At 37.7% G+C, this 72089-nt stretch overlaps 1 protein-coding gene across 1 annotated transcript; it reads left to right on the top strand.

Moving 5' to 3' along the window:
* Positions 1-7624: 7624 nt before the first annotated feature.
* On the top strand, positions 7625-55180 carry LOC132855753 (gamma-aminobutyric acid receptor subunit alpha-2). The gene is made up of 10 exons (XM_060884942.1): positions 7625-7918; positions 8520-8600; positions 13355-13470; positions 21654-21721; positions 27502-27722; positions 29193-29275; positions 29412-29555; positions 38719-38871; positions 46174-46376; positions 52877-55180. The coding sequence occupies exons 2-10, from the start codon at positions 8530-8532 to the stop codon at positions 53183-53185; spliced, it is 1368 nt and encodes a 455-aa protein (XP_060740925.1). The 5' UTR covers positions 7625-7918; positions 8520-8529; the 3' UTR covers positions 53186-55180.
* The last annotated feature ends 16909 nt before the right edge of the window (positions 55181-72089 follow it).

Below are 72089 nucleotides of genomic sequence, written 5' to 3' on the forward strand. Positions count from 1 at the left end.
TAGATAACTAATGAGGCTTTGGGTGCATGTCAATCATCTTCAACAGTCCAGGCACTGATCAGGAAGTCAGCCATTTCTCAATTGCAAAAGCCTAGAATGTTCACTTCCCAAAAGAATCCCACAACACACTGCAAAAACCAGGGGGCATTGATGCCAATTAAGTTCCCTTACTGAACATTGCATCAATGTGTAGTGAGCCACATTGTTTTCATTGTTTATAGGTTTAGCATTTATTTCAACAGGGTAATTAGATATTAGCTAAGCAGCAAGCTAACTTCAGATGACTGAATGAGTTTTCAGAGTGCTTCAGAACTATCCATCCATCCATCCATTTTCTACCGCTTATCCGGGGCCGGGTCGCGGGGGCAGCAGTCTAAGCAAGGACGCCCAGACTTCCCTCTCCCCAGACACTTCTTCCAGCTCTTCCGGGGGAATACCGAGGCGTTCCCATGCCAGCCGAGAGACATAGTCCCTCCAGCGTGTCCTAGGTCTTCCCCGGGGCCTCCTCCCGGTTGGACATGCCCGGAACACCTCCCCAGGGAGGCGTCCAGGAGGCATCCGGAACAGATGCCCGAGCCACCTTAGCTAACTCCTCTCGATGTGGAGGAGCAGCGGCTCTACTCTGAGCTCCTCCCGGGTGACCGAGCTCCTCACCCTGTCTCTAAGGGAGCGCCCAGCCACCCTGCGGAGGAAACTCATTTCGGCCGCCTGTATCCGGGATCTTGTCCTTTCGGTCATGACCCAAAGCTCATGACCATAGGTGAGGGTAGGAACGTAGATCGACTGGTAAATAGAGAGCTTCGCCTTGCAGCTCAGCTCTTTCTTCACCACAACAGACCGGTACATCGACCGCATCACTGCAGAAGATGCACCGATCCGCCTGTCGATCTCCCGCTCCATCCTTCCCTCACTCGTGAACAAGACCCCAAGATACTTAAACTCCTCCACTTGAGGCAGGAGCTCTCCACCAACCTGAAGGGGGCAAGCCACCCTTTTCCGGTTGAGAACCATGGCCTCAGACTTGGAGGTGCTGATTCTCATCCCCGCCGCTTCACACTCGGCTGCAAACCGTCCCAGTGCACGCTGAAGTTCCTGATTTGAGGAAGCCAACAGGACAACATCATCTGCAAAAAGCATAGACGAAATCCTGTGGTCCCCAAACCAGACTACCTCCGGCCCCCGACTGCACCTAGAAATCCTGTCCATATAGATAATGAACAGGACCGGTGACAAAGGGCAGCCCTGCCGGAGTCCAACATGCACCGGGAACAAGTCTGACTTACTGCCGGCAATGCGAACCAAACTCCTGCTCCGGTCATATAGGGACCAGACAGCCCTTAGCAGAGGGCCCCGGACCCCATATTCCCAGAGCACCCCCCACAGGTCACCACGAGGGACACAGTCGAATGCCTTCTCCAGATCCACAAAGCACATGTGGACTGGTTGGGCAAACTCCCATGAACCCTCCAGCAACCTGGCGAGGGTATAGAGATGGTCCAGTGTTCCACGACCGGGACGAAACCCGCATTGTTCCTCCTGAATCCGAGGTTCGACTATCGGCCGAATTCTCCTCTCCAGTACTCTGGCATAGACTTTTCCGGGGAGGCTGAGGAGTGTGATCCCCCTGTAGTTGGAACACACCCTCCGGTCCCCCTTCTTAAACAGAGGGACCACCACCCCAGTCTGCCAGTCCAGAGGCACTGTCCCCAGCCTCCATGCGACGTTGCAGAGGCGTGTCAACCAAGACAGCCCCACAACATCCAGAGACTTGAGGTACTCAGGGCGGATCTCATCCACCCCCGGTGCCTTGCCACTGAGGAGCTTCTCAACTACCTCAGTGACCTCAGCTTGGGGGATCGACGAGTCCACAACTGAGCCCTCGGCCTCTGCTTCCTCAATGGAAGACATGTCGGTGGGGTTGAGGAGAACCTCGAAGTACTCCTTCCACCCTCCGAGGATGTCCCCAGTCGAAGTCAGCAGATTCCCACTCCCACTGTAAACAGTGTGAGCAGGGCACTGCTTCCCCCTCCTGAGGCGCCGGACGGTTTGCCAGAATTTCTTCGAGGCCAGCCGATAGTCCTTCTCCATGGCCTCACCGAACTCCTCCCAGACCCGAGTTTTTGCCTCCGCAACCACCCGGGCTGAAGCTCGCTTGGCCCTCCGGTACCTATCAGCCGCCTCCGGAGTCCCCCAAGCCAACCAGGCTCGATAGGACTCCTTCTTCAGCTTAACGGCATCCCTTACTTCCGGGGTCCACCACCGGGTTTGGGGATTGCCGCCACGACAGGCACCGGAGACCTTACGGCCACAGCTCCAAGTGGCTGCATCGACAATGGAGGTGGAGAACATGGTCCACTCAGACTCAATGTCTCCAACCTCCCTCGGGATCTGGTTGAAGCTCTGCCGGAGGTGGGAGTTGAAGTTCTCTCTGACTGGAGACTCTGTCAAACGTTCCCAGCAGACCCTCACAGTACGTTTGGGTCTGCCAAGTCTGTCCAACTTCCTCCCCCGCCATCGGATCCAACTCACCACCAGGTGGTGATCAGTTGACAGCTCCGCCCCTCTCTTCACCCGAGTGTCCAAGACATACGGCCGGAGGTCAGATGAAACAACCACAAAGTCGATCATCGACCTCCGACCTAGGGTGTCCTGGTACCATGTGTACTGATGGACACCCTTATGCTTGAACATGGTGTTCGTTATGGACAAACTGTGACTAGCACAGAAGTCCAATAACAGAACACCACTCGGGTTCAGGTCGGGGGGGCCGTTCCTCCCAATCACGCCCCTCCAGGTGTCACTGTCGCTGCCCACATGAGCGTTGAAGTCCCCCAGTAGTACGATGGAGTCCCCGGTTGAAGCACTTGCCAGCACCCCTTCCAGAGACGCCAAGAAGGTCGGGTACTCTACACTGCCATTTGGCCCGTAAGCACAAATAACAGTTAGAGACCTATCCCCGACCCGCAGGCGCAGGGAAACAACCCTCTCGTTCACTGGGGTGAACTCCAACACATGGTTGCTGAGCTAAGGGGCTATGAGCAAGCCCACACCAGCCCGCCGCCTCTCACCGCGGGCAACTCCAGAGTAGTAGAGAGTCCAGCCTCTCTCATGGAGTTGGGTTCCAGAGCCCAAGCTGTGCGTGGAGGCAAGCCCAACTATCTCTAGTCGGTATCTCTCAACCTCCCGCACCAGCTCAGGCTCCTTTCCCCCCAGCGTGGTGACATTCCATGTCCCTAGAGCCAGATTCCGTGTCCGGGGATTGGGTCGGAAAGGGGGCAGAAAGCCCCAGACAACATAGCTCCTAGGATCATTCAGGCACGCAAACCCCTCCACCACAATAAGGTGGCAGTTCGAGGAGGGGGCTTCAGAACTAGCTAGGGCAAAATCATGATGGGGCAGAATGACTACATCAACATGTACATCACTTGTTACTCTTGAATACTTGGGTATGTTTTTTGGGTTCAGACCTCGGTACGCATCTGTCTACTTATGCACGGTTTCTTCATAGTACTTTCCCCTTGGTGTTACTACAGCCTTAAAATTTTATTTGTGAGCTTATTTATAACATTTTGATAGCACTGCTTCACACACACACAACCACACACACAAAATTAAATCCCGAAACAATGTTACAGGACATGCAATATACTTCAATGCCTTACAAGACAACAGCAGAATTTAATGCAGTGCATAAATGACTTCACAGTTCAGTAGACATAGTCAATATTGTGCATATTACAACCACAGTGAAAATTCAACACAAACAGCAGAGAGAGTAAACAACAAGCAGCAGGAGGTAGCAGTAGCAGTAGCTGTTATCAGAGTATTTACTGTTCTTACATTTTCAGTGATCACAAGCGTCTTCCAGAGAAACTCCTACAATAAAAAAGTTATATAGTGGGTATATGAAGTTAAAGATTTTCTATCTATCTATCTATCTATCTATCTATCTATCTATCTATCTATCTATCTATCTATCTATCTATCTATCTATCTATCTGTCTGTGTTTTGGTGTTTGACCTTCATGATACAACTGAGGGGACTAAAGGATTTCATTTCAGATGGTTTGTTGTCTGGAACAAAACTAAAAGGAAAAACAGTGGATCAGGAAAAAAACAACGAAAAACAATATTAAGAGCACAATGCATATTTTTTACTTTTATTTTTTTGTAATTAATATCTTATCATGAATCTGCTATCTATAACTATGTAATTTACACTTTACATAGTTAATAAAATTCATAGCAGTTCTTTTTGTATTTCTTTTTGTATGGTTCCTTTATCTGTTATTTGTCATCAGTGTTGTATTTTGTTCCTTTGTAAAACAGAAAGGATGATATGATGATTAAGTGATAATGATAATACAGTACATGTCATGTACATAAGCTAAATTCTATAAAAGGGATGTAGAAAGAAGGAGCATCTGTTTCTATGCTGGGTTGTATATGCTATTATGTGCTGCCGAACACGAAAGGGACATAACTGTCAAAAAAGAATGAAAAGACATAAATATAGAGACAATAAGACTACAAAAATAACCTTCAGCTTGTGTTTGTGTGCTTTGTGTGTGTATGAGATTATGTGTCTGTACATAATAGAGGCGTTTGTATTATATGCATGTCTTTTCAAGAAAATAATTTTTTATAGATGCACATGTACTAGAGACAGAAAATCAAGAGGAACTAAACAGTCTACAATACAGCTATAATTATCAACTTGAAACACCAGTGCATAGAGTTGCTGATGTTTGCTTTGCCTGCCATGTACTGATATATGTTCTTGCAGCCTACTCTTTCGCCACAGTGCTACTATGGCTTAAATCTTGAAACTGGGGATCACAGAGGCAAGGGGAACAATTAGTTGTTAGACACTGGAACCTGACCAGTGAATTAAATGTGATTTACAGTATGTCTTTATTTAAATGAGCACACTTGCTGGGCTCAGTGCCATACAAAAGCTTGGCCTGCCAGTGCCTGTGAAGAAGCCTGTTTGCTATTCTGCTCATGGATTGTTATTGCTACACTAGAGGTGTATGCTTTCAATATGCTCTTACAAAACTTTGCTGTCTATGGTGTTGGCAAATGGAAATGTCTTGATTTTGTTATTTGTCATGTATTTGATTATGCATTCTGGCTCCGGGTTGTGTGTTGGATTATTTATTTGCCAAGTTTCTCAGTGATGGCAAAATGTATGGGGCAGGTACTGAAACAAGATTTAACAGCTTGACAGAAATTTAACAGAAATTTAATGACATTTTCAGCAGTGATGACATTCAATAATGTTGTAAAATCCAGTGAGATGGATTTTACCTAAATCATTAGCAGATGCACAATTTCCTGATATGTAGGGGTTTAGGAATATTTTGCACAACAATTCAAAAAGGTTTACATTTAATCTGTATAGTGGATGTTTATAGCATGTATAAAATAACATATATGTGCCACTAGTGAATCCTGAACACCAAGAATTTCACCATTTCACCAAGCACAATTACACCAATCAACCAATCATCCTATGTCAAGTAAATATCATGTTTTGAATATTCTTGTCACAATAAACTTTTGCAAACATTTCTGTATAACTTTCTCAAAGACATGTGGCTTTAGAAGGTTTTGTAGATTTGGCCATTTGGTTTCTGTGCATATTTTAAATACAGATAAATAATTTGAGCAACCGTTCTTTAATACACCTTCTGAGGCAGTCTTGTTATAAAACATTGAGATCTGGTTCCAGTGTGGGGGATTTGAAATGTCTGCAGTCTACATACATTTTTCTACATAAATATATATTATACATAAATTATATGATACTTAGTGGAGTTTATAATTGGCACAGTTTCAGGGTTAGTCACAGTGTATGACCAAACTTTTACCTCACGGTTGACCTTTTCAGTATACAAATTAAAATGCATTCGCATCCATTATTCTCTGCCATTTGATATTTTTTACCCAATCAAGCTCCTTACTACAGTAGTTCTCATTCATTTTGTGTCTGTCTGTGATTCCCCTGAAATGTAGATTGGATTTCACAATTTGTTCCCTCCATCACTGCATTAAATCATACTACAGCAACCTCTATTTCTCTTGGCAGGGAACACAGACTGCATTAAAACCCTTTGGATATGTAATCCATAACTGCTGTAAACGTGGTACATTGCTATCTCTGCTGCCACTTCTAGCATGTTTTTACCTTTATTATACACCACAGTTATCAAAAGCTTAGAAGAACATGTTATAGCTCAGCAACTAAACTAAACAATGGCCTATTTTATCTACGCAATGTTGCACACAGCTGTGCTGATTATATTTTGGTTTTGGTTCAGCATACAACCACATTCTCTTTAAAGTACTGATGTGTTTCAGCACAATGCTTCCCCATGCACAGAGCAAGGTCCATAACAACATGGTTTCCCAAGGCCACCATGAACACCATTGGAAAGAGTTGGAAAGCAGATTACATGCCACGCCTTCTTAAACAACATGGGTGCCTAATCTTACTAATGCTTTAGTGACGGAATGAATGTAAATCACCACAGGCTTGTTCTAAAATATAGTGGAAAGCCTACACCCAGTAAAGTGGAGGTTATTACAGTAAAGGGGGCAGAATCTATATTAATGGCCATTATTTTGGAATGGGATGTTCCACAAGCATATATGGGTGTGACGATCAGATGCCCACAGACCTTTGTCCATAGACAAGTCAAGTCAGGTCAAGAAACTTTCATTGTCATTTCAACCATATATAGCTGTTGCAGTGCACAGTGAAATGAGACAACTTTTCTAAAGGACCAGGGTGTTACATAAAACAAAGACAGAGCTAAGGACTTAGTAAGTTAGTCCTAGATACATAAAGTGCATCTGTGCAACCTGGTGCAAACAGTGCAGGACAAGGCATAACAAGACAGACAAGACAGTGCAGGACAAAAGACAGTGCAAACAAAAAAATTACAAGACAATACACAAAAGACAATAAACAAAACCAGAAACAGCACCGACCAGTGTAAATACTGTATGTTCAAACAATATTGCATGTGCAGAAATACTGGAATGAACACAGTGTTACAGCAGCAGTTACCTGAGATATTGTAAAGGATTGTGCAAAACAGCAAATGACTGAAATGTTCATTGTGCAGACTGTATGGTTAAGACTAGTTTATTATGTAAATTTAAGAACGTAACACCCATAGTATTAGAGGTGTAACAATCAAACGATTGGGATTGACGCATCACAATTAAAAAGCAAAGATTGAAATGAATCAAGGCAGAAACCTCTATTCTACAACATATACAAAATGTGTGGATCAGTAGAAGGCCTGTCTCAAATTCTGAATAAACTTAGTAACATATTCATAAACATATTCATGCTACTAAATCCAATACTATATCGTTTAATATCGAATCGTTGCATCGTGGAATCGTACCGTAAAGTGTGGAAGAATGAGATGTACCCCTATATACACTACTTTAGTACTAGCCCTATGTGTGTGTCTGTGCATCGGGTACTGAAATCAACTCTCTTTAGGACCCAGTTGTGATCCGTTTGTCTTTCCCTGTGTAGTTTCTCCTACGTTGAAAAAAAAAAATAATAATAAAGAGAAAATCATTGAAAGTGATCATTATTTGGTGCTGTGTTTCGCTATCGGTCGCGCCACGGAAGATTTCGTGAATTAAACGAGGATCTTTTTAAACTCGGCTTTAAGAAATTTTGGAGAATTCATTAACGCACGTTCTCGTACCACGAGCGCGCTCGAGCCGGTTTTTAATACGCGCGCGCGCGCGCGCGCACACACACACACGCACGCACACACACCGTGGCAGCCTGACGGAACTTTAACGTTCTCAAGCCTCCATAGAGGTTTAGTGTTACAATACATCTTGTTCTCGTGAGCACTGAAAGGACACACTTCAGGCGTATCAGGTGGGTGTTTCAAAAAAAAAAACAAAAAACAACAACAACACAAAACAAGCAAAAAAAAAAAAAAGCAAATATATTACGTTTTATACAGGTTATGAGATTTAAATGCATTTGCATTCACGTGTTTAATTGATAGACGCCAGTCAACAACTAAATAGCGGATGCATCTGAAGCGCACGTGAATAACGGGCTGCTGGTTCAACTTGATCTCGTGCCTGAGTTGGAATTGATGTAGAGCACAGAAAGGAATTATTATTATTATTATTATTATTATTATTATTATTATTATTATGTATGCTATGTTTCTTCTTCTACAACGCAGGGAGATTTACGTGTAACTGAATACCAAGTCCTTTTGTTACCTTAGTGATTGATGAATTAATGAATTTATTTATTTATTTATTATAAATGCATTGCATGTAAACGGGTTGCACGCCAGTAAGTTATTTACGATGCAACACATCAATCGCAGTGTTTCTTGCACGCGTTCTGCCCAGTCTATCGCGACTGTGCGCTTTTTATTTGCTTAGCACTGACTCTCTTTTTGTCCTTTGTTTTCTGTCGCTTTGTTTGCATTTTGCATTCAACTGGTTTTCTGTGTTAGGTGTGAAGATATGAGGGAAAAGCTGTTGACGTTTCACCGCTTGGTGTTGTGCATCTCCATAACGCTATTTTGGAGCACGCGGTAAGAATACAAATCACCTTCTTTGGTCTAATGTCAGTGAAGTATAGAATTCTTGATCTGTTGTTATAAAGCCCGTTTGAATTGTCATGATCGGTTATTAAGTCTCTCCCATCCGTGAAATCACACCTGTCCAGCTTCAGCCCCCTCTGTGCGTAAAAGGCGCACTTTGCGCTCCAGTAATGCGTCTTGTGTCAGACAGTTCTTACAGGAACAATGTGTTTTTTTGTTTGATTTGTTGATGGTGTTTTTTTTTGTTTGTTTGTTTTGTTTTTTTTTTTTTTTAAATCTAGGCTTGGTTTAGTCGGAATGAGTAAGTTCATTAAGCGTTTTTAAAATTCCTCTAGGTGGAGGTGTGTAACAGTTTGTTAAAGCAAAGATTGGCATAGGAAAGATACAAAATATTATACAATTATACAACCACAAAATGTACCTGCCAGTTCTACTCCATTTCCTTAACAGCACCAAATAAAACCTCAAACATATTGTAGACAACTATGCTTGATGCTTGTAATAGCACAAGCCTTGATGACAGTGTTAGTCAGCTTAAAGTGTCAGTCAGTGGTTTGGTGTATGAATACATAGAAAATGTTTCAGATTGATCATATCATTTCAAACCAGTAAGATTTTTTTCTGTCTCCCCTGTTTTCCCCCAACACAATCAAACCAGAAGCAGTCCAGCTGGACAAAAAAAAATGCAAACTGGCCACACTGCATGTGAAGTGTTTATCAAGCACAATGTGGTGCTTGTTGTTTTAGCATCTGAATGTTCGTTCTTTTCTGCAATATTGATTGGCTCATTAATGCATGGTGTATGGTTTTGTGGAGAACCAGAGAATCAGGTCACTAATAAGCAGGGATAAACTAAGAAGCATGGATGTAGGCAAAATCCATTAGAGTCTTGGTGCCAGATATAAAGTACTAGATGAACTAGACACATGAAGCAATGACCCTGTTCCAAACAACCCTAAGCCCTATGGCACTATTCTAAATTCATATTTGGGTATTGTTGTCAAGCTTTGGAGCTGGTGTGCAACGTATCAAGGTCTTAAGCATGTTTCATGTTTTGTTCAGTATAGTAGTTTCTACACAGCTATAATGACTTAACATCTACATCATCAAACACTTTTAAATGTTTGTATTGACTGTTTTTGTGAGCTTTGAATGAGAAATAATTTGCTTTGTAACATGATGACCAATGAATGCTTAAACTTTGTTTTCCAAAAGTCAAATGAAGTCAATAATCATTTAATCAAAGCCTTTAACAAATCATAAGCTTACAAATGATGTCAGATGGTGCATTTACATGCATGCAGTAGTTCCATATAAAAATAGGTGGTGGTAGACATAACGGTTCATACTGGCTTTAATCAGTTATCCACATGATGTGTTCCATCTGAGATTTAATGTTAATGCTGCCTAATGACAAATGAAATTAACTGAACACTCTAAAATTACTTCATCTGAGTTTGTTTTCTCTACTGTGGGTTTTATTGTCATTACATTTGCCTGGTTGCTGTCTGTTTCCAGCCAGCAAACCCATTATCTTTGTGATTTGTGGTTTTGTGTAAGAGTCTGTCAAAGAACAAAACTGTATCCTATATACAGCATACCCATTAAATGACTGGAATATGCTGGACAGAATGATATGCTTTCCCTTATTTGTATTAAGAATACTACATCACTGCAGAGGTGCAACATTTATAGCAACATTTTAACATTCATAGCAATTTTATGAGCTTTGACAGCTTGCTCTAGCATTCAGATCAAATGTGAATAAAATTTGCCTAGTGAAAAAGGTCACGACTGAAGGGGAAAGGTCACAGGATGAGAAAGACGCATTTGCCTCTGGTAGAATTTGAATTCATCTTTAGCTAGGTGATCCTTGACCTGTAAATTTGAAAACCTCAGTCTAAAATGCCAATCTATAGTGGAAAGCAAGAGAGCAGGGCTGATTTCTCTTTGGCCAGTAAAAGCATAGGGTTGAATGTTCTGGCTTTTATAGTGTTGACCTGAAAAAAACAAATCTGAGCAGCGTGAGTATAGAAAGGTGAACAGGAATGGGTATAAAACTAAGAATATTTTGCATTAATGGTAGAAATGGGGATGAACTTTAAGGCATTTCCATGTGGACTGAATTAATTTTAAATCAACTCGCATCTCCAGGGTTGGGGGTTTGAATCCCACCTCTGCTCTGTGTACATAGAGCTGTTTCAGGGTTTCCTTCCCTGGTCACAATACATGTATTGTAGGCTGATTGGCATGTCTAAATTAGTGTGTGCGTGTGTGTGTGCGTGTCTGTGTGTGTGTGTGTGTGTGTGTGTGTGTGTGTGTGTGTGTGTGTGTGTGTGTGTGTGTGTGTGTGTATGTGTATGCTTATGTACCCTGTGATGGAATGGCAACCTGTCCATGGTGTAACTTTCATTGTACCCCAAGTCCCTGGTATAGAATCCAGGTTTCCTGCAACCCCTTGTAAGATAAGCACTACAAAATGGATGGATTGGTAATAAGAAATGTGGTGGAATCAATGGGTGGAACATTTATAGTTGACAATAAATTTGCTGATATTGAATGTTTACTCGTCTCGTGAGCAGATCTCAGTTATTATCTTGTTTGGTATAATTCAGCAAGATAATATAATACCATTGTACAGTTATGGTATGACAAAGTTTACAGCGGCTTTGTATAGATTAGAAACGTAAAAAATTAAAACACCTACCTAATGTCATAATTGTGACCTCCTAGGAGGATTTGAACGCACAGTTATTTCCCATGCAAAAACTTTATTAGGCTATCCAAAAAGATAGCCTTGTAGATCTGCACTGTCTATAAAAAAGAAAGGAAATAGAGCTTCAGTTTACATACTAGACCACATTATAGCCTTAAATATGAGCATAAGAGCAGCTCAATCATTTCCATTTACACAGCCAATTTACAAAACCGATTAATGGTTTGGCTCCATCTATGGCTTTAGACTGAACTGTGGTGTGATTTTGCTAGATCATCTAAATAGAGATGTGAGCAGGACAAATCACTAGCCCAGGTGCCTGGGGCACATTTCATATCTGGGAAATTAGTTTATTATTTATTGTTTCTTGTTGGACCAGTTGTATTAACCAGAAAAGGAATTGACTTTATTGACTTTTCATTCTGTATGTGGTCTACAACACACATGGATGTATATATAGTCACATGTTTCCAAATCTCACCACCTGCTGCGCGATACGCATCAGCCTAAGAATGGTATGAACAATGATATACAGTACTGATTTTATTAAGCAGGTACAGTATGATGTTTGAATGACAGATGATCTTTTCAGAATGAGGAACATGCAGCTTTGCAAAACACAACTTACATGTGACATGAGAAGAGAACATTACAGTCAAAATTCTGGCTATTGAATTGACTGTCGTAAGCACAAAAACAGTGTGATAATCATTCATTTCCCTTCGTTAATATTAATGCATGGATGCTTTACTAGCTTTGCCGCACGTTATTACATTCTGTTAGCTACCATTTTTTAGCCGTCAGTTTGTTTCCAGGCAACCAGAACATCGGCTTTCACTTTCCCAGTGGGCGAACTAATAAATGTATGCCTTGTCCTCCCCTAAAGAAGACGAAATCCTCATTGTACTTTCACAGCTTAGTAGTTCTCCCCAGCTTCAGTGCTCAATGACCTTTCCCATTAGAAATCACTCTATCCTTATTTACATTCATCATTATTAAGCAAAATCCATTTGCTTCAAGGAATAATTGAGTGAAAGTTATCTGTATTCATTCTCAGATGTATATAAAGATTTGAAACACAAGCAAATTACTACTAGCAGAAAGTACTTGGCAGTTTTTTTTGATGGCGAGAAAACAGCTAATGCACTGGGTCAGGTTGTAAATGCTATTAGATAATAATATTAGTGTTGGAGCGATATGGAGTGGCTGCTACAAGACAAACTCTAATCACTGGGGAAAAATCATGTGCTCTGAATAGTCACTCCAACTCCACTTCACTTCACACACATGCCTTTGTTATTAGTAGAACAGTCTAACAGAACATAAACATGTTTATTAATAATGTAGGAATGAAATAGGAATAGAAATAGGAATAAAATAGGAATAAAAACAGGAGTAACAGGAAAGTCATTTGGGGTTTCCAGTATATGCCGTGCTTTGTAGTCTGATATTGAACGTGACTCTGCATTAGAATTGCTTGTGCACTGGTCCGGGACGAGATGTGCTTGTGTTCCTTTGTGTTGACGAGTTGAGGTAAGGCCCAAAATTGTCTCTTTGTCATGCCCTAAGATTTGATGTGACAGCCCACTCCGGAGCCCCATGGGTAGGATTTGTACTTGTGCGAACATCTCAGCCCTTACCATCAAAACATCATGCAGCTGATATACCAGAGGATCTGTTGCCTAGCTACTGGTCAAAGTTGAGATTAATGCATAATTGCATTGGTAATGCATCATCCCACTTCCATATATAGTTTTCATATGTTTTATAACCAAACTGAAACCAAGTGCAAATGAACAGCGTTGCAACTGCATTTCAGTTTATTTTGCAAAACATATAGAAAAAATATATTTAAATGGATGGTAGTTAAGTAGGACTGTACTGATAGTAAACTCTTAAGACATCCTTAGTGCGTGCAAGAAAATAACTATCACTCCAGTCAGTATTCTTAAACGATAAGATGCATTTCTGATTCGTCGTATCAGGCAGACGTCATGCATATGCTCACCTGTTTGCTTCTATCATTTAGGTCAGTAAGTGCAGACACCTCAACTGATGCCTTCAAAAACAATATCACTCTCTTCACACGCATCTTGGACAGACTCCTGGATGGCTACGATAACCGGCTCAGGCCTGGACTAGGAGGTGAGATTTGACACTTATTAACAACATCGCATGTCCAAGTGCTGACTTTGAATTTATAGGTGTCGCAGAAGTTTTTTCGAAACATTTTTTTCTGCTTTTTTGCAGAAAAAATAGGCCTTTAATTAAATTGACAAGCACTCCTAAAAGTTCTCCGCAAGTCCTTTGCCTCAGCTTTTAAAGCCTGTGAATAATTTATGGCCCCTTTAAGATTAGATGCCCAGTGCTTCGTCAAGTGTTTCCTCAGCATAATGAACACGCCTGACCACTCCTGCACTTTCCCACAAACAGTTAGTTGAAAACTTCCATTTCTAAAACCACAGTTGCCAAGTCAGTATTTGATTCGAAGCTTGTTTTTTTGTGTACTGGCATCGTAGAGCTAGCGTGTATCCTACCAACAATCTGTAGATTCGAAGCTTTTCCTCGTGTAACCTGGGATGATGGACAAGCAGGTAAACCTTGGTAAATTGTAGGTACTTACTGAAGCTTAATCAGTCCCTCCAGGATTTTTTGATTTTGCAATTGCAGAAATTAACAGAAAATGAAACAAAATTTAAAAGGGCTTGGCTTCTTTTTAAAATGACCTTATCTAGTTTTCCAAGATTTTGGCCAAACTGTATCGTGTAACGTCTTTACAGCATGCAATCAGTCAAAGTGCTCTTCGATTCACGTGCAGTGAACATGAGTGCAGCTAGAGAGTAATTTAGAAAGTAATTGCATATGTCTTTTCACTGGTAGTAGTGTGAAATAAGCATCCTGGTCTTGTACTGCAAGATCAAGCATTTTTGAAAAATCATAAAAAAAAATTCTGCAAAATTCTTGAGGGACTGCTTTAAAAAAAATACACAAATTGACTCACCCTACAGCAAATTTTACTGCTGAACACCAAAGTCTCACTGCTTTCCAGAAAGAGTTATGCCTGGAGCTCATATTCATAGTCTTTCCACCTGCTTTCATAACAGTTCAGGCCAAATAGATACCCGCAGCATTAAAAACTGGCAAAGAATTAGGCCTAAATAAATGGCAAAATCTATTTACCACCTAAAAACCCTGTAAAACCCTCTACAGGTCTCTATAAGGTCGGTTTTTGTAGACTAACCCACACATTTTCTAGTGGTGAAATTGACGGTTTTCAGTCTTGAGTAGGGTGCATAGCAAGTAGGATCTTACTAACAAACTCCTCAGAGTATTTGCTACAGATATAAAAGTAAAAACTGTGAAATGCTGTTTTTGTTTCACCTCTAGCCACCGCTCAAACATATCACCCGTTTGTCAAGTTTGGTGTAATTACATTCTTCATGGCTTCATGTCACTGCATGTTGTGTCTGCTATAACACTTTTTGTCACATTCAGAGACAGTGTCATGCTGAATGATTAGCTTAGTCAAGCTCCATTCTTTACTGACTCCATATAATCCACTGCTTGTCCAAATAATGTGCTTTTGGTAGTACATTTAACCTCTGTCATTAAGGGATAAAGGGAGACTTTGGCAGTCAAAAGGTCTTGTGATAACTGAACGATTATATGACAAAATTGATAACATTAAATACCATTACACTATTGATTTTCCTTCACAAATAATTTCAATGTTTACTTGATGTTTTTCGCCTGTCTGGGTGCCAGACTGTGTCAGCATGCTGGTATGCTGGTATGCTGCTTTATCCGTGTTGTTGTCCGCAAACTGTCCGCCTGCCATATCTTAATGAAGCTAGCTCTAATAAGCAGTGGCCATTAGTCATGACTTGGTTCTCAAAAGATTTAAGAGTATTATACACATCTTACTATAAACTATAAACTGTACCCTACAGTTTTCTCTTGTATAAAGGCTCATTTTGTTGTATGGTGGTGGAGCGAATAGCACCACCTCACAGCTGAGTGTTCACTCCTGAGCTCAAGTTACTGCCTGTGTGGAGTTTCTGTGTGTGTTCTCCCCATGTTTGTGTGGGTTTGCTTCAGAGGTTTCCTCCTACCTTTAAAAAAAAAAACATGCCATTAGATGTGGGCTTGCTGCTCTGCATTGAACAACATCTTATTTGGGATGTGTTCCTGCCTCACACCCAGTGTAGGGTTAAAAAAAATATACTGTAATTTCTGCAGTATACAATGTTATATAGGTTTGTTGTGTTGCATTAAAAACACTTATAGGCAATATGAAACGTTTTTATTTAAAAAAAAATTTGTAAAAATAGATGTTTTTGTAAATAATTGAATAATAAAAAAGAAAAATCAGTATGATAAACTAATTTCTGTTAAAGCTGCTTAGAGTGAAACTGTTTCCCCTTCTTTCTTTTCATTTTCATCTGATGATCTTTCATATTTTAAGACAAAATAGTCCTGGAAAGTATTCAATGCCATGACTACTGGTGATGTTTTTGAACTAGGAAGTGAAATTTTCCATCGTGAACACAATGGAGTGATAAACAAAGTGAAAGTGTAGTTATAATAAATATGAACACTTTTCGAATGCTTCTCAGCCAATCAGCTTAGTGGACCAGAACTGACTCTCGTATATTATATAAATTATAACTTTTTAAATAAAACCTTACTGTATCTAAATAGTAAAGTAGATTTTAAAATACATAAAATCTATTTAAATTAATGACATTAAAATACAAATGCCAAATCAGCAATAAATATAATAAAATAATGTAAATATAATATAACATCACCAGAGTGTGAAATTATTGTCATTATAAATCGGTCATTGAGATTTCTGTTGATTTGAGGTTTTATATTTTAATGTAATCAAAGTTAATATACTTAATTTATTCTATTTCATATTGTGCTAAATTAATGCACATCTGCTGTTATTAATATAACCCTGTTATCAGGCAGGGGGTACATGAGCTACAGGCAATTTGTTCCTGCCAAAATTACCATCCTTGTTTCTTCGTATCTAAACAGCACAAGGGCTAATTAAAGCTTTCCTGGATGATCAGCATTCACTGTGTCTACATTGAGGTTAATTTCAATTCTTTGAGGATCATTTAAAGAATTTCAGGGTGAACATTGACCAAAATCTCCTGCTTTTGTGTTGACATGGAAATATATTATTAGAGGTTTGTGTGTGATTTTTAGAGCCCTCTTCTGCCTGCTAGGTGAATCTCAATTGCAGTGAAAACACTCATTTATTTCCCCTTTCCAATCCACCCCTCAACCCCCCATCAACATCAGCCAACATCCCCCAACCTGCCCCACACACAATCAGTTGATTACTTTTACAAATGGAACAATTCCTACAGGATGTCTAAAAAAAAAAAATTCAACAACTGTGATATTAAAGGTGTTTATCTTTATAAGGGCTTTTCACAGAGTCAAGCCTGACTGATTTTGTTTCACATTTCAAACTGCTAATACTTTACCCGGGCTTAACAATTAATCCTGGCTATTCATAGTCTGTTGTTTTACACTGTACATTAATAAACCCTGGGCTCGCGTTCTTATTTGCATATTTGCGGTGTCAAGAACCATGATTGGATAAATACAGTGTGGGACCGCTTTAAATAACAGCTTGTCTGGGATTCTCATCAATGAGGAAAAAAGGACAGGTTTGTCTTTCCTTGTCTGACCAGGTATTGTTATCTTTTAATGCCGTCTAATTTTTTTTGGCCTTTTAAAGTTTGCTGTGAAAGTTGACCAGACGTTCGGGTTTTTTGGTGTCGTATATTTCCACCTTACTACTGCCTGTCATTACCAAGCTGTTTTTGTGTCGCTATGTCCTGGTTTTTACGTGATATGAGGCACATGCTGAATTCATTTCCTGATTCAGTTTTTGCTCCTACCTGGGGTTAAAATAAGGATATCAAACAATAATTGCGACAGTTATTTTTATTTTTATATCTAACACATATCAGTTGCTGAACTAACATCAGTTGCTGAACTAAATTTATTTCTATGCAAGAAAATTTTGCATCATCTGTATTGATTGTGTGTATAAGAATGTTGACTTGTTTTATTCTTCCATTTAATGTATTATTAAAAAAGATTCTTTACAATGACTGGGTAAATGGAAATTTTATTCAGTCTGCCTCAGTCACTTTTCTCTTTTCTGAGATCCAGGACTACACACAAACATGTTTTGTTCGCACTAAGCTGTCACTCAGAATATTACGCCGTATCCAGATTTAGTTAATGTGCCTCATACAAGAGTGTTGGAACGTAACCATGACGACAAGCATAAATTAAGATTAGGACTGGACTGGATTTAGCCTTCAGCATTGTTTTTGGTATTGCTATGATATATTTTATCAATACTAGCAATACAACGGAATGATCCTGTTATATTTATGAAGATTAATCTTGATCTGCCAGTCTCCTCTCTAAGTGATGTGCAGCACATTATCCTGACATCACATTTATACTGGAGAGTAAACACATTATTGAGTATTGTAGCAGAATGAATTGATTATGTATGTAATCTCACTGGCTACTTGATCAAACATGTGGACAATGCAAAACAATTATACAAATATAGGTCAAGGGTTTCATTTTATGTTCACATCAAATAGCGTGATCATGTGACATGATTGTTGATGCTAGACGTTCAGGTTAGTGTATATTAGATACTGCTGGGATTTAAAGATTTACACCGAATGGTGTGGAAAAAAGAATCTGTGAACAACAGTCCTACATGTGCCTTGTTGTTGAGAATGGTCGTAGGAAAATGCACAGACTGCTTTGAACCTACATTACTGTATAAGAACCAACCATCCCTATAAAATAAAAAAATAAAAAAACTCTACAACCACGGTGAGCCGAAAAGTATATCAAAACTCACAACACATTGAGTTTTAAGGCATATCTGTTACATGGGTTCCACTCCAGTCTGTCAAGAACAGGAACCTCATGCTATAATGGGCATAGGCTCACCAAAACTGGACAGAAAAACATGTTGCCTTGCCAAACATATGTAAAGCTGTGCTTATTTTCTTTGAGCCTGTGGACACTGATATACTGTGTTCATATATAGAGACATCAAGTGAGCTCTGTCAGTGAGTTTTATTAAATCATTCATTAGTCAGACATTCTGGTATGTATTCCATGCAGGAGGAAACGTATAGGAGCTTAGTACACCATCCACCTCCTTCAGACCCTTACAGAAGCGAAAGGACAGAAGGATGCCGTAGATGAATTTGGTGTTTAAACCGAGATGAGGGTACATATAATATAACAATGCTTCTTTGAATCTGTATATAAATGTGACATTTCTCTAACCACATACCAAATAATGTTTAGGATCATTGTCTATGTTTTGCTAAAGAGAGTTTTATTGACCGATTGATTGATGTGGGGCTGTGATGAAGAAAGGTCCCTGAGCCTTACTGGAATCAATTATTGCTAAACTTAAATTATCACAATGCTTGGAAAAAAAAAATCATATAGTGATAGTATGCTGAAGAGTGTTTTAAAACTCACTAATAGCTAATAGCAAGCTAATTTATACAATGTGCATCAACGTGGCATTACAATGTAACAGAATGTCTTGGAGTGCAGCATGAATTTAGGTTTGTCACACAACAAACGATAGGCTGTGCATGGAAATGGAGCAACAATTCCACAAGGCATTAGCTCCTCCAATAATTTAAATTTTAAATATGCAATGTCATTGACTCAAACGGCTGAAATCCCTCGGGAAAAGTACTTAGAAGCCAAAGTTGGCATGAATTAGCTGGCAACAGTGAACACTGGTAAGATAGCAGAACACCAAAATGTAAAAATACTACAGTCAGCTTGTTTTTTTATTGCTGCTTTGTACCCTTAACTATTAAGCCTTACATTTTTACGACCTGTTGTGCAGCTCGATCTAGTATTCTTTCCTGACCATCACCTAGCCTATCAAAATTGCTCCAACTTCATTGAACGTATTTCTATTGTTACCGTACCACTGAGGCTGATTAACTTTAGCACAGTTAATGATCAGCAAGGGCTCAATTTCTCACTGTCTGAAGAAACAGGTTTATTGTCATCGAATTGAGGATTTAATGCTCTAATAAAAACTACATCCAGGTGCAGCATAGACAGATTTCTGGTTATTATTTCACCCTCAAGAGATCATTGACGGTGTTGAAGGTAAAATTATAGCCTTGTTCTCCACTCCGGGGAGCTTGGATTAAAGGCGAGACACGTGACAGACCTCTTGTTGCTGAAAAGTGTTTTATACAGACGACAAACCTGCTGGATGCTCGATTGCAGACTGAAACGTTCCCCAGCATATGTACACATGCATATACAGTAGTGCATTTTCCATCACAGCATGAGAGATGTGCAAAATTTCAAAGACAGCAAGGACTGAAAATGTTGCATACTGCTGTGTTTTGTCTTGCTTATGTCAATTGAAAAAGCAAGTAGTGATAGAGTAACAGAGTTGCATTGTTCTTGAGACAGGGAGAGAAAAATAAGAGTTAGAGAAAAATAAATTGTGCAGCTCCAATGTCAACCTATCAGAGTCAAACTGCTGTCATCTGGAGTAAGCTCCTGAATATGTGAACATATCTCATCTATAAGTGTCTCCAGGCTGGAGGATTTCCCAGGAGGCAAGGCTCCATATCAACGCATCCCATCTGGCAGGATCCTCATTCTAGCGTATGCTCCCTGAACTGTGGCCTTTCTCAAGCATGACCCAGCCACTTTACATTCAGCCACACAACACCCTGAAGAATAAACCAGGTCTGTAAACTCTAGTAGGTGGAGGATATGGCTGAAGATAATCTAGATGGAGACAGAAATTTGTGGTTCAAATTGTTTTTGTTTACCAGCATTACAAATGTAATAACACCGGAATTGGAATCACGGAAAAACACTAAACAATGGTTGATGTGTTCATTGACTAAAACGCTTGATCTGTATATACATGATTTTGCACGATTAAGCTTCTGCCACAGGACTGGCTGACTGGACATTCACATGAATAAGCAGGTATACAGTAGATGCGTTCCTACTACACTGCCTGCTGTGTTTTTTATGTTTTATTTTTATTTATTTATTTTTATTTAATTCCGGCATAATTGTCGAATGTCAGCCTCTGTGACCCACTGCAATTATTTTAATTATGCATCCTTGTGAAAACAAAAAGAACACAGCGTACAGAGTCAATGAAGGCAAGAGCTTCTCTGTACTGTACAGTATGTATGATCTGACCTCAGTCTCACAAGTAGTGTCTTGTGATGGGATTGTGTGTCATGAAGCACTTAAATGCATTATGAGAGCCGAGGCACAGGGTAAAAAAACATCAAGGCAAAGCTAGGTCTTTGAAAGCAGCATTCCTTCCTCTGTCTGAGATGAATTAACCAACCTACATTACAGATCTATTAATAAACCAGAACATCATCCCGGGGCTCTGAATGCACGCCTCAGTTTTAAACAGTAAATTATCACCAAGCCCTTCAGGGCACCTGCTTTTAATTTAAGACATGTATGAAAAATAATACTATTGAATTTATTTTATACTGTATACGTTTCAGGTATATATAGAACTGCAGTAAATGCTCGCTCTTCTTGCTGTGGGAAAAGCTGAAAGATCATTTAAAGCTTTTAGTTGAACAGAAGCCATTGTTTTATTGGTAGCATCGTCTGATAAACTACATCATTAGATTTTCATCATCTTTAGTTGGTACATCTCTTTCCCAATGAATAGTCAATCAAATAAATTTTATTATCGACTCTTGACACAGAATACAGAACTGAATTTTTAATATATACTCTTTGACCGATGACTCTGAGCCCGATCGAGATCCCGGAGGTCTTTTTTACAGCACGTTGTTTAGAGTTAATGAGCAACACTTAACGATCCACATCCAAGTCTTCTGAACAGCCGCCACAGAGAGAACAATAAGACAAGAAAAGGCACTTTCTGAGTCAGCCAGGCCTAAACAGGCACAAGGGTGAGCAAAATGACACAGACAGCCAGACATAAAAAGAAAGAGAAATATCTATTTAATGGCAATCACCAAAATAGAAGCAAGAGTCCTTCAGTGGTAGAGAGACAATGCAGAGCCAAAAAAAAAACAGCACTGAGGTGGATTTACAAGCACTTCAAGACACCTTTTCATCTTCATTTCACATGGGAGTATAGTGAGGATAAAATAGAAACTCCATGTACTTGTTAAAAAAAATTGACTTATTTAAGTAGTCCATGAAAATTCCTTTATCAGATGATTTTTTGGCTCTTATCCCATTCTCTTTTTCAGATCGGGTCACCACGGTGAAGACTGATATCTACGTTACCAGTTTTGGACCTGTTTCAGACACCGATATGGTGAGATCACTGCTCTTAATCTTGAAAATGCCACAAAGAAACACATTTATCTTACAAAAGTAACCTTCAGAAATAGGTCTTATCAGTGTAACTTCAGGTGTTATGATTGAAATCTTCATAGTCTCATAACCTATAACAAAGATTTCATGTTTTCATGGCATCATTGTAGACATTGTAGTGTATATGTGAAAAAACACATGCTGGTGGAGAAAATAAAAGTAGTGCGGGAAAAAAAATGCTGCAAAATCTATTACAAATCCCTTGCACATTTTTATATACCAAAAGAAAATCACAGTCCTGTGCAGAACTGCAGAACCGAAAATGCAATTTTCTACATTTTATAGTTGTTTTTTATGACAAAGTTACAAACATGCTCGAACTGAAGTCAAATTTTTGTTGTTGAGTTCCTTTTTTTTTTTTTTTTTTTTTTGAAGTCTGCATAGAAACAGAGGACAAATCTGTTGGATGGGACTGTTCACTACACAGAAGCTACTCATGAAACCATGATAGCATAAAAATAAGGGATCAAACTGAATGACATCCATTCATCAAATCAGTTTAACAAAGTGACAGTTCATTTGAAATATTTTGGGTAGAAACCACAATTATTTTTTAACATGTTTCCCTTACTCTGCTCAGTTTTGTCAAAGAGGGAGAGAGAGAGAGAGAGAGAGAGAGGGAGACCTCATGTGTGAGGGGGCCAGTAGTAAATTGACAGTGGCCAATAGTGGCCCTGCCGGTATCAGATGCCACCATATAAGGGGTGAAATGAAAAGCAATGCCACCTGACTGCACCCCTGCCACACTGAATTAGATTCTCCTCCCCTGATAAGCCAGAGGAAGCAGCTCTATGACTCACGAATCCGCCAGCGCAGCTGTCTCCATTATCAATTCAAATAGTGACACAGCCAAAGCTTTTTAATGCAGGTTTTAATCAGAGCAGTCTTCTAAGCATGGAACCAGACACAGCATGGGGTGAAAAGGAGGCAAATCTATTCATAAATCGCACAGGAGGTGTATTCAGATGTTTAAAGATATAAATATACATATGCGTATAATACATGTTACATGTAACACAGTCCTCCAAATAGATGTATTCGGATTTAGCCCATTTTATCATAACGCTGGCGTTTCATTCTGCTGGCGGAATGGAAATCGACTTACAGTATAAAACATTTTCAATCAGAATTCATTCTTTTATTTCTACAAGTCTGATAAAAATTGGTCAGGACACTGTTGGCTTTCAGTTCTTTTTTTTTACCTCTGTTGGAACCATACACAGAATTTTAGTGGTTGAGGGAAACACCTTCAAATTTTAGATGCTCATGAGCAAGCACTTGGGTATGTCAAAGATCAGAAATGGTTTTAATATCACAGTTTAGTCTAAAGATTAAAACAGCTTGTGTACCCCCCCAAAAAAAGGGAAAAGAATGAAACCTGAAATGGGTGTGACCTAAACACGAAATGATTTCCTCGTTGTTGTTGTTTATATTGCCCTTGGGAAACGCTGCAAAATTCTACAAAAAACAGAGGTAGAAAGGCTATCACTGTCAGCAGGGTGTATAAATTCTGGCTCTGACATTTCCTCAACCTCAGCTACATACATCACTCGAGTTTATAATTAGTCCAAAAAAGAAATGTGCATTTGCAGCCATTTGGGGTTTTTTCGTTTTTGTTTTTGTTTTTTCACACCTGCATGTGATATTATCTAACAAATTGAGTTTGTTCTCTTTCCAACATATGTAGGCTTTCTTTGTCTTGCAAGCTTCATATCTGACAGCTCGCTCACAGCTGCATGAAAGTCAAAACGTCCTACTTATTTTGCCTCCCACGGGCTTCCAGTGTTGATGCACACCTCAGCCATTCAACCTGAATTAATATAAACCAGATGCCTCGTGAACCTTACCGGCATGTTTTAAAAAAAATGAATGCATGAATAGATTAATCTATTAATAACGCTGTTCATTCTCAATAACATTTTTATATCATGTGTTGAAGCTTGAGACATTAGAATTTCTAAGTTACTTTCTACATGCTAATATTTTGGAGCAGTTGAACAGTATTACTGTATACTGCAATGACAGCATTGCGAGACACTCCTGTATGGTGTGCACTTTGTGCTTGGTACTTTTGCTTCAGAGCACCAGCTCTGTCCTGACCGTGTAAGATTAAACAGTTAAAAAGCACAAAGAATCGCAAACCAGCAGGACACGTCTCATCTCGCCTCCACCACTCGTGCCCATGTTCCGGTTCCTCTTTCTAGCTCTCTGTCCAAATCCTCCAAAATCCATCCCTTGTCTTCTTCCACGGGTCTCCCTGTGTCTCTTATCATTACGACTCGTTCCATTCTCTCAGCTACATGCTGGATTAGACTAGCCCTGGAGAGGGACCTGTGTCTTCTTTCTCCTCTTTCTTTCAGGGAATAATGATGTGAAGCATTAATGTATAGCATCTTTTCAGCCCTCCTCTTTACTGATTTACAGACTGTCCCCCTTCCACAGAAGAGACGCACAGGCTCAACAGGCAGGTCCAGGCTTTTCTTTGATATATTTTTCATTTTCAAAGACAAATTGTTCTATTTCTTTGCCTGCACACATTCTCAGGAGCTCATCCTTTCTCTCATTCCTTCCTCACCTTCCCCTCTCTTTCTCTCTCTTTATTTCAAGGGGTTTGACAGTTGTCATTTTTTTTTGCACCTTTTGAAATGGATTTACTTTCGTTCTTCTAACAGCAAAGCCTTTCATGGATCCTACGTATTCCATACTGTTCCCTTCGCAATTAATGAAAACGATTCTTCTGTGTTTCATTTCATTTTTTAACCTGATGTTACATAATCTCCAGGTTCTTTCCAAATATCTTACCTGCAGCATTAGGCATCGAACGTAAGACAAGCTTTGATCATTGATCCGTCTGATGAAGTAGCCTCTAATGAATTATGGATGTTTATAAAAAATGATTAGATCTACTGGGCTGTACATGGCCTTAAACATCTAAAGACCGCATTTTTTTCTTCTTTTTTTTTAAGCGCCTTTCCATTATAATGATGATGAATGGTCTTATCGTGTATTTGGTGTTTTATCCCTTGTTGTCAAGTGCTATCGATTGTTGAGGTAAGATCTTGGTGCTGTATCTAAAGGACTCGAGGCAGTGAATAAAACCTTTTTTTCTTTCACTCAATCCTGTCTCACAGCTTCTCTTCGCTTCTGCCTTAGGATCTTTTGAACTTTCATTTTCAGACTTAATACTGTACTGAAGTGAAGTCTGCCTATAAACAGAAAATCGATATATGCTGCAAAGAGTTGGGATGGATCACACAAAAAGCACATCATTTGTATATTTCAATTTGAATTTTTCACTTTAATAATGTTTAATTTTTTAATCATTTTTAAAATGAAAAGCCATTTCATGTTGTATAAAGTTTAAGTAGAATTCTGTGTATCATAACAGCTTTATGTTCTAATTGTAATAATGAAATTTCCAATGAAGGAAATGTATCTTGCATTGAATCTTACATTTAATAAGAGGTGCACAGAAAGAAATAGAAAGAAAATTAATAAAGTGTGAACATTAGGATCCATATAAACGTAAACACAGGGAACCCCAAGAACTCATGAGAATAGTGTTACATTTCGCGTTTATGGCCCAGTTTACTATAATCATTAGGTGCTGTCATCTCTGTCCCTGGGTGACCACAGTGAGTCGCATCTCGACCGGATTGTACAGTATCTAGTAAATTAGTGTTAGGGTGTGAATGTGATACAGACGAGGCTTCCCTCAGACTCAGAGGAGAGGCCAGGCCCAGTCAGTGATGGATGAAAGGGAACACTGTAGGTTACTTTGGTTTGATAAAACAGCTTTTCACCTGCCTTGGATTCCTGTGGATAGAGGCTGGGGGCCTGGGAATGACGACAGGAAATAAAGAGGGAAAATGAGGTGCGCTAAAGAGGAATTAGGAGCAGTAGGGTGAGAATACGACAGGTAAAGTGGAAAAAAAGAAAGTAAAGCTTGGGAAAGGGCAGAGATTGTTTAGTGGCTGAACTGCTCTTCAGCCAACAAAGGTCGATGATTGGACTGCCAGGGTCAAATAGACACATCACTGCTTTTTTCTGGAGCTGCTTATGCTGCACCTGCCTTATCCTGCACCTGATATCCTGCACACACAGCCCTCACACTAACAGCTGGTTGTTTTACTATTAACGTATTTTCTCTCTCTCTCTCTCTCTCTCTCTCTCTCTCTCTCTCTCTCTCTCTCTCTCTCTCCTCTGTGCTTATGCTCATTTTTTTTCTTGCTGTCAGCATCCCAAAGCTGTTGTATTTACTTTATTAGGGTCAAAGGTGTTTTCCAAGCAGCAAATATTAAAAAAGTAATGAGAATTTATTTTATTGCTTTATATTTGATATTGACATAGAGTTTTATCCCATATGCTTTTATTATAGTAATTCAGTTTAATACTAACCTTCAGCCAATTGAATTGTCTTTCATAATAACAAAATGATTATAAAAGAAAATAAAACAGGAATCCTGACTTTGTTAATGTAATGTAATGTAAATTTGAATGTAAAATTTTATATTTTTACATCTTTATATTTTGCTGGATTTTTTTACTGTCAGGTGTTTGCTACTGTTTTATTTAAATATTTAATTCTGCAATAATAACTGTGCATTGCCAAATTTACAGCGTTCTAGCTTAGAGATGATCAAGATGATGATGATTTTTTAATAATACTCACTCACCCACTCACTCATTTTCTACCGCTTATTCAAACTACCTCGGGTCACGGGGAGTCTGTGCCTATCTCAGGCATCATTGGGCATCTAGGCAGGATACACCCTGGACGGAGTGCCAACCCATCGCAGGGCACACACACTCTCATTCACTCACGCAATCACGCACCACAGACAATTTTCCAGAGATGCCAATCAATCTACCATGCATGTCTTTGGACCGGGGGAGGAAACCGGAGTAGCCAGAGGAAACCCCTGAGGCACGGGGAGAACATGCAAACTCCACACACACAAGGCGGAGGTGGGAATCGAACCCCCCAACCCTGGAGGTGTGAGGCGAACGTGCTAACCACTAAGCCACCGTGCCCCCCTTTTTTAATAATATGTTTTGACAAATAGTAATAATATCAAAACTCTATTTTATCTTTAGCAAACATTATTTTCCTGTTTTTGCTGCATAACATCAACACCTTGATCACCTACTAGCTCATTCTTTCTCCCTACGGTGTATTTCCTTTCCATGTTTTTCAATGTACTGTATTACATGTTTTCAATGTACTGTATTTCCTTCAAAATCCTAATTGAACTGTGTGAAATAAAAACTGATTTAAATCTAATCAAACTCTCAGCATTTCACCTACTGTGTTATCACATGATCTTATTATCCCAATACAAGAAATGATACTACAGTAGATGACTAGCCAGTATTAATTGTTAGACTATGCAATATTTATTTATGCTAACTCACATAGACACAATCAAGTGTTGTATTGGATTATGTGTACACAGTAAGAATAAAATACAATAGCTTGAAATGATTTGGAGCAAGATTTGCTTTCAACAGTCCAGATTGCATCATTAAACTGGTCTAGTCATTAATTATTAAAAAAAAATTGGCAGTGAGTTTAAGAACAAAGATGAAAGCTTCTGTCAGTGTTACATAGATTCAATTATTTTCAAACTTAAAATGAAAAAGATGAAAAAATTCAGTATAAAAGACTTTGGGCGCTAAAAGGAACATGATGTTTCTTTGTTTAATTGTCTTTTCAACCAGGAATACACAATAGACGTGTTCTTCAGGCAGAGCTGGAAAGATGAACGGTTAAAGTTTGAGGGACCAATGAACATCCTGCGTCTCAACAACCTGATGGCCAGCAAAATCTGGACTCCAGACACTTTCTTTCATAATGGGAAGAAATCAGTGGCACACAACATGACCATGCCTAATAAGCTCCTGCGTATCCAGGATGATGGCACTCTGCTCTACACCATGAGGTGAATATATATACATATAATATATATATAATATAGACTGAATTGTGTAGCATGCCGCTGACTATAGTATGAAACATGTCTGGTAGAATAGTGCAGCAGTAATGTGTCTTGCAAAACACCAGCATCGTAGGTTTGATTCTTAGCTCAGGTGTGAACTCAGTGTTCGACTTGCAGGGCTTTAAAATTACATACACAAATCATGCTGGAAGAATGAAGTGCCGGTTACTCATGAATTATTATTACAATTACACTAAATGATGCCCCAGTAATGCCTTATGTTTGACTTACTGTATGCCTCACTTGCTATACATAAAGTACGATTCCAGATTTCTTATAAAGTATTTAAGGAATAACCAACCATGTGCTTCTGCTGGTTTATGAAAATTTTATAAAATTCAATTTAACTTGGGAAAAAAACCCTGACTTGAGTTTAGGTTGATGGTATCCTAAATCTGTAACCTAGTGAACTAGTGTTAATGTATTTTTTTATAGAGACTTCAGAGCACTTTAGTACATCGCTTTGGATAAGCAGCTGCAATCAGTTGTTTGCTCACCATCTACGATTTTAATCTTTCTGTTGAAGGTAATTAAATCAAAAATGCATCTTGTCAGTTTACAGAGAAACCCGAAACCGCTGCCAGTGTCCGATAACTTACTGATCGTTACAAAGTGCTGACACCCTTAACTCAATCTGTAAATGTTATTAACATAAATGTCTACGTACAGAAAGCTTTTATCTCTCAACAACCCTTTTCTTTTACAAAGGAAATGAGTTTATAAAAGCCATAGGTTATGCAGAATATCTGCTATAGAAACAAACGTATTAGCATGAGCGCTTTAAAATAAACGTATCATTTTTATTACAGAAATAACTACAATCAAAGCGTACTGCTTGAGGAAGAAAATCCTTCTGATTCATAAATTCAACCCCTGTGTTTGTGGTTAATATTTAAATTTCATCCTCCCATATATAACACCATATATTTTAATTTCTCATTCTTGAGTGTCTAATTTCTGTATCGTGTTTCTGTATCAAAGGGTTACTAGTAAAACCAAAGCGCTACCTACAGTATAGAAGGTCTTGCCCTTTCTTTGAATTTATACATTGGAAGAGCTAAAATGTGTATATGCTATTTCACTTTCTGAGGGCAGTCTGTCTTTGTTAATATAATGTGGCTGACCTTTTCAAAGAGAATGTTATTCACATCAAGATACTAGCAGTTAATATCCTTTTGAGTGAGAGTTTTATAATGGGAAAAACAGGACAATGAATCGTGCTTTGTTCAGCTCATGCTCCAGAATAGGTGTTCTGTAGTGTATCTCTTGCTTCCATGCCTTTATTTTTGCTTTGCTTTGATTTTTTTTTTGTTTAGTTTTATTATAAATGCCCTTGTTTTGCTGACTTATTCCTTAACATTTTTATGTTCACGTTTTATCATAGTACTTAGCACGTGTGGATGTGTGTCACAGGTTGACAGTACATGCTGAGTGTCCAATGCATCTGGAGGATTTTCCCATGGATTTCCATTCCTGTCCTCTCAAATTTGGCAGCTGTGAGTGTGACACTATTCAATTTTGATCACCATATTTGTTTGGAAAGCTTTATTTCTGAGATTATATTCTAAAATTATATATTATTTTAGGGTCAGATTACTGAGGTAATGAATTTGTGTGACTGATGTTCCACAGATGCATACACAACAACCGAGGTGACATACACCTGGACAAAGAATGCCTCAAACTCAGTGGTGGTAGAGGGGGAGAGCTCCCGATTAAACCAGTATGACTTACTGGGACAGACTGTAGGCAATGAGACAATTAAATCCAGCACTGGTGAGTGGCTCTGCATGAACTTCCATAAGAAGCCTTTTTCATCCTGTGTGTGTTATTTTTTTGTTTTTGTTTTTCCTTACACTCCCCTTTTCTTTGCATTTTTCCCCTTACATTAGCGAAGAATTATAATTATAGATATACCACATGGTTGCTATGTTCTAGCAAATACAGTACCACATTTTATTTTCTCTGTTGCAGTATTTATACTACTCTGGACACAACTGAGCAACACAGCTAGAAACACTTACATTTATTTTTCACCACCCATTTCACCTCCACACCCCTTTCTCCTTGCTCTCGATGTATTCATGCTGTGGCCTGGGGTGCCGCTTTTCGCTCGTTGCCATTTAGCGGTTCAGTAAAGCGAACAAACACGGCAAAGGGCGTAGCAGAGGCAAAACCCTTGACAAGACATTCCACTTCTGCTGAGCACAGAAAACCCCCAGTACAGCACCTCACTGGATTTAGAGACAAGCATGGCTGGCATTCCAAAGGAGAAAAACAACATTGTGTCTCTGGTTGTGATCCCTCTCTGTGTCTCTCTGGCTGTACATGTCATTGCCTTTCTCTTCTCTTTCTCTCTTCTCTATTTCACTTTGAATGAGGCAATGTCTGTATAGACATCAGGGATGGAAACACCTACACCTGTCTATAGCTCTGTGCCTAACACAGATGCTGTGATTTGTGCGAAACAGACTGGAAGCATACAACCAGATTTTATTCTGTATTACTGGATTACATGCAACGAAACTATAAACAATACACTTCCTTCTGCAGGAGCATCTGAAATGCCACTATAGTATATGAACAACAAGAGCTCCATCTTCACAAGACAACTGCTTTCCTAGGCTTACGTGGTTTATTTGTCTGTGTGGCAGGGTAAATGTGAACAGGTCATAAATCAATTACCCTATCATTTAAATACAGTACACAGCGCAACACCATACCATGGCTTTAAGTGATTTTGAAACAGAAACACTGTGTATGCTCGTGTTTTACGTGTCTAGCAGTGGAGGATCGATCCTGTCGCTGATTGAACCTTACTCTCTAGTCACCATGGAGCCTTCTGGCTCTATCAAACACGCACTCAATTACTGACGTCTTCCTCGAAACCACATCTCATGAGCGCCTCCAGCTAGATAAGGTCATATAAAGGTCATTTTGCTCCTATATTCTGTCCCCTTTATTATCATTCATCTGATTGTCCAGCTCCACACTGTGCGAATTCTGTTAGACAAGCTGTTGTGTAGTATATGAGCAAAGACACTTCTTGTCTTCATGGACAGAATTCCCAGCAATACTGCTCAAGAGTCCTCAAGGGACACCTTTGTTAAAGACTATTTATTTAGCCAACCAAGAAAAAAAGTCTTGCTGTGAACAGCAGGGGTATACACACAGTATTACAGCACATGCATGTAAGACTAAGCAAAAAATAAAAATATATTTAAATTAAAAATGCAAACAGTGCTGGCCTAAGGCTTTCTCCATGGGTAGGATGGTTAATCTCCTGATTGCATAGTGCCATATTAATCATCTATCATGACAGGGTTAGAATGCAGTCTTTTTTGGGGAAAATTTATAGTACTAAGCACAATGATGTTTAATAGCAGTTTATCCATGTATGTTTATATGTGCTTGAAATTACACGGTGTACCATCATAATATCATCTTAAAAAGCAATAATTCAACAATAAGATTTTTTTTTAAATATACTAGTGTCTTCCTGGAAATGTAAAACGGCATGAAAGACCCAACTGCTTTTCCCAGGTTAAGTGATCTCATACATCAATTATATTGAGGTAGATGGTCGAAGTAGTGCTTTGGGTTGCATCAGATTTCAACTAGCATTTGGTTTCAGTGTTTTTGGGCTCATGGAGTCGTGATCATGATGAAAGTCACATGATTCACAGAAACAGGCTTCGCTGTGTTCTTAACAGTTGTTTTTTTTTTTTTTGACATGTTAGCACCAATTTAAATTAAAAAAAATCTCAATTCAACATTCCCTGGGATCTGTTATCTCTGAGTGCCACTTTGTGCTTTATGGTCTTTGGCTAATGAGAATATCTGTTCTGCTTTGCTTTTCTTTCTACAAAATCCCTTTCTCAGCAATAAGAAATTTCTCTGTGTTTTAGAACACCACTGGAATGTTCTCACGGCTGAAACCTTAGTGTCCCACAACCAGATACTGAGTAATTATTTGACTGGCTTTCTTTCTCTCTCTTCAGAAGATGACCTTTAAAATGCAATCATGTTTTTGAATCTTCCTGTGCATTTTTTTTTTTTTTTTTTTTTTTTTTTTTATAAAACCTCTTCTTGATGCACCCACGTATTTATAATTACCGTTCAGTACCCCGGTGTATTTGCTACACTTCTGGCACACTTTGTTTGTCTAGTCAGTGTCTGGGGATGAAATTTAAAAATGACTTAAAAATCCTTGAGGAAATGTTTGTGAAATAAACCTGCATTTCCTCTGGTCTATTCACAAAATAACAATCCTTGGAGATTGCAAAGAACTGTTTTATTTTATCTGCGTTTTTCCTAATGCTACATAGCCACTTAGAGCAATATATAAATCCAACCACCACGTGCTTCACGATGTGGATGGTGTATAAGGTTGATACATTTTTGTCACAAAACCTTTTTGTCTGTAAATGTAGAACATTTAATACGAGTTGAATAATGTAAGGCACTGTACATATTTAATGTTGGACTGGATTGGCATGCTATTGCTCTTGTGTGACATATTGTGGTTAAATTAAACATGTCATACAGATTTTAGACTGGATTTTTGTAAAAGTTTCTGATATTTTCATCTTGTAAAACATTTAAGCTATGGATTGTTTTTTTTTTCACAAATCAGAATCAGTGAAAATAGTCAATCAAATAGTGAAAAGGCTTGGTATTGACAGGTAGAAAGCTCTGATCATTTACTTCACAAGGCGAGTGTGAAATGAGAGTCCTTATATAATGTGGTCTGTGAAAAGGTGCGTGCAGTCAGTAAAAATTGAACTTGAACTTGTAGTCTGTGTAGTTCTCTGGTACGTTTTTTCCCTAAATAGTTAGTACTATTAATATTAAAAGTTTAATATATTGCTAAAGTGAAGACAATGCAGGTCATAAAGGGATTCTGAGCTCGAGGATATTGAATCACTGTTTGTAAGAACGGAGCCAGAGAGCAAGAAAGTAATCGTGTTTGGATGCTGACAGTGTTAACATGTATTAGTGTCACTAAATCGCTTGTAATGAGGTTTATAGATAGCGTGAGTTGTGAGAAGAATTTTATACTGTATTAATTTTGAGGTAGAACACATAGAGAAGTAATTCTGTGGCAAATGCTGTCAGATTATTGGGCATTTATGTCAGCTGGCCGATTGTCAATTGGAAGTAGTGATGTGTGTGTTGTGCTGTTTGTGGACAATATGAATTTTTCATTTTTGCACTAACAATTGAGGGAATGCAGTTCTAGGTATAGAGGTATTCATAAAGTTTTCTGGTGTTAATGTATCCTTTACAGCTTGTTGCATGTGGATGTGCTGAAATTGTCAGTGATCAGGTACAGTGTAGGTTGTATACGCAATACTGAAAACCTAAACAGCTCACTGTTAAATATGAGCATGAGATTACTCCACAGTGGGGTATTATCCAATTTAGAAACTGTGATTAGGGAGTTTGTTGTCCACCAGGTGGTTAGAGGTGTACGAATAGTGTCATATTAAGACAATTATACTTTTTGTTATGATTGTTTGGTCTATGAAAAGAATGTCTCTGATGACCAGCTCTTTAATTAAACTGTCCTCACTTTCTATCCATATTTGGCTTGTTTTGTTTGTCCAGACCTGAATATAAAGTTATTGGTGTATTATTATTATTATTATTATTATTATTATTATTATTATTATTATTATTATGATAGATAGATAGATAGATAGATAGATAGATAGATAGATAGATAGATAGATAGATAGATAGAACTTTATTGTCATTGCATAGTACAGGTACACAGCAACGAAATGCAGTTTGGGATCTACCAAAAGTCCAAAGCGTAGCAATTGTGCAAATAGACAAGTGCAGATAAATATGTAGCATACTGTATGTACAGCATGTAATATATGTAGGTATATATGTAAACAAGTATACAGCGAATAAATATAAAGCCTATAGCACTGCAGAGATGTGTGGACATTGTTAAAAAGTACAAGTAAATGGTTCTGAGGCTATGGCATTGAAAAAATGTGCAGACACTGTTGTAAAGGAACAACAAGTAGAAGGTTATAAGGTTATGGCATTACATAAGTCTACATTCATGTATAAATGTAAAATATTAGGCAGAATGTGTATATATATCTATATCTATATATATATATATGTATATATATAGATATAGATATATATACACATTCTGCCTAATATTTTACATGTATATATATATGAATGTGGACTTTAGTCTACATTTTGTGTAGTCATACTCTTTAGTCTAGAGTTTGTGACTGGGATGTGAAGAGGATGGTGTAACAGGAGATATAAGATGTGTCCCAAATCACAGAATTATGCACTGTTCTACACCAGTTGGTTTGAGTAGTGTGTTTAAAATGAACATTTCAGGTTGGACACTTACATTTACTGCTTGCGGCTTTGCTGACGTAGTGGAAAAGGCTACCAAGCACTGACACTGGACAAGGGAAAAAACTGAAAATGAAACTCCATTGGACAAGACAATTTTTTTTTCTTTTCAATTAGCCCATATTGTGTGATTTATTTTTCAACATTTTAAAAATTCATGGCCATGCATAAAGTGCATTTGGTATAATTTTCCATAGAATGGGAAACATCTACTTCTGTGTAGTAAAAATTAAGTGTACCATTTGAGATGAAACTGCATTTCAAACACTAGACAGTAGAGCGCATAGTGTAAGTGCCTAGTGTGTAATATGACATTTGGGATGCAGCTATAAAGAAAAAGTGATTGATTTGGAGCAGGATATACATTTTTACTGTGGGCATTCGGCCAGTTGAGAATAAAGGTGATTTATGCAATATCCCCATTTTTTGTTTATTCTAGCAGTCTAGCAGGGGGATATTATTTATTGTGTGTAGATCATTTAAGTGTTCTGAAATGCAGATTCCAAAGTATTTGATAGATAGCTTGCACAATTAAAAGGCAAGTGCCTGACCTCAGCAACTCAGATAAATTGAGTTAGAGGCAGAATCTTGGCATTTGTCCAGTTAATGGAGTAGGCAGACACCTTGTTGTAATTGCTAATCGGATTATGGACTGGTGGAAGGAACAACGAGGGATTTGTAGTATATAATAAGATGATGGTATGTCTTTCTCTGAATGCTTGAGATACTGTTACATTGCCTCATGGTGACCGGCAGTGATTCAATGAAAATTTATATGTTAAACTGTTTTTATATGTATCTATAAGTTGACACAGAGGCACTGGGCATAGTCTACAGTATTTGTATAAGCATTTCTTGAAATAAGATCCAAATCCAAAGAGAGTGATAAGAGACTGTCTACCCTAACAAATGCTTTCACTGCATAAAATCATTTATATGGCGAGTTAGTACTTTTGTACCAGTGCATTAGGTGTAATAACACGCCACATAACTGTCTGAGTATTACAATTTTGGTATTTACTCCCTCTACGAGTGAATAACTCAACTCTGAATATTTTGCCCTTAATGAAAAATTCTATACATTCATGGAGGCATTTAAGACTGAGGAGATTAATCTATGTTTACTGCTTTTAATGAAACTAGAATCAAATAAATACGAAATACAAATAAGCGCATTCAGTTTAATCAGCACAGTCATTCTATAAGAACAGTTTGAGTAAAGTGAACTAATCAGGTTTGGCACTGTGTACTAGAGTATGCAATATTCAGAACAGCCTCCACTTAGATAATTGCTCTGGCCTGGAAAGATGATTACAGCAACCATAAAAAATTCATGCCTGCTATAAGCCACACGTGAATGTTTCTTAATTCCCCTGTCCCATACATCTCAGCCTTTTTTCTCGACAGACATTATTGGTTTCTCCTGTCAGAAGTATTTATCCTTTTTTTTTTTTTGGTACAAAAACTGGTGGCTCATGAATTTATGAAAAGTCTAATTACTTTATCATGATTTTATTAAAAAAATCCTCTTTCACTACATTGCCCTATTCATTGATGACACATCTGCAATTTAATCCCTGATTACCATAGAGATCTTGGAGTGAGGGATGAACGCGCTCATTAGTTACAATTAGGAAGCCAGTTATTTGTTCTTGTTTATATCACAGGAGAATGTCTTGAGAGACTATAGTATGTGCACATGGACTGTTGTCATGACTAATGCTATCAACGAAAAAAGAAGAAATGGAACGATTCAGAAGAGAAAAAGCAGTTCACATCATGGACAAAAAACATCACAAATTAACGTCACAGTCCACGTTATATCATTTCTAATTGATTAAAAATGAAAGCAAGGAAAGAGAACACACAGGTGAAAATCAAGCTTGAATGTTTGCCATGTTAATTCAGTCGAATCCATTGTATGTACCATTTGTTATTGTTTACCTGCCTAATAGGATGACTGGAGGAAATGTGGTTGTGTGCATCACCATAAGACTAGCATGAATTAAACAAAGCATGGGAACAAACGAGACAGAGAGGAATGATAAACAGTAGGAAAGACGGAGATGTGCAGCATGCAAATCTATTACCACATTAAGCCTCATTCTCTCGTTCTGATACACAGTTTCAGATCTCGTGATCTTCATGACCTCACCCTGGTTAAAAACAAACATCCCTTCACATCCCTTACACTCACTGCTGTCATCTGGGACTGCATGCATAATGAGTTCATTCCCATATCATAATTGCCATCTTCATGCTACAAGGACCTCCTGCTTTAATCTGAAGGCTCCACAGACACACACATACTGTACATTGTGGTGGTACCTTGATACAATACATTCTTTAATACAGCAAAAAAATAAACCATGCCTCAATACATGTATGTGTCTAAGGGTTTTATTTTCAACTGATTAAAATATTTAACAATATAAAAGAACAATATCTGAAGCTTGATAATGCATCCATTCAGATTTTTAAAGAGGTTTAATGAAACAGCAGCTGTGTATTTAAACTATATCACACTGGCAGTGATTTAATGTAGGGGCAAGTGCTGTAGGAAATCACAGGCTTGCAGATATTCAACATAACTGAATGATTGCAAGTATGATATTGCTTTCATACAACAGTTCTCTAAAAGAAAAAGTGACATTTATGGCTCAATATGGCCAAACATTCTGTTTTGCTCCACTAATGGAAAAAGTCACATTAAAGCACTTCAGCTAGCTAGACACTCCCATTAAAGGTGCTTTAGGTATATCTTTTATTTTTCTTCTTCAACTGACAGGCTTTCTGAATTTATTGCCAGAAGAAATGCTCCTAAAAATGATTTTTTTGCTGTGTTCAATGATTATGACACTAGTGATCCTGATGGTGATGAGGGTTGTACAGCCTCAGCAAAACATTTGTACCAAATCTAATATGTGAGTAGTTGATTTCAAAGTAGCACAAATTTGGTGACCTGTCACTCAAATGTGGGTTGTTTTCCTGCATTTGCAACACATTGATTTCAGTCGTGAATGCTGTCTTAAAGCAGAGAAAAAGAAAGAAAGAGAGCAAGAGAGAGAGAGTTGTGTGTCTATACAGTATGTGTGTGTTCTTTGCTCTGGTTAGTGAGTTATGCTACTGGCTCACGAAAATCAATATTCTAGCTAGTTTTTTTTTCTCATTGAACTCTCATTGCCTTATGATATTTGAGATATAAAGGAAGCTACCTTTTCAGAAGATGAAGTGTGGGTTTGATTAGGTTTAAATGAAACCTCACATAATTTAATGAGGAATAGCCTACTTTATTATGCAAGTAGTTGAATGTATTGTTCAGTATGCAAACATATCGATTCAAGAGCCTCGTTTCCAATACCATCCATATCATTACAGCCCTAGCAACATATATATTGGATGTAGGTTGGACTCTGGAATTTTCTGCCCCAATTATAACCCTGCGATTAACCTCAGTAACCACAAATGAATAGGTTTACACTTTTAGTGTACAAAAAGAAAAAAAAAATAAATAATATATATATATATATATATATATATATATATATATATATATATATATATATATATTTTTTTTTTTTTTTCTTTTTGTACACTAAAAGTGTAAACCTATTCATTTGTGGTTACTGAGGTTAATCGCAGGGTTATAATATATATACACGTATATATATATATATATATATATATATATATATATATATATATATATATTTGAAATCACTCTATATCACTCTCTCATACGTATAATAAAATCAGGCCATCCGCCTCCTTTTACTCCACACACACAAACACATTGCGAGAGTCACTGTAAATTGAATTTAGTTGATTTGAAGCAACACAGTGCAAAAGAATTCAGATTACATTTGAGTCTCTACATTCTGTTAATTTACAATCTGTTATCTGTTAATTTATATAAATGAAGAATAAAGGAGGTGAATAAAGGAGGAAGTGTGTGTGCAGGGTAGGTGCTGACAAAAGAAAGAAACATATCTTAGAAAAATAGTGTACCGTAAAATCCCCCTGCAAGCTCTCAGAAGGAGTTCCCTCTTTACTGAGTGACAGAATCAAGGCATCCTCCACCGCGTCCAGAATCCCGATAGCTTTCTCCATTCTGTTGCCATGGGCAACACATTCTCTCTCTCTCTCTCTCTCTCTCTCTCTCTCTCTCTCTCTCTCTCTCTCTCTCTCTCTCTCTCTCTCTCTCTCTCTCTCTCTCTCTCTCTCTCCCACTTTTTTAGTCTGTTTTGTTGAAAGATTTCCATAAGGGATCCTCTGTTCCAAGGCTGGGTCCCTGCCAAGTTTCTGTAGCTCTGAATACTAATTAATCTCTTATGCTTTAACAATATACATTCACAGCCCAGTCAAGGATTCTGATTCCTAGATCGACAAAGACATAACAAGACATCTTGACTTGCACAACTGATCAGAATGCTAATCACTTCTGAACTTCCCTTTGGTATCTGATGTGGTGTTTAATTAAGCACAGTATGCTTAAATGTTGCACTATACTTCCTGTATCACACTCTCCTTGCTCTACTTCCAGGCGAGTACACCGTGATGACAGCTCACTTCCATCTGAAGAGGAAGATTGGTTATTTTGTGATTCAGACCTACCTCCCATGTATCATGACGGTCATCCTCTCACAGGTCTCCTTTTGGCTCAATCGTGAGTCTGTGCCTGCCAGGACTGTCTTTGGTGAGTTCTGTATTTTTGAGCAATACAGATGGACATGTGAGGTGACATGTATTCTTACTTATGTACACACAGTAGATGGTAGGTAATGTAGCAAAAAAGGAAAAAATCAGTTCCCTCATGCTACCCCGACACCCCCACCACCACCATAACCCCAACCCACGCTATCTACTTGTTGAATTTCCTTTAACACTACAGCACTAGCACTTCTCAAAGCAGTGCTAGAGTATGTGCATTTAAAAAATGAGCAACAATCCAGTGCATGAAAAGGAGCATTTTAATATGGACCATTTATTTAAAATATGATGCATTTCAATATAATGTGCTATGCGATAATAAAGGCAATACATACTGTAATCTCTTTCTTACTGCTGGTAAATATTGTCCAATGGTCTTGAAAATCATAGAAAACATAAATAAATTAGAGAGAGAGAGAGAAGGCTACATTGCTAATGGATGCAGTTGGATATAGTAGTAGGATCCTATAGAGTGCTGCTGGGATGATGTATTTTTTAGGCCAAGCCGGAAGTGATCATCACCTCGGTTCCCTTGACAAAAAAAAAAAACTGGTTTATTGCAGAAAATAAGTTCTAAGTTCAACAAATGTTTATGATTTTTGCATGTATTGTATGAATTTTGAAGACGACATATATTCACTGGATGTAAAATTTCATACTATAGAATAGTTTACAAGAGTGTATTGTTAGTATAAACACAGCAAGGAGGTTGTAGTAGATGAGTTTTTCTGTTCGGCGCGATAACGTTTGATGTCCCCGACAACCTCCATAGTCCCATTTAGGTACTGAAATTTTTCAAGACATGTAAAAGCAAAGTCTCATCTGAGGTATTACTGGTGTATTTTATGTAGTTGAGTAAAATGTAAAAACATATTGAGCTTGTGTTTTCCCACATTACCCACAAAAAAATAAAAAAAAACATGATTTTGGTACAACTGAACTGGAAGTGATAAAACGTATTTCCGGGTTTTAGGAATCATTCCTGTAGAACAATATTTGGAATTTTTTTTGTTAGAAGCTATCTTATATCTTAACAGACAGCAGAGTAGATGCATTAGATCAGTTTTTGGACGGGAATTATCTGTGAGCAGGCATGTTCTAACTCACTTCTTGTCTGCATCAAAATGGTTGGCTAGTGTCATCAGGTCAGTGAGGACAGGCACATCGCACATGAATGCTGTCTTGTTGAGGTTGATGACTTGTCATGAATGTGCTCATAATACTTGTCAGGCACTTCCCTCAGGTGATTACACATGGTTCAGCGGATGTATATGGCCATGTTGTTGTGTCTGTGAGTGGGATCAGACAATGCAAGCTTTGAGCAACCAGTAGCCATGTGGCTGATATTTTCTTCTTCTTCTTCTTTATTATGCTGGCTTTTAAGCCAACATTCTGTTTTTCTATTTAAGCTTAGACAAAAATTTATAAAGAGTAACTCCTCCTAGGGCTTTCGAGCCACATGAACCAAATTGTTGTAGCGATATGTTGTAGACCCTGGTCAGACGTTTGTTGACTTGCCTCCAAATGTTTTGGCACCCTAGCGCTGGCCTTTGTGAATACTTGCCTCGTCAAATCTAAATCTAGTTATTATTATTATTGTTATTATTATTATTATTATTATTATTATTATTAATTATTATTATTATTATTATTATTATTATTCATTATTCTTATTATTACTACTAGTAGTATTGTTGTTGTTGTTTAAGTATCATAAACATTTTTAAACAAAGAGAATAAACTGCAATTTTAATTAACTCAAAAAACAAAACAAAAAAAAACAACGAGACTTCTTTGCACTGCAGGACACTCATGTTATTGAGTGCCGTTCAGTAGTGTGTCTGAAACTCAGGAGCATGATGCTTTTGCCTGCTCTCCTGGTTACACCACACGCCCACTCCAGTCAATAAATTGGTTGCATAGAAATGGGCTGAGGGCGTCCTCAATCCACATCACTAAATCACCTGTCAAGCAAGGCTATATGCCATAGATAAACCTGTCACAGCATGTTTATGATTTATGATGTGTTTTTATAGCTGCAGGTTATTTTGTGCTACTGCCCTGTGATTCCTACTTATGACAGAAATCCATGACAATTAATCTGCTTTGACACTTTGTTGGGAAGTCTAGATTAGGTGGCTTGACTGAGCAAGAATCAAGTCTGGAAAATTGGTTATAAAAGAAATGATTCTGAATTTCTGCATGAAAAGTAAAACAGGATTGTTAGCTTTCTTGGTAAGCACAAGATGATATTATTTTCTTATAGACAGATAACTGCTATTATTAAATATTACTATGAAACTCAGGGCCATCCAACAAAACCATAGTGTGGGAAGTGATGCAGTGTGTACACACAATAAATTAAAGAGCAGTGGAAATCTTTGTTTTCCACATATCCAGACTTGTTAGAAAGTCAGGATCAGAGAGCAGTGTCAGCCCTGATACAAAACCCCTGGAGCAGAGAGGGTTAAGGGCCTTGCTCAAGGCCCCAGCAGTGAGAGCTTTTAAGTGTGGGGTTCAAACCCCTTACCTGCTGATCAGTAATCCCAAGCCAATTCATTGAGCCACCACTGCCCTATTGTCACATTCCTTCCTGCATCGCAGAATTCCTGGAGCACAACAATGTTATCTAATGCCAATGAAGAGTAGACACTTCTCATAGAATGCCATTAGCTCTGGGGTTTTTTACAGCTCCCCTAGCAGGCCTCTGACTACATACTTTTTCCCCCACTGTATCACACACTTGGTTAGCTCCCAGGTTACCAATGGTCCGCTGTACACAGCTTCAGCTCTAAGTGTGGAATGAGACTAATGAGACTCGGTGGAAGACATATGCTTGTACAGCCAGTGTCTGAGTCTCTTGGAAGCCAAGAAGGAGCACCACCTGTGTGTCCATTCTCATCACTGACATCTGCCCCATGTCAACTGATAAAGCATAGAAATAAGCAAAGAAATCAGTCTCATACTAAGAGTATTGATGAATATGTGAGCAGCAAGAGAGGAGTGGACTGTTTTCAGAGTTAAATTAAGCAGTGATGATTTAATAGCCTAATTGCACTCATCAGCATTCAGATTTCAGACATAAATACGGGCTTGAGTGCTATTCAGAAGTGGCAGCAGAGTTATTCACATTTAGGCCAAGTCACATTTATGTCCTTTAACCAATATCCATTTTACTTTGGCATGTTATCTGCTCACATGAGGAGCAGCTTTGAGTTCATTAATAGCATCGATTAATATTCCCATTTTAGGAAATATCAAATCCATACATAGGACACTATTGATCCGTAAATAATATCATCCTTTTAACTTCCAAGTTTTTATTGCTGGACCATGACATCAGAGGAGATATCGGAATATGTTAATCTGAGGCAGATTTTTTTTTTATGGATAAAATACCTGATCCTTAACAAAAAAAACTATAAAAAGGATATGTTGTTACAAGAGTTAGGAATGTCCAGGGTTAATAAGAGTTTTAGCCAGAATTTAGAGAATAAAAGAACTCTGTCCTGTTACCATGGAGATTTCTTGTGGTTTGCTCTTCTAACCAAATAATAATCTCTTTTTCTCCTCTTGCTTTCAGCTGGCTTAAAGTTAAAAGAACACCTTGGGCCTCAGAACTAATGCACATCAACAGACCTGTTACTGAAAAATGATCTTCTTGATTTTGAGAATTTAGTTCTAAGATGTTTACTAAGATGAATGTGTTATGGATATTTACACCAGCACACAGATGTGAATGTATAAAGCCCAGGTCTTTCTTTCTCATAATCACACCATGTACCTGCATTTTTACACACTCCTTCTGTTTATGTAGTAATGCATACAAATATTCACTTTTAATGATAGCTCATATTATTGCAGTTTTTTTCTATGGCATCAGTTGTAAAGGCTGCTTTATTTATAATATTATAGATTTCTTTTCCTCTTTGTGACCTCTTAGATGAGTGAGTCATTAGTCAGTACGAACTCCAGGAGAGAAAAAACATGTTCCTTCAGGAAGATGAATAAATTGAGACCAAAGGTTCACTATGACTAAGATATGTGACTAATATATTGTGTCATATATTTTACAAAATTCTGGGGTACATGATTTTAAGCTAATTATAGTGAGAGAACAGGAACAGCCTGTGTCCAGTGTATCAAGTGCACACACAGTGTAGTATATACAGTAAGTGAGTAACAAGTAACAAGTGAGTGACTTAATTTTATTATCTATATTATATCTATTATTCGAATAACTGAATTATGTTACAAATAGCAGTGTGAGAGATATTTTTGATGGCATAATTGTATCATATAATAAAATAATTGAGACATTTTTATAATGGAATGGAATCTAAGACACTGGAGGGAAACAGGCATAATCAGGGCAAAATCTAATGTTTTAATAATTGCTGTTTTCTGTCAGTAAAAGTGACTTTAGGTTAATGTCCATTTAGCTAAATCCATTAAGCCTTGGCTTGGATAGTACAATGGTCAAAAGCTGAAGCAAATTTCGATGAATTTTATAATACAGCCAAAAATAATACAGCCTTTATCTTCCTTGTCATTCTGCTCTTTTTTCCATTTCACTATTGTTTTTCTACACCTCCTCTGCTCCTTGTAGGCCGACTAACCACACCAAATCAAAACAAAGCGATCTTACGTACATGTGACTTGCTCATAAAAGAATGTTTCTGACCACTGATTATGGAATGGTTTCTAAAATAGATTTTTTTATCTATTAATATCGTTTTAAATCTAAAAATATTAATTAACACATTTTTTTTACACAATTAAGTTTTGACTTAATTATCTTTAGGTTCTCAATCTGAACTGATTTATAATGGATTTAGAGAGAGATAAGTTACAGTTTTCTGAAACCTAAAAAGAAGGCGTGAGAAATAAAACATAACAGGGATTGTGTTTTTTAATTGTAGTAGTAGTTTGGGCTAAACCGATATATGGCAACACCATACAACAATGTAATTTGTTGTAATTTGTAATCTATTTTCTTTTGGAGGTTTTAGGCAGACATACACATTTCATTAGGAACATAACTGGATGTTTCCATATGGCAACAACATGCAGTAAAGGGTAATTATCACTTCACATGGAATTTCTGTGAAAATAAGTCTTTCTACACTCTAGAAAGAAGACATTTCTTGAGGTTCTGTATAGATCCCTGAAGTTCAGTACTAACCAGTAGAACCTTTTACCAGAAATGGTTCTGAAGAATCAAAGGTTCTGAAATGAAGTTTTTATATTACACAGTTCTATAATTCAAAATATGTATAAGGTCAAATCAATGCCATTACTTTTTGGAGTTTTAATTCCATTTTTAAAGATTTCATATTGGGGTTCCATATTTGAAGGAAATAATATAAATGCTTTAGATTCTATATAGAGCCATTCCTTTTAAGAGTGTATGTCATGTGTAAAAACACCTTAAGGATCATACTGTAGGCGTCAGTGCCATGCAGGACATTTCATATTCTTTAGCTTTTGTTTGAAGTCATATCCAGAGACAGACAATAAAAATGTTTCTCATTGTTTCTTTCTGCAACCATCTTGGTGTGGATTTGGATAACTTTTTAGAAGTCATTATCTTAATGCTATTTTTGCTTGTTTTGTTGACTGGCAGTCATTCATAATGATTCTTAACGATGGCAATCATTCGTAATGATTCTTAAAGATGCCAATCATTCGTAATGATTCTTAAAGATGCCAATTATTCGTAATGATTCCTAAATCAGTATAAAATGAGGTGATTAGAAATCTGAATTTGAATGTGATTGTGAACAAACAAATCACCTGATGTCAGTGAAGTCTGATATAACATTTGCTGCTCCTTGTCAGTCAGATCTTTAACTGTGCTGCTTTATTGCATTTTATGTTCTCTGTCCATTAGACTTGAGTATTGCCATGATCAGAATGGCATAATCCATTTTATGCCCTCATAATAAAGGGGCTTTCTGACCCACAGCTGATTTCCTCTCTCTCACTGCTATTCATAAAATTCAAAAATAAATTAGAGGCTTTTGTTTATGTGCTCTTCAGAATTAGGAGGCACGTTGTGTGTGGCAGCTGCTCTGTCATTTCTTCTAGACAGAGTTGCTATGTCCACATTTACACCTGGTTTTTTCATGCACTCTTTATCTAAATAGCATTCTGAGTGGATTTGAAGCGCATGCATTTACAGTACACTTGTAGTCAAAACTGAGTTCTGATTGTTTTATTATGCATTAATATGCAAACTAGCTCATTACATTCAGACATGAACTTTTCCTGGTTTTTAGCTACTTTATAAATAAGATTATTGTCATTTGAGATGTGTAGGACATTTACACAAACATTCTTTATATGCCCTTATCCAGAGTGACTTACAGTACATTTATAGGGTTAAGGGCCTTGCTCAAGGGCCCAGTAGTGGCAGGTTGGAGGTGCTTGAATTTAAACACAACCTTCCAATCTTTATTGCAATGTCTTACTCTCTGCGCAACCGCTTTCCCTACTTGGCAACAAATGGAAACAAATGCCTTTACATTTGTATAACAAATGGGTTTACACTTGTATAACATTGCTAAAGTCTGAGATTTCTTGAAGTGACTAAAGAGATCGGATTGGAATGTGTTTGTAAAGTGGCTTGAGTAAAAAAATGTCTTTCATTTTTCTTTGAATAATCTTCACCTTGCTATAATCCTGATATACAAGTGCATGAATACAACCAAGTTTAAAACACTCTTTGGTTTCTGATTCTTCTCAGGTTGTCACTAGCCCTCTGAATATTATGCTGGAAGTTACAGAATGCAAGAGTACATTTATGAAACACCAGTTTTGTTTGCAAGAAGATACAATTATTGCAATTTGTTATTTCAATGAGTTATTTTTTTCTATTTCTTGCTAAAAAAGTGTATGCCAAAAAATAATCTAAAGGCCTTTGTGTAAATTTCTAATTGCAATCTAAAAATACACATTGTACGAAATAGGGGGACAGAGACAGGGAAATTAGAGAGAAGAGAAAATTAGGTTCAGTGAGGCATCACAGGATGCTGTAGCCATTTTTGAAGAAGCCTGAAACAATAGACAATAGGGGAAGACAATATCTTCTGTTTGGTCTCCAAGAATATTGCAGTTTGCTGAACCTCTAATTTACATTAGAGACTGAGCAAAGTATAGTATTGTGTTTGAACCATTTGATTCACCCATTCTTTTACACATTACAATTATTAAATTACTTGGAAGGACCACATTGTAATCAGGATTCTTTAGTTAGTTTATCTTTTTTATCCTTTGTGTTTTGCAGGTGTGACGACCGTGCTGACCATGACAACTCTGAGTATTAGTGCCCGTAACTCATTGCCTAAAGTGGCCTATGCCACCGCCATGGACTGGTTCATTGCAGTGTGCTATGCCTTTGTCTTCTCAGCCCTCATTGAGTTTGCTACAGTTAACTATTTCACCAAGCGTGGTTGGGCCTGGGATGGCAAGAGCGTGGTCAATGACAAGGTAATAAACCTGCATATTTACAAGCAGATGTTTTTCCATTATGTTAAGGTTGGATTGTTATTCAGCTATTCATCTTCACTTATTATTTAACCATCATTATTCAGCATATTATTTGGGTTTTTAAGAGAAGTGATTTGTAGTTGGGGGGTAGCGTGTGAGGAACACACTGTCACTTTTTAATATTTAATATCCCTACCGACATCATTTTAGTTTTCCTTTCCATGTCTCCTTGTAATGTACAGCTAGGTATTTGAAGAAACAGTCGGATAGACATGAATGAAACACTTTATGAATGTCTTTCTGTATAGGAAGATGAATTACTCTGTTAACCATACACAAATTCTGTGTACATAAAGCTAGATGATAATTTGTGATGAATTTCACACTGGATCCACTTCACCAAGCTGTCTTTCTCATGACTTGTTCTCAATTTATGATTAATTGGCAAAGAACATATGCTTACCGTATATACACACTGTAAAAATGCCATGTTAAAGTACTGTAAACAGACAGTAAACAACTGTAAAACATATTGAAAAGGAAAATGTGTAGCCATTATGTGACAAAGCTAAGTTATTTTTAAAATAAACAATAAAAAAGATCTTAGAGACGGTACATGTGCATGCTGGAAAGAAAAACACAATATGAAGTCATTAGAGCTCATGCAAACAGTCAAATTTATACTCTAACATATACACAACACAGACCTACAAGAACACAAAAATTACCAGAGCTAACAAATGCATGATAAAAGCTGATGGTGTGGAAATGGCAGATCTAAATTATGACAAAAGACTCTAACTTATCAGAAGTACTAATCCAAATTTTCAAGGTAGTTTTGTTGGCACAATTTCATTCAAGCTGTTGCATATATTTTACATCCAAAAATTTGGCAATCCATTGTTAAGTGGAATAAGATTGAGGCAGTCTCCACTAAACTAAGATCATTTTAATAGCTGCTGTGTGTCTAGCTAGTGCAACTCACATATTGAGTTGAAGAAAGATTTTTTCATCTGTCCAGATTCCTTTATCTGGCACATCTCCTTGCATAAGGAGATTAAGAGTGGTTCATTAAGTTCTTTGCATATATTTAAAGTGAATATGCTGTGCTGTAATCAGGGTCTGAGCTTAGTTATGTATATTAGTCTACGCAACATCCCAGCTACTGTACGTTCAGTCCTTAGCTCTGTGTTGTTCTATGTAGCGCTGTCTTGTCTTATGTAGCTTTGTGTTGTTTTATGTAGCACCATGGTCCTGGAAGAATGTTGTTTCATTTCACTATGTACTGCGTCACCTGTATATGTTTGAAATGACAATAAAAGCTTCTTGACATGACTTGAAAAGCTAAAGCCAAGGCCTAAACTACACTACAGCAATCATGTCTCCAGAGCTTGTCTTGAAGTGTAGTATATGCAACCTCCACCAAAATGTGATCAAATCTGTAAACTCTACCCTTAAATTGTTTATAAAAACAGTAAAAAAAATAGTAAAAGAACAAGGAAGATCTGGAAAGCCAAATATATTCTTTATTTCACTGACTGAACATAATCTCTCATTATTATAGTTTTCCATCAAGTAATACCGCTACAAGAAATATTACAATGCGATTCTAGTAAATTCCATGTCTGTAGAAGATGACAGATGTTATGACTAAAATGTAATTTACGTACATTGCTTGTATCCAGTGGTATACCATATTGTCAAGGATACAGCAATGTGTGGATCAAGCCAACTGAGTAATGGCCTAAGGAATACATTTGTATTTTGATGATGGATTAGACTGTGTTATTCTTGTGTGTTTGGTTTATTGACTGTTCTGTGCATCTTACAATCATTTCCAAAATGCAGCTCTATAAAAATCATTCACTGAGCATTTTGTTAAAATGCATTTAGAAAAATCAATAATAATTAAATTAACCAAGGATATGATGAATGACTCAAATTAGCAAACCAGTGACATTTGGCAGGTGATATTTATGTATTACTTTTATGTAGTTTTGTCATGGTTGTAGCAAATATTCAATTCAATTCAGGTTTATTTGCATAGCGCTTTTTACAATTGATATTGTCTCAAAGCAGCTTTACAGAATTTAAACATAGAACAAAGGTTAATATAAAAAGTAATATAAAGATTAATAGAATACTAAATTCAAGATTAATATTAGATATATTTAAATGTGTATGTATTTATCCCCAATGAGCAAGTCTGCGATGATTCATATGTTGCCGGACTAAAATTTCCATCAACCGCTGCATAACGCTTGATCTTAACATTCACGTCACATGACTGCACCTCATTCACTTTTTGGGTTGGTCAGCGATAGTTTTTAAGTTATGTGTGCGTAGCACTCTTTGTATAGTGTTATTATATGCTCATATGTATTTTATACTTGTCTATTTTATATTTATGTTTATATTACTTAATTCCAATTGCACTGGCCTTCATCTCCAGTCTGTCCTGTATGGATTCACAGACTAATATTTATTAACAATAATCACAATGAAGTCAAACAGTCCAGAAGCATGAGTCATAACCCAAATATAAAAGGCAGACAAAGGATGGACGATCAACGACCTTACTAGACAAAAGCATATCAAAACAGTGAATGTAGAGAGAATTATGAAAACTATTGACAAGGACAAAAGGCTCAGTATCAACAGGCATTAGGCATGAACTGAACTAATATTTCTCCCTGAACAAGACACATGAGGGTTTAAGTAGACAGACTAATCTGAAGTAGACTGAAAGCAGATGAAACTAATCATGGCACAGGATTGAAAACAAGCAGTGACAATACAAAGGCAGAGACAAGTCAAGAACCAAAACAAAACACATGGCAACTTAAACAATGCAAATACAGGAAATCATGGAACAAAGCAAGCTGCTACACAATAACCAACCCATGACAAGTATAAAATCATGTGTGTATCGGAGTGTGTTGCAGTTCTAGTAACTGTACACATCATTTTCTGTCATGGGGGACCCAAATGTAATGAGCCTGGTGTGGGTTGAGGTGCTTGGCTGTTCGTAGATATTATAAGAATATTCTATAACTTTATGTTTAACTTAAGTATAAGTTTAGTGAGGTTTAGTTCAAACAATGAAGGGTTGCTCAGCACCTTCTAACCAGTGATGCCACTCCTCAAGAGCAAGTTTGACCGCCAGATGCTCCCGATCCTGATGGCATAGTTCTGTTCAGAAGAGTTCAAGAGCCGCTAAATAAAGGCACGATTGCTGGGACAGGACTGCTCCCACTCCATGAAGGGGATCAACAATAGTGCTGAATCCTCAAATGAACTTTCTATAGAAATTAGAAAACCCCATAACTTGTCATGGCCAATTACTGACTACTTCAATCCGGGCTGGGTCTATCCAAATGTTGCCGGCCAAGAAGACAAACTCTAGGAAGGTGGTGGTGGAGACGTGGAATTTGCAATTCTCAACCTTAATTCCGGGACTCCTGAATGTATGTGATTATAGCATCTCTCTCGGGGGCCAGTAAGGCTGTAAAGATGGCCACGTGGAGGTGTGGAGCTAGGAAGAAGCTCATTGAGGCAGTCATAGGGTCAATGTAGTGGCAGGGATATGGCTTTAGACTTGCTGAATCCCCAAGATCATGATGTAGTGTGGGATCAGAGCTAAGGTCTGGGGGAAAGGAATCACCAGGAAGGACAACCACTCGTGATGGTGGTCGGCAATAGTGACCAGTAAAGCCTTGGTCCTTAGAGTTGCTTGATGAAGGATGTGACCGTCCAGAGCCCTGACTGGGAGTGTGGAGAGCAGGGCCATCGTCTCAATGTTAAACTGGTGAACCACCTTGTGGTCCAGAAATTCCGTGTGAGTCCACGAAGGCCACCAATTCGTGGGTCTGGGTGCCAATGGTGATGCAGATTTTGAGAGGGGTTTTGAATGACTGGACTTGGAATGAGGGGTTAGTCAGGGTTTGCCTGACTGGGCATATGACTGGACCCAGAGTACAGACAAAGGCCGTTGGACATGCATCCCTCCATCTCGTCAAGGGTGATGTGACATCACCCAACTTTCATGGCCTGGACCGGAGATGAGGAACGCAAGGATGGTATGCTGCGAATGATGAGAATGGGGAAGGTGCTGGTAGAGAACTCGAGTACCACAAGCAGCGGGGAATCCTTTGGGTCTGTTGTTCTTGGATCTGTCTGTCAATTTAGGTAGAGGTATAGAAAATTCTGCAGAATTCTGACGAGAAGTCGTCCACCAAGGAGCAAATGATGAGAATGATGAGAATGCGAATGATGAGAATGGGGAAGGTGCTGGTAGAGAACTCGAGTACCACGAGCAGCGGGGAATCCTTTGGGTTTGTTGTTCTTGGATCTGTCAATTTAGGTAAAGGTGTAGAAAATTCCTCAGAATTCTAACAAGAAGTCGTCCACTGATGAGCAAATGCCTCTCCCATTCTGCAGTTGCCCAAAGCTTGGCCTTTTCCAATAAGAGGGTGATGATGTAGGCCACTCTGGAGTGTTCCGACGGAAAGGAAGAGGGCTGTTGCTCAAAGATCATCGCGCACTGCATCAGGAAGGCCCGACACAGGCCTGGCTCACCTGAGAATTGCTCTGGGTGTGGCAGATGCGGTTTATGTGGCACAAGCGGCGATAGGTGGCAATTGGGTTGGTCCAACAGGGGCCGAGACAAAGTTGGCAGGGGTGGGCACTGTGTCAATACAGCGTATGAGCTTGTTGGTGGCCTTGGTGAGGTCGTTTAACTGTTTCTCATGGGCCGCAGAGGTTTGGGAGAGGTTCCTGAAAAAGGTCTGTAGGTCCGATGTGCCTGCTGGTTCATGATGGTCTGATTGTACTGTCACGGGCTCGGATGGGGGACCCAAATGCAATGACGCCAGATAAAGTCAGTAGGTGATTTAATGAATAGCTGAGAGCCTGGCACAGGCAGCAAGTCCAAAATTAAGACAAACAGAAAAGGGCTCAAAGAGTTCAAAACATCTAAGGTGGCTAAGAAAAAAAAACAGGTGCCTTGCATTCAGCATAAATTTAGAAACAAAACATAGATCTCAAACGAAGAACATAACCAATTTAGAAACAAAACATAGATCTCAAACGAAGAACATAACCATTCACAAGCAAGGCCAAGCAACATTACTGACAAGAGAATAAAAATTCTACTAATTCTCTGAGAAAACACACCACAAATGTCAGCGGGCTGAGGAATAGCAAAAACAACAATGAAATGAAGGTCATTAAATAAGCAGACAGACAAAAGGAATAGCAACAGGTGACTACAAATGCCGAGTCCGAAACACAGAGAATAATAAACAGAGAACAGTTTGTAGACTGGCAGCAGAGCAGATAACAGAAAAAAAACACAGTAAAAAGTTTGCACGATAAACACAGAGCAAATAATAATCCAACGGACAAACAGGCTCACAGTTTAGAGATTATGCAAATCCCATGGAGAAAAGTTATCCAGAAAAGGTGGAAAAACTCACGGGATGGGATGCCAATAATCCACTGAACAATAAGTAATCCAAGGGAAATAGGGGAAATCCACAGCGAAATCCACAAAAAGGTCTGAGAAGTCCGGGATTTGAAACATGAAGGGCGTGACGGCACATAGCGGAAACTTGAGAGACAATAAAGCGACGAGAGTACAAAAACGAAGTGCATAAATAGGCTAGTTGGGTACAAAATGGTGCGTGCCCCGGAAGCGCTACGAACCAGATGACCAGATTCGCCAACCCAGAAAAAAAAGAATGAGCCGCGTCAGCTGACATTTTCATTTAGCATGTATAAAATCAGATCACATTTTTCACCAAGTCTTACCACATGCAATGAACTCTTAAAGACATACCATCACTGCAATGAACTCTAATATCAGATCTCTTTTTATTTTCAAATAAAAAGATACACAATTGGAATAGACTCCGAGATTGATGCACACTCAAAGTTACTCAACATTTTGTGTAAAAAAATGTAAGTAGACTCATAATGCACCACCAGTGGAGTTCAATATCCAGGTTGTAATGACCTCTAATACAGTTTGTAATGCAGTCCATTGGGGTCAGCTCTGAAAATTACATTTCTCCTGGCATGCTGTTAATCATGCTTGCTCATATCCAACAGCTCTAATTGAGATCCTAACAGGAGGCTTTTCCCCCCTGAAATCAATTTACATCAAACCTTTCAAACACATTCCTGTCAGTCTTGTTAAGAACTTAGGTATGTAGGCTCATTGATTATTCATGAGCATGTCTTTTCCCTAATCAAGTAATAGTAAGTAAATGTCAAACAGAAATGCCATTCTGTTCTATCAGCATGGCTATATATTTAAGTTCAGTGCAAATCAGAGTCATTAAGCATTGTAAACACTCACAACATATACAATAGTTTTTGAGAGAGAAAAAACAACATTTACGGCCACTGTTTTATGCCGTGCTCTTTGCCACCCTAAAAACAACTGCATCAAATTTGTACGAGTGAAAATAATTCCTTTTCTTGTTTGACTTTCACAGAAAAAGGAGAAAGCCTCTGTGATTAAGAAAAACAATGCATACGCAGTGGCAGTTGCGAACTATGCTCCGAACATCACCAAGGACTCTGTCTTGCCCACCATTGCAAAAGGCGGAGCTGCAGATGTAGGCAAGGCCAAAACTGAGGGCAAACCAATCGAGAACAAGAAAACCTTCAACAGCGTGAGTAAGATCGACCGCATGTCCCGCATCATGTTCCCTGTGCTCTTCGGAACCTTCAACCTGGTTTACTGGGCCACCTATTTAAACAGAGAACCTGTTATCAAGGACATGGTCCCTTCCAACCAATGATGCTCTTTAGATCCAGGACTAAAGAGAAAAGCCAAAAACCGTCCAGGGACTTCATACACTCATTTACTCATGTAAGCAGTGTCTCGATATCCAGCCACAGAGCCGTGGACTGTTGATTGTGTCTCCTCTATTCTCTCTTTTCTACTGTTTTTCTGCTGCGCTTTTCAAAATGTAAATATGTATTTCTGCAGAAAATTATATGCCCTGTATGTTTTTTCTCCCCTGAAACGTGGCTGTTCGCATTGAGTTCACTGTGTTTCAATTTTGCTGTGAGTTCTGTGAATGTTTGTGGATTTTCCTGAAATCAGACTTTGACCTTCTTCTGTGATCTACTCTAGCATATTGTATTGTACTGTTTATGATATAGTTCATTTATTTTTTAGAATTTATCATTACGACTGTATTATTTTACCTATGTTTTTTTTGCAATGGTGCTTGTAGACCTTTACCATGATGATTAAGAGGTCTTGTAAGGAACTGGCAAAACATGACCAGAGAAAAGAAACATCATATTGCCATCTACAAATTAAATCTCATCCTTTACTGTGAATGTAACCTTTTTTATATTGTTATTTAAAATTTATTACAGAAAATTAAGAACAGTAAATGATGACTTTTAATTTATTTAAATCGGAATTTTGTTAAATATTAGTTTTAAGTTCATGCTGTTTAAAATACATATTGTGCATTTTACTTATGTGGAAAGAAATAATGTGGTATTTATTATGAACAAACATTTCAGGCAGGGAAGAGGCGAAAACATGTTAGCAGCACCACTTCCTATATATGTTTGTGCATTTAGTTATTTCTTTCTAAATTCCTTTTAAATTCTTAACATTTTCTTAACAATCAAAGGAGAAACAATTTGGCTATCAATATGCTTGCAATTATTTATTTATTTATTTATTTATTTATTTATTTATTTATTTTTTATTCTTATTTGTTTGTTTGTTTGTTTGTTTGTTTGTTTTTGTTTGTTTGTTTGTTTGTTATGTTTTGTTGGCGTGGCATAATGTGGACCAAACACCTACAAGTGCTTCAAGTAATGCATGTTTACCCTCTATAATGAAGCTAAATATTTTTATATCTCTTTATGTCAGAAATATGCTGGATTATGAAGTTGTTCCCCTGTGCAAGATTGACCATAAGAACAGTTTACTGTACCTGCACAGACTTACAGCACTGTGTCTGGTTTTATTTTGGACATTACAGTCATGTTTAAAGGAAGGACACCATTCCATATACAAAGCATGATGCAGTGTTGTCCAGGCTGTAAGAAGAAAATGGCTGAAATGGTGCATTTAAAAGTTTGCATGAGATCATTCCTTATTTATCTTCCTGCATTTAATGACAGATTAAATAATAGATGATGTTATTTATTTATATGTCTGTCTGTCAGTCTGTTTCCCTGTCTTGTCTTTGTCTATCTGTCTGTCTGTCGGTTATCTATCTATTTGTCTCTCATTATGTATTTTTTTTCTGGGATTTCAATTACAATCAAGATTTCTCATCAGTTACTCCTTTTTTTAGTAGCTTTAATTGTTTAAGCAGGTTGTGCATCGTGTCTATACAGAAAGATGTTGGAGCAATAAAAAAACATTGCAATGCTGGTTGCAGCTGCATATATATGGAATGGAATGTATGGAATAATAATACTTTATAAAAGTCTCATTTAAGTGGTTCATTAACTTGTAGATAGTACTGTAATATACGTTCAGATATGGAAAGTGCACATTTATTTATTGGCTCTGTCCTTTGGCAGACAAGAAACAATGGAAGTGTTTTTATGTTGTTGTTGTTGTTTGTTGTTTACATTTTGGTGAATTTTCTGTGTTGAAAATGAATTTCTGTAATGTGCTGTTATGATTTTAATTCTATTTTGACCGGTGAATTGAATGTCCCTTTTGACATATCAGATGCAGCACAGGTTTGTTTTTTGTTTTGTTTTGTTTTGTTTTGTTTTTCTTCAATATAATACCCAATGAATCTGGAAAGATCGAATCCTTTTTTGACTGCTGCTGGGTTTCGCAGTGTGTTATAAATAGTGATCTTTGCTATTTCATTCTTGTTCCTCTTTCAACAGCTTGTTGCTGAATAATAAAAAAATATGCTTAGTGGTTTGTCTGACTTACATTCCTTACATCCATTTGTCATTGAATTAAACTTAAAAAGTAAAATTGTTACCTGTAGTAGAATACACTATACAAAGATAATATATTGGGTTGAGTCATAAATAAACAGTGGGTCATTTATCCAAATCACAGCAGGGAATAGTGTTAATAATTACAAATTCATCATGAACATGACAGCTGACTCTGACACACTAAATATCAGCTCGCGTTGATGATGGTAGATGAGCTGTCAGAACTGCAAGGAAGTGAGGGACAAAAAGTGTCAAACCTGTGGGGATATACAGTGTGCTACAATTAAATCAACTGCTAGTTTAATTGTGTCCTCTCTTACATGATAAAACAAGACTGAATTGCTTTAATTTTCTCAATGTGTATTGTTTACACAAAAACTAAACTTGTAGATTATTTTAAAGGCTGTATAGTTTAATTTGTGGTACAATTTAATGTATATTGTTTACTGTTCATTCATGCCATTGGATCCCAGGGTACAACCATATGAAGAGCCAATCTAATTGAAATATATTTACTAAATGTTTTCCTGACAATAATGATATACTGGGTCATTGTAGATGAATTGTTAGCACATTTGTCGTACATCCTTGGGTTTGGTGGTTTGTAGTTTGCATGATCTTCCTCTGATTCAGGAGTTTGCTCTGGGTACTGTGGTTTCCTCCCAGGCTTAAGATATGCATTATAAGCTGTAGGCTCTCTAAATTGTCTGTAGTGTATAAGTGTGTGTGTGTGTGTGTAGCACTGTGATGGGTTGGCGCCCATTCCTTGAGTCCCTTGGATAGGTTTCAGGCTCCTTGTGACTCAGTGTAAGATAAGCAGTAAAAAATGAATGGATTAATGATACTAATTCATCATTAGTAACTACTTTAATCTCGTCAGGGTCAGGGTCAGATCGGATAGGAAGCTGGTATACAGATAGGACACCAGTCTGTTCCAGAGCACCATACATGCACACAGTCACACACACACACATACACACACAATCACACAAACATGAAGGAAACTCACATGTGGGAAACTTGCAAGTCTCACACTGACAGAATCCTAAGCTCAGAAGTGAACTGAAGACCATGGAGCTATGAGGCAGAAACACCTACTGCACTGCTGTGCTGAAGAAAAACTGCAATTTAAAATCAAAAATTGCACCATATTTTGTTTTTTCAAATGGAAATGTTTCAGCTGAAACTGGCTTCGACTGGTTTCAACTGAATGGGTCAAACCTGAAAAAAGATCTTGAACCAAGTCAAATAATCTCACCTATATGATTTTTCATCTGGAAAATATACAGTAACAGCCTGTTTTTGATGTCCAGCCTGCTATATCCTGTAAATTCTGTTCATAGAGTAGAAAAACCTCCTTGTTCTGATGAACTGGTGGTTTGTCAGGCCATACTGACACTGATATGGCTTTGATGGAGAGCTCTGATTAAAGTGGAATCCTGAAAATGGAGTTCTAAAAATGGCTGGGGACGGATAGGTCATTATGTGTAGAAGGATGTCTTCATCAGTCAAACATAGGAGCAGGTGACAGAACACATATGTGGATATTTAACACTACACACCATCTTGTTTCACTTATCTCAGAGACACATGAGATCAAAGAGATTATACAGAAACAAGAAATAATCTTTAGTCCCTGTTTGGATTTGGATAGATATAACTAATTTTTATTGACATTCAAAAATGTACATCAAATGGTGCCTTTCAAAACCACATAAGCAAAATTAAGTGACTTCATAAAAGTTCATTTAAATTTTCATCACTCATATTTCATGTCATTCTACATAACTGGCGCAGTGTGTTGTTGTGCCTTTCATTTCTAGGAGTGAGTAATGCACTGGCTAAGGACTCGGTCTTCCCTTTTAAAACAAGAAATGAGTTTCAGATCTGTCATTGTCACCAATCGAATAAAATTACTACATAGCCACAGATAATCGTTTGGCGATTCAACAGTTACACTAGAAACAAAACGGACAGCATGCTGGCACTCATGAGAGCTGGTGCTTGTCAAAGCAGCCTAAAATAGAATGATGCAAAAACAAACAAGGTTCACTTTTTGTTATCTCTTTGTATATATGTGTAGACAAAATTGTTGGTAACCTTCCATTAAAGAAATAAAAACCCACAATAGTCATAGAAATAACTTGAAACTGACAAAAGTAAAAATAATTTTTTTTTACTGAAAATTGACTAATGAAACTTGCCTGGACAAAAGTGACAGTGTATCTGTACAGTATAAATTTGTGCATTGTGCAACTGTCACAGGATTGGATGATCAGATAAATGAGCAGGTGTGCAGGTATTCCTATTAAAGTGCACAGTGAATATATATTTAAGGGGTGTCCAATCTTATCTTTGGGGGACTCTGGGTGCAGGTTTTCATTCTAATCAAGCAGAAGCCACATCTGAGTCTACTAAAAGCCAAGATAAACTGATTAACTGGTGGAATCAGGTGTAGCTGTTGCTTGATTGGAATGAAAACCTGCACCCACACCAGTCCTTTGTGGATAAGATTGGACACCCCTCATATGCATAAGCGCACACACATTACTGTAGTGTTTGGCAAGTCAGAGGTCATAAAAAACAAATATAAGTAACAACACACTATGGATGACTTGCACACAGGCTAACTGATGTAATATCGTACAAATGGCTCTTGAATAGCCTGAAACACATTCAGACATTTTTGAAATCTTTTTGAAATCATATTTGCCATGATTTTTGTTTTTCTAAAACAAACTATTTTTGCATTACAGCATTAATTCTATAATATGAGGGTGATACTCACTGTCTTTCAGCTTGTGTCATGTACACTGACGCAAATAAACCTCTGATTCATGTTTGTGTATTATTTTTTTTTTTAAAAATCAAATGATCTTGCTTTTACCTCAATGATAGATTAAAACCTTTGACTTACAGTTACTTATTCCTCCAACAACACAGATCAATTTTTAAACAGGCTACCAATTACCAGCACATTATCATATATATCAGGCAGGCCTGGGTCGATTGTGGCTATTAGCATGTTAAGTGATATGTCCTTTCCCTTCACAAATGTCAGCACATACAGACCTCAGGTGGACTATTTTTATAGTAATTTAGCTCAGGTATGATAAAGTACAGAGTGTGTTCCCACTTTCTATAAACTCTGGCTCATTATACCAGTGAGTAGGCACAGTGGAGGATGAGCATGGGCTGAGCATTAGCCCGCAGTGGGCCACCAATAAACAGAGCATTAGATGCTGCCAGAAAATCAGAGAGTTTATTTCAATTTGTTTGATGGATGTCACCAGTATAACAGATTCTCTCATCTGGCTTGGAAAAGTAATTCAAAGTTCGCCATCAGCCAGGTTTTTTTTATATATATCAAATAAACATATGTAATATTTGTAGCAGAAATGCATGGCCAATGATTTTTTTTTCAGTGGCTTTAGATTTGTCATATTATGCATTTAATGTAATACATGAAGTACAAATGAACATACATTTGTTTGTTGGATTATCCATAGTATTTCTATTTTCTAGTATGACTATTCTGACATAGGACAGAAAAATCATTCAAATGAACATTCTAGGATCCTTATCAACTTAATTCAAAAGTATGAACTTTGAACTTTGTGATCCTGCTGACTGCTCCTGCATGCATGCACTTGAGTGTGTTGATTTATTGAAAAGCTAATTGAAACGGAAATTGCTGATACTGGCTGTTGCTCTATTGCGTATGATCAATAAAATGCTGCCAGATTAATGTGTCACAGTTTACTGACAAGCTTAAGAAGTCGATGGTAACTCTCCAGTAATCTAATTATTTCTCAGGGAAAGTGTTAAGGAGTCTGACCAAAGAAATATGATCAGAAATGTCATGCAAATGGGCCAGAAGGTCAGAAGGCCAAAATTTGTCCTGTAAAAAGGTCAAGTGAAAATGATGATGAATGCATATGCGCATAATGAATGACAATGTCCTCTAAAATACAGTGAGTATTCATCAATTCCAAATTATGCTAATAAAATCAGAACTGGAACGTTGTAGACAGTCATGCTAATCTTCGTTAACACATTTTGACTGACTTGGAGTAAAGCAGTTTCAAACAAATTTAACAGAATAAACATTTAAATGTAATTACCAATTCAAATGGATTCAAATTGGATCTAGCTTCATGCTCACAGGAACGCCCATTCTCTGCGGCACAATTGTCACTTCAGTGCATTCAGTGTCATTTGTCTTAATTCAATTTGTTGCAATTGTTGTTACACTTAGATGCTTGTCCAACAGCATACGAAAGAGCTTGCTTTAATATTCTACGTGAGATATGAGAAGTAGCATAGGAATTAAAATGATGTTAGTTGTACAGATGAAACTTATTTCTTTTACTGCAGGTGAATCTAGACCCAGCTGGTGGGGCTCAGTGGCTTAGTGGTTATCATGTTTTCCTTGCATCATGGCATGTTGAATCAAATCATGGTCAAATGAATCAAATCATCTGATCTGTGTGTGTAAAGTTTGCGTGTTCTCTCTGTGCATTTGGATTTCCTCCACTAATCCAAAGACATGCGTTGTAGGCTGATTAGCATCTCTAAATTGTTTCTACTGTGTAAATGAAGAGGTGTGTGATTGGTCAGGATGAGCCCTGCCTTGTGCCTTGTTCCCTAGATTAGGCTCCAGGTTCCTTGCAAGCTAGTGTAGGATAAGTGGTGCAGAGAATGAATTAAAAGCTGAAATTTAAAAATATATAAACCCATCTTTTGATCCTAGCTGTCTTTTTAGAAGAAGAAGCTTTTTTTGTCACATATACAGTACATTACAGCACAGTAAAATCTGTTCTTCACATATCCCAGCTTTGGAACTTGAGGTCAGAGCACAAGCATACCTGTAGCAGAAATGGTAAAGGGCTTTGCTTAGGGACCCAACAGCGGCAGCCTGACAGTGCTAAGTCTTAAACCTCAACACTCCACAGCCTTAACAGTCTTACACATAAAAACAAAAGAATTAACCCTGCTGTTCCATTTGTGTGTGTGGAGTTTGCATGTTCTCCCTGTGTTTCAGGGGTTTCCTCTGGGAAACTCCAGTTTCCTCCTCAAGTCCAAAGACATGTGTTGTAGGAGACTGGCACCTCTAAAGTGTGTATGTGTGTGTGTGAATGTGCCATGTGATTGTACCCTGCCTTGTGCCTTGAGTCTCCTGGGATAGGCACCAGGTTCCCTGGTACCCAGTCGGATGAGCAGTGTAGAAAATGTACGGATGGAATGTATGTCTAGTAAAGTTAGAAATTACCATTGTGTTTAATCTAGATCTAATTTGAAGGGAAAATGCCAAAATCGTTATCATTCTGATTAGAGCATGGTAACAGATGAGTTATTTAGGCATTACAGTTAATACTAGCATTGTATAATATATAGGATCTAGGTTTCCTTACTGAATCTCTAATCTGTGTCAATTTGTTTGATCTGTAGTAATAAAACACAAATTCCAGATGTTCAAATATTTTTTGCCTGGAAATGAATTATCTTTATTTCTCAACTCATCTATGGTTTTAACAGTCATTTGGAAATAATTTTGCAAAACAGTATGGGGACTTTTCTTAAAACTGAAAATATGGTGAATAAGGCACTGAAAAACTGTCAAATTTCACATACTGTGCTCTGAAATTTTGGAAATAGAGAAACTTGATTATTTCAGTCTACAAAAATTGAAAAGTTATTATGTTTTATTAGATGAGAGTATTAGAATACCTAGTGAAGACATTAATCTTCTTGCCTTCACCCACGCCCTCCTCCACACACACAATTTTATGTATGAGATGAGTTCTCACTCTGGCAGAATCATTATTCTTGTTTCATCCCTCCAAATAATTTTCACAGCATTGAGATTTTAACAAAGACTTGCCATTTCACAGGCAAGAAATAAAATATTCAGAATGACAGATCATTTCCATGCAAATCATCCAAATGAGTCACATCAAATCTGGGTCATGATTCAGAGAAGGGGAAAGTAGCAGAATGTAATCACACTGGTCAGAAACAGTGAGACTGAGTGACAATCTTCTTGTGACTGGTTGAAAAGAAACACACCATTAAAGCCAAAATTATGTATGTAAGACAACAGCATGTTTTGCTCTCAGGGAGATATTAACATCATCAGCATTCATGAGTTTGCTTTCTTGGTGATAAACTAAGAGAGCTTCTTCTTGAATGTATAAGCCCAGCTCTCTTGGGGACATTTTGCGCTTGATTTTTCAATTTCACACGTACTGATAACTGAAGTACCACTACTCACCAGATGTCTTTTAAATGAAGCTACCTGTAATGTACAACTTCACCACATGAAATGAGAAATGAAATTTTTAACCTTGACTAACCACAACATATGCCTAACATTAAAAAATAATGCCATCTGAATATTACCCCTAGTACATTATGGTCATTTTAAATACGAAATGCCTTTTATCGTATCCATTTTAATAGCTCAAGTTCACATTGAAAATAAAATTGATCAAGCTATTGATCAATTTTAACTAACATCTCACACCATATGTGATGTAAATGTCCACTCTGACCTTCTGGAAGTAGGTGATAGCAATATAATGAACTGAGGATAAATCAGGAAGCATGGCAGGTGCTACGTATTTACAGGGACTCTCCTATGGAGAGTGACATTTGGTTGGCTTGTTTACTCAGCCGGCATAATGGAAAGTGATAGTGACAGGGAATGAGAGGTCGGAAATTGGACTGAAATCACCAGACACTGTGAGCTGATGGCTCTCAAGCGTTTTCTATTTTAATTCTGCATCCTTCAGTCTATATCTGTGCACACAGCCATCATCCACTGGGACATTTTCCACATGATGGTTACTATTCAGTCCACATTAGGAGATTCATATGGAAAGAAAACAGCCAGGTGAGAGGTAAATGCTACTAAACAAAATCTGTTCCATATCCATCTCATTTCCCTATTTGTTCCCTGAGACACAGGACACAAAGTAGTTTGAATGGCAAAATGAAAGTAAGCAAGATTCGCTTTGCTTCAATCAGAGCACTCATCTTAAGAAGGATTTGTAACAGTATTGTGTTTGCCTTATGCCTCATGTAACGTTACCATAAATGTATCAGAATTGCTTTCATTTGTGTCACTGAAAATGAATCATAGTGTTGAAGAGAAAGCTTTTCTGTCACTTTGAACGATGAGTATAGGTTTTGATGTATATTATTTGTCCCAGAGAAGAATTGAGATTTGTTTTCACTGGAAACAATCACTCTGGGTCTTGCTGAGAAATGCCTACCTGAGCCCTGTAATTTTAGGCTGAGTGGTGGCGAGGTAAGTTGTCCCATTCTCACTAATGTCTTTTGTGGTATTTTGTGAGCAAGAAAGTGTCAGGTTCAGAGACTGACAGGCTCTTAGACATGTAATCCACAAATGTGACATAAACTTTCGCTCTGAGGAGATCCTTCTCCTAGCCTAGCTCTGACAGGAAATTGACTTTTTCTTTGCTGACAGGCCCCTTCTCCTCATTGTTACTTTTATCTCTTTCAATTCTATAGCTTGCCTACTCTCTCTCTCTCTCTCTCTGTCTCTCTGTCTCTCTCTCACTCTCTCTCTCATTATTAATATGATAATGCACTGATAATGCTCTGTGTCATATTTTTATGGGGCACAAGTGTGTGTGCAAGCAAAACAGACCTAAGCACTCTTTGATTTTGCAGTGTCTTACAAAAGCACCTGGAAATGTTTCCTCATTGCTATTCCTTTAATATACTCATGTAGCCCAAAATAAAATTGCCTTCAGCCTTAACGCTACTAATTCAGCACACATCTGCTTGACAGTAATTTATCTTGTACATGCTCTCTGCTGCGCTGTCAGGCTTCCGTGAGCATCTCAAGTGTATCTCTGGTGCAAACACACGCACATACACACCCCACACACACCCTCCGCACCCCCAAATGCACAATTTAGGTTCCCAGAGTGCAAATGTGAGCCCATTAGTCTGGAATGATGAAGAGATTTTGAGTGGGATCTACGGGTAGGGAGGAGGTTAATGTTGTATGTCGTGCTATTAGTGTTTGCCATTACAATCTTTTTCAGTCACACATCCACTAATGCATTCTTCTGGCCAGAGTGCTCTTAAGGTACAGTACTAACTGACTTCATCTATTACAATACTCCTCTTATTTGTCATGGCTGGTATTTCTTATGCTCTAATGAAGTCTTCTAATGAGGGTCTCAGAAGAAATTGCAGAGTGTGAGTAAGATGTGAAATTCTAATATACACTGGATAATTCTATGTACTTCTCAAAAGACACAGAAAAACACTTAGTGTATATTTTCACATTGTGGTGTTTTGACAAAAAAAAGCTCATTCAAAATTTCTCATCTATAAAAAAAAAAAAAGAAACAAGTAGGAAAGTGTTGAATGGAGAGAATTCTGGCCTAGAACTTAGCAAAGCTTCCCCAAAATCTTGAAATGCTGTTACACATCTTAGATCCATCAAGTACTACGCACAAAACCTTTCCTAGAATCGTTAGAGCTCTAGACTGCTTGTAGAGGGTGCAACTATATTTGCTGTTATACTTTTTCACATGTTGTTATATTGCTCATTGTGTTTTTTAATGTTTTCTGTGCAGTTAGAGTTAACAGATAGCACCTTCTCAGATCAATAGTTTACTGTCTGTACTTTAAATGACCTCTACTTTATCTTCAGAGTGTTTTAATTTCTATCTAACTTGTGTCATTGTGTTCGGGTAATGGAAGCTGTAAATGCACAAAATGAGGCAGACAGATGCTAAAATGCACAGCAGAGAAGAGAAAAGCCATGTTTTGTGCTACTTCTGACACATACATCCAAAACACAAATTGCTATATTATTACTTTATGCTTTATAATGGTTATAAACTACATGAAAACTCACACATGATGTGAACATGATTCATGTCGGATTCTCCATCCGAGCTGCTGCCATAAATTTTCTGTAGCATTAAAGACTTATAAAAGAAAGCATCTCCTATCAGTGAACAGTTCATGAACAGCCTGCACTCATCAGGGAGGAAATGGAAATGTTGCAGCATGTTGACTGACTCATTTTTATCCAACATGTTACAAAAGTCATGGCAGCTATTACTGGATGCTTTGTATATAAAAGATTCTATATTATGGTGTCTTCTATTATTCATTAAACCATATAGATCGGTAGCACACGAAAACATATATCTATGGAAGGCATGTTCACACCTGTGTTATAGTAATATTTTTAAAACATAAGGACAGTATGATTAGTCAGCCTGTCAAACAGTGTAGTGTGGTTCATTTGTACTGAAGGAAACAAATGAATTTTTTAGCGTAAAATTAGCAATTACTGTACACAAAATCTGGTTAACTGGCCTGAATCCATGATAATGGCAGATGGACATTAAAGACTTTCTAATAACTAATTAAAACAAATTCAATTAATAATGTACGTTCAAACAGACTATATCAATATCACAATATTATTAATTAAAAATAATATTAAAATATTAAAAGCAATTTCCTCTTTCTGTGGTCGTCAGTAAATTTAGCTGATGCAGGTTCTTGTTGAAAGTTGTGGGAAACAATTAAATTTGCATTTTTCAAAACCTACAATGGCTAAAAAAATGTATAACCTATAATGGGTGGCTAAAATAGTGTCTATAATGGGTGGCTAAAATAGCATGAGATGTTAAATCGATTATAACATTAATACCAAAATAAGATGGTTTCTGAAGTACCGTATGTAAAATTGAGCCTTTTCACAGCCCACATTGTTGGGCAAAACCTTGCTAACTGCTCATGTAAAATATACACTACACACCCATATGTATGTATATTTGTGCAAATGTTAAACATCCAGAAAGCCTTTTCTTGCCCTGGATATACTTGATATTGTATTTTCATTTAAACTGTTTATAGTGTTTGTACCCTCTCCAGTGTGTCCCACACTTTGTATCTTAAGTCTCCTGTGATAGGCTCCAGGTTCCATGCAACACTATGTAGAATAAGCAGAAAATGAATGGATGGTTGGATGGAAGGATATTTTGTTTATTATTTATTGTTAATATATGGCTCAGTATTTGTCATTAGAGCTACCATAAGTATTTCAGTGTGCAGTTTTTCATGATGACAAATAAAATACTTAAGACTTTAATAGTTATATTTCCAGGTAAAATGTAATATTAGGGAAGAGTTTTAGCATCTGAAAACCAAAGAAACCAAATGAAAGAAATGATTGTGGAATACCAGATGTCATTGAAGAGCCACGAACATGTTATTATCCTTATCATTGAGCACGGAATAGAGCCTAGCTTCATGTTTCCATGTATCCACATCTCCTCTGACCTTTCTGGAACCTTAACACCTCTTCTCTTACTTTCTGGGGATACTTACAGTATGAAAAATCCTCTTGCTCCTCAAATCACGATGAGCTTCTATCATTTTACCATTAAAAGCATCCTTACAAACTGCATCACAGTACTGTGGGGTACAACAACTGTATGTGTGTCCAGAAGGCTCTATAATGGAGAGTGATATCTGGAGCTGCCTGACTCATTAACAGCTTCTTCCCTAGCTGTATTAATGTCAAGTCAATTCAAGAAGCTCTTATTATCATTTCAACCATATATAGTTGGTGTAGTACATAGTGAAATGAGACAATGTTTCTCCAGGACCATCATGTTAAATAAAGATGCAGGGCTGAATGAAATAACTATGAACTAGGGACTAAGTATAATCACGCATTTCCAAATAAAGTGCATGTGTGCAAATTTGTGCAAAAGACAGTACAAGATAGTGAATTCTACACTATAACAATATTATACACTACAATACACTAATCCTCTATAATCACTGTATGTATCTACTGTATCATGCTGTTTATCTCTACGTGTACACTGTTTATCCTATCGTATTGCATCATTATTTTTATTTATTTCATTTATGCATTACTGTTATACATCATCCTCTATGCTCTTACATGTACTCTGATATCTTAATGCACCATAACCTTATTTATTTTATTTAACTTGATGCTATTTGCACAACTGGTTGGATGTCTGCTGCATTTCATTGTCTCTATAATCACAATAATATACTCTAACAATGACAATAACATTAAACGTAATCTAACCTAATGGAAACAACTTTTGTTAAGGACATTTTCCCGGTGTTTAAAATGTTTTTTATCTGCACGTAATGGACACAAATACCTCCCTGTAATCTATTAGCATCTTAACATCACATTTGTAAAAGTAACATATATAAAATTACTGTACTTTATTTTGATATATGTATATTGCACTTCAGTTGTACATAGTCATTTATTTTGATGTATTTACATTTGCCATATTTGATATTGTGTTTAACGGGTATTTTTGTTTTGTCCCTGATAACCAGGTGTGCATGGCAGTCTTATATGGACCAGGAGCGAGAGTAGGATCTTGAGTGTATTCCTGCTCAATGCCCTGAAGTGTTAAAGACTGCTTTCATATTCATGCCATCATTCAGATCCGCCCCCTCCATCTGCCTGTGTGCGTTTTTCCTCGAGCTCTCACAGCTCTCCATCACAAAAGAAGCAGTAAGCAGGTGTAGAGTGTTTCCATCTTACCTGCTTCAGCTCTGCATCCTATCATGTTCTAATGGCAAACTTAATGATCTCTGCTTTCACTGCATGACTTCAAGCCCTGTATCTCGTTAAATCTTTACCATGTGGAGCCCTTGTAAAGTGTGTCATCTTTTTTTTAGTGAGACTAACAGCAAAATAGTCAGTTGAAGTGATTATTGCTTAAAATTCTGAAATATACTGTTTTGTAACTTGTCTAATAGACCTTAATGGGTTCAGGTCTGATAATCTGATGAAGCTTCAGACTGTGTGTATATAGGGAAGTGGTTAACTAGACGGTCAGCTAGCCTAATTAGTATGTACTGTATATGACAAGCCTAAATTTGCTGAATATCTGATTCATTCCTCCTCATAACTAAATTACTTCACTGAATTTGCTGTATACAATATCTCCCTTTTACTAAAAGAATGATTCAAATCTACACCATCCAGTTTGGCTTAATTAAGTCTGCATAAATTGATTTACAGATCTGTCTGGAAGCAGGACTTGAGATCAGAGTCGGGGTGCCAAAGTCGTCCCTGAAGTGAAACCACTTCAAGTCCAGACAACTCAAATTACTACCACTAAACCTAAATGACTGGAGACATATATTTTCTAGCCAAATACTCGTTTCAATTATTAGTGCAGTTTATTCACAGTCATGCAATAGCTGACAGGTTGAGAGGCCATTTGGACATGTGGTGTAGAGGAGCAGATGTTAGGCATGTCAGGAGAGGCAGGATAAAACTGTGGGGGATTGTGGCATTCTTGTGCCCTTTTTCACTTCCCAGTCCACATCGCTGAGCATATTTACTTCTAGCAGAAGCAACACACACACAAAAAAAATGGTTTAAAAATGTGGGCATAAACACATAAAACATCCTTAGGTGTGACTACACAAAAATGGCACACTGAGACATGGTTCAGTTTTACTTACATTTACATTACACATGAAATTAAAGTGGGTAAATGTATAAGTCCTGTTTAACTCATTAACAAAAACTAAACATATTGTAACAACCTATTATTTACAGCTTTATGAATTGCAAATGAATTGCTCCCTTGATGAAAACTTAACAAATCCATTTGTAACTATTCAGCAATCAAACCCGTGAAATAGTGAAGAATTCTGTCTAGACATGTGTGTAGCTATATTTATAAATAAAGTGAAATGATCAGTATGCCCTTTCAGATACTGTAACCCTAACCCTAACATTGGATATTCGTGTGTGTGTGTGGGTGTGTGTGTGTGTGTGTGTGTGTGTGTGTGTGTGTGTGTGTGTGTGTGTGTGTGTGTGTGCTTTATAAAATTTCCATCCATGTGATAACATCAGCTATAATCTCTTTTTGCCATTTAATTTAATTCTTTTGAAGTCTCTTCTTTTCTTATTTTGGCTGACTCATTTCCCTATATTTGAATAATGTCCTAGATAAACCCATAAATTGTACATGCTCATTAATGATATTTGTTTTTTTCATTATGCAACTAGGTTACTTGTCAAACGATGAATAACAGATGATGACTCTACAGACAATCATTTATTAAAATCTAATGCTACGGTGACTTTGTTGGTCTTTAAAACAACAGTGTGAGTTAAGTTATTTCATGAACCAAAACACAGTTCTGGCTCTGGTCTTACACTAATTTGTTACCTACAATCACTGTCCACTTCATTACGAACGCTTGTATCATGTAGCAGCAGCATGATGTATTAAGATAAGATATACCTTTATTCGTCCCACAATGGGGAAATTTCACATTTACAGCAGCCAAGAGTAATAAAACAACAACATTAACATAAATCACACAGGTTCAAGTAAAGAGCTTAAGTTATTGTTCAAATCAAACATCAGAATAGGAAAAAATGTGATACGTGTGACTTTAACCATGGCATGGCTGTTGGAAGCAGATGGGCTGGTACATAAATATACTGTATATGCAAGGTCAGAGGAAATGGTGAATGTCAGGAGCTGTCAGGAAGAAAATAGTAACTCCTGTAATTACTCTTTTCAATCATGGAGAGCAGAAAAGCATCACACAGAAAAGAATGCACAATACAATGAGGTGGGTGGCAACAGCAGAAGACCACAATGAGCTCCACTCATGTCAGCCAAGAACAGGACTTCGTGGCACAGGCTCAGACAAATGGGCACAGGTTCACCAAAACTAGACAACTGAAGACCTAAAAAAATATCACCTGTTTTTTTTCCAGTCTTCAACTGTCCAGTTTCAATGAGTGCATGTGAGCAGGGTTTGCAGGGTTGGACTAAACGTATGTGTTTCAAATGCATTTCTTTCTCTCATTCCTTCTTTTCTTGTTTGCAGAAAACTGAGTGCCAAAAACAGGCTGTAAATAGTTTCCTTGGTAACGGTATAAAGAAGGGATTTTCTCGTTTGAGCGGATAAGCTTCACATGACAGTGGCAGAGATAATAAGAGCAAGAACAGGAAACAGGAGGGCACTGCTTTTCTAAAAGCACCAAATTCTTATTATCATTTTCACAGCTTAACAAAAGCTTGAACAACTACAACACAGGCAAGAGGTAGGACAAGTGTTCCCACTTCCATTAGAGCCTCTGTGACATTATTAAAATGCAAGAGCTGTGAAAGAACATGAGATATAGACAAAACTTTAACTACATCAGTATAGTTGCTAGGAAATATGGCAGCAAAGTAGTTTTCAAACAGTACAAGCATGGCATATTTTTGGAACACAACAGAAGAAATAGCAGTGGATGTTAATACGTGTGGGTGCAGGAGACTCTGAGACAGAAGCTTATTAAGACCATTTCAAGTGGGTGGACACTCAAATGAATCTTTCAGCCATGCACTAAACCTTGCATTAAATTCCATTGCTTCTCTGTTTAAAGTGAATTTTAGTCAGGAATTAGAAGAAATCCCACTAGTATAAATAATAATCATTAGCATCTCCATCTCCATCATTTTTTGAGGTCTTTCAAACAGTTCTTGTCTTTATTACATTATCTAACTTTTTTTTTTTAAATATTATTACTTATTTTTAGAATACATTAACCTTATGCCATCTTCCTTAAAACACTCCTTTAGTTCTTCTTTTTCTTGTAAAACTCTTATTCAATTATCCATTATTATCTCTTTCTTTAAAATCTCACAGGTCACCATGGCTTAAAAACCATTATCCTTATCATCATTTATGTGTGTACTCTTGTTCGGTCATCTGCATCAGGCTGTCTCAACTGAAAGCATTGAAAGAGGTCAGTGGGTGGTATTGATTTTAGAACATGCTGTGCTATGACATTAGGAACCGCATGGAGCCATATCAGAGAGGCCTGCCAGCCCAGATGGCTTCGACTCAATTCTCAGGGTAAAGAAAAGGATTCGCTGTGCCCACTGGCGGTGTCTCAGACAGGGAAAGGTGTTCAGTAAGATCTGGACCATTGTCAAATGTAGACGCCATTCCATGGGATTAAAGATTTGAGTTAACAGTTAAAAAGGCATTTTTATCTATTGACAAATTGTTGGTCTTCTTTGTTAGACATACATTCTTACAAATATTTGGCATTTAAAATCAACCCTGAATATTTTTCCCACAACAGTGTCACAATTGTTTTCCCCTTTTTATCCGAACATAAAAACTAGTCAATACAAATGGAGTGTTGAAATGCAGTTTTCAAATCATTCTCAGCAGTACAATCGATGCTTGTATTGTCTTTTTTTGGTTAAATGTTGAATTGTTAGTGAACATGATTTGTTTGATTTTCAAGCAATCATCTTTTACTCTATATACTGCACAGGCAAAATAAAAAAGACATTTTTGATAATATCCCAATGAAATTCCATTCAACCTTGAATAAATCCCCCCGAACAATGCTGTGACTCTTTGAAGCTCATCCCATTTTAGATAAAAAGTAGTTTGTTAAATTGATATATTCTGAATATATCATGGCACATTCTGTCCTGAGCAGACTGTTTGATAAAATTTTTTATGACCTCAACTATAATTTTCTCTAATACATTGATATCCTTTGGCCTGGACATTCTTTCTGTTCTGCTCAGATAAACATGCACCAAGCCCAGACACTTCAACTCGTCAAACCATCAGTAAATGTGTTAACCACCATGTCTCTTTCTGTTGACATATTTTTTATCAGTATACTGTATAACACTGAATACCACACCTTTCTTCTATATAAATACTTCCTGTTGGTCTCAGAAACTTTCATTCATTCATTCATTTTCTACCGCTTATCTGAACTACCTCGGGTCACGGGGAGCCTGTGCCTATCTCTGGCGTCATTGGGCATCAAGGCAGGATACACCCTGGACGGAGTGCCAACCCATCGCAGGTCACACACACTCTCATTCACTCACGCACTCACACACTATGGACAATTTTTTCCAAAGATGCCAATCAACCTACCATGCCTTTTTTTTTGACCGAGGGAGAAACCGGAGTACCCGGAGGAAACCCCCAAGGCACGGGGAGAACATGCAAACACAAGGCGGAGGCGGGAATCAAACCCCCAACCCTGGAGGTGTGAGGCAAACGTGGTAACCACTAAGCCAACGTGCCCCCTCTCAGAAACTTTGAAAAGTTCAATCTTTAAAATTCTTCAAAGAAATCTTCAAAAGTTCAAAATTCAATCAATGACTCCATATGTTTTTTTGGCACTCTATTCAGTTCAATTCAAATTTCAATTCAAGTTTATTTGTATAGCGCTTTTAACAATTGACATTGTCTCAAAGCAGCTTTACAGAACATAAACATAAAACAAAAGGTTAATATAAAGAATTATATCAAGATTAATATAATACAAAAAAATTCAAGATTAATATTCGATATATTTAAATGTGTTTGTATTTTTCCCCAATGAGCAAGTCTGAGATGACTCAGGCAGCAGTGGCAAGAAATACTCCCTTGAATGGTAAAGGAAGAAACCTTGAGAGGAAGCAGACTCAAGAGGAACCTCATCCACATTTGGGTGACACTGGAGGGTGTGATTATAAATATACAGTCCAACAAAAGTTGTATTAATGAGAAGGCTGTTGTCCTCAAAGACCACACAGAGTTGGCATCTCCTCTTTGGTACTGTATAGCAGAGTCCAACTGGAGCTGGTAAATCTCTAGATTATTCAGGATCCTCACAGAGTCGGCCTTATCTCAGTGGAGGTTCAAAAT

Source organism: Tachysurus vachellii, chromosome 13, assembly GCF_030014155.1.
Source record: "Tachysurus vachellii isolate PV-2020 chromosome 13, HZAU_Pvac_v1, whole genome shotgun sequence".
NCBI classification, from domain to species: domain Eukaryota; kingdom Metazoa; phylum Chordata; class Actinopteri; order Siluriformes; family Bagridae; genus Tachysurus; species Tachysurus vachellii.

Coding starts and splice junctions, on each gene's coding strand:
- LOC132855753 (XM_060884942.1), top strand. CDS start 8,530: ATGAGGGAAAAGCTGTTGACGTTTCACCGCTTGGTGTTGTGCATCTCC. Junction 13,471..21,653: donor GCTCAGGCCTGGACTAGGAG/GTGAGATTTGAC, acceptor TCTCTTTTTCAG/ATCGGGTCACCACGGTGAAG. Junction 21,722..27,501: donor CTGTTTCAGACACCGATATG/GTGAGATCACTG, acceptor CTTTTCAACCAG/GAATACACAATAGACGTGTT.